Genomic DNA, 72,089 nt, shown 5'->3' on the forward strand with positions numbered 1-72,089 from the left:
TCGTGCAATCTCCTCGGCTCAGTCCCAGCATGCATCCCAAACATCCATGCATGCCATAAAGGGGCATTAAAGTGACACTCCTGGTCGTGAGCCAACAGGGGGTACACACACACGTCGAAATCCAGGTCAGCTACCATCACGTTGGAGAGGCAGATATCCATGGACCACTCGAATATGCATGAGCGACAATGCAATACAGGCTGTACGCAGGTGACGTCCGCAAGAAGGAATCTCAGCCGGTAACTGATCCGCAGCACTGTCAAGGGCAGTGCCCCAGGACATGCAGCAGACGTGCACGGTACAGCTCCAAGTGACTGGAGTCAAGCATGTGTCCAGGATGGTCTGCCATTGTGTCAGTGGCTCTGCTTGAAGCGGCACTGGCATACCCTGCGCCAGACCTGTGGATGAAATGGCACAGCTTGGTGTAATGAGCAGTGTCTGTACGTGTGAAGGCCATATCACGCACACTAACTTCTACCAAGCACTCCTGCATGTGGGATGCATACACATTAGTCGTACGGTGAGTAGTGTGGGATTCACAGGCAAATGCTAGTGTATCTGTCAGGGGGTGCTGGCCACATGCAAATTCCTGCTCGGAGTTGCAGATGTGCTACCACATGATAGTGCAAACAAAGGACCTTTCATCCCTACTGTAACTTCACCATCTGCTTGTATACAGGAGATGTACATAGGCCGGTCGTGGGTGTGGTGGGGTGTCTGCGACCTGGGGAAACCTGAATGGTATGCCCAGCACATGGCACATGAGCGGCCCCACTTTGTGTTACATTGCCACAAGCTGCTTCTGCCTCCCACGAGCCCCCTCACTTATGTGCGCAGTGCTCCTACATGTCACCGTCCGTGCAGACCAGCCCTCCTTGTGCATGCTACATTGCTACATCGACTACTGTGGCCCTGGTGGTGACTACACCCCAACACAGAGACACACTTACCGCACTTCCTGCACGAGGACAGGTCCGAGCCATGCCCTGCTGCCCCTGCTGAATCAGCACACCCCTGCAGTAAATGTAAATGTAAATGCGTTTGTATTTATATAGAGCCTTCTACCCAGAGGTCTCGTATCGCTGTATTCATACCGCTATGGAACCCTTCCTGGCTTTCCTGTGAGAAGCCCACTCCTGGGCACCCCCAAGGTGAAGCCAGGCATCCAAGCGCTGACCTGACATATGCCAGGCCAGCACACACCGCTTGTGCATGCAGGGGGGTGCATGCGCAGCAACATATCCGGGGTCACTGCCAATGCTGAGGTGATATGGTAATGTCCGCTGACGACAGCACACTGTGACGTTGCAGGACCAGTGCCTATCATACTGACACAATGACCACACGGACACACTTGCTCAGATGGTGTAAATGGCTACGTGAACATGCGCACGGCCACATTGATTAGCAGGCACACATACCAAGTGACACCAGTGTTGGATGTGTGTTGGATGTGTGTGGGGTGTGTGCACACCAGCCGTCAAGGGTTGCCTGGTGCAGTCAGAAATCGACAACAGTGTACATCATAAAGGACATAGCTATACAACCATGAAGGTCCCATGACTTGTGCTGCACAGAGTTAGTGGCCCCAGATGCACCGCTGCAGACATGGGCCCACCGCCAAGGGACACTAACCTGCGGGAGACTGGGGTAGTGTAACGAGTGCAGAGCAGGTTTCCGTAGATGTGAAAGGAGCTTGTTGCGGAGTGCCTCGGTGGACAGTGGAAGGTGTACCCCAGGGCATGATGCAGAGGGCAGGACCATGCTGAAACAGACAATATGTTGGAGATGAATGGAACAGACTCATATCAGGCACCAAGTCCGGACCAGCCAGATGTAGATGCAGGAGACCACCAGGCCTTAGACTCAGTCGACACCAAGGTCCAACCAAAAAGTGCCCATGACTCATTGCACACAGAGTTAGTGGCACCAGTGCTGTTGGGATTGTTTCCTGCGATAAGGCATGTCCAATGTTGTGGACTCCTCCACATCTTACTCAAGACACAGTTCCACATGTGTGACCTTCGGACCACAGTGTAGGACTGAGGAAGCGGTCAGCGAGGGCCACAGACACATGGCTTTGATGACCCCAATACCACAGTCACAGAGGTCATCCAAAATATCAGGAGAAGGTCCCGGACGTGACCAGTACAGAGTCAGTGGCCCCGGATGCACTACAGCCAGAACAGGTACGCCGCCACTGGACGGTGACTTGCGGTGCAGTCAGACTGGTTATGCGACCTGAGTGGTTCCTCATCAATGTCCGAGGTGTATGTGGCGGTGGGTTGCGGGGGACAGTGGAAGGTGTCCTCCAGGGCATGATGCAGAGGGTGAAAGCAGCAAATGGAGTAGTGGAATGCCACAACATCGTTTTTTCTACAAAGTCAGTTTCACTGACATGATGGCAACAACAACTCCAAGTCCATGGACTCAGTCGCCACAAGAGTGCAACCAGAATGTGTCGTAGGTCTAGGGAAACAGAATTAGTGGCATCGTGGCTGAAAGGGGATGCAGTCTGCGATGAGCCTATACAATAACATCACGTTTGCCATAAATGAATCAAGGCTGAATACAAAATTGTGTGTGACCTACTGGACCGCAGTGTAGGCCTGAGGCAGCAGTCAGCACAGGCCATTCACCGAGTGTCGCCAGCTTAGGTTGGATGGGCTCACCGGCTTGCGTAGTTCAGGTTCAGTGGCACCACGTGTCGCCAGCTTGCGTTGGACAGGATTAGTGGCACCAAGTGTCGACGGCTTGCGTTGAACAGGGTTAGCGGCACCGCATGTTTAAGGCTTGCGTTGAACAGGGTTAGTGGCACCAGGTGTCGATGGCTTGCTTTGAAAAGAGTTAGTGGCACCATGTGTCAACGGCTTGCGTAGAACAGGGTTAGTGGCACCACGTGTCGACGGCCTGCCATATGGAATTATGCCTCACTGATCAAAGGGGGTCTGGTGCTGTGGCCACTGCCACAGACTTGGGGACACTGCCAATCAGGACTCAGTTCCACATGTGGGGCCTACTGGTCCGAAGAGGACGCCAGTGGAGTATGTGAATGAGGAAGGAGTAATGTGGGCCAGCGTCGGGGGAGCCAGCGATGGTCTGCGGAGGCTGCAGAGGTTGCGGGACTGGTGCTTAGAGCTTGCACCGGCATGTGGTGGGCCCTCTTTGACACACACTGGTGTAGGCAGGTGAGCGGAGCCTTATTGATGCGCTGGGGCAGGCATGACTTGTCTGGGGACCAGCGGCCCGGGCTGCAGCAGGCACACAGGGACGCAAGCCACTCTGCGCTCTGCGCAGTACTCATGGTGGGCTGAGAGGCGCCACCCTGGCTGACACGTTGTCCATTCAGAATGAGAACCATCGAGCAGCGCGGCAAGCTTTTTGTTCACACCTCTATGCAGGCCTGGCGAATTCAGGTCCAACCCACTACGCACGTGCATGCAGGGGGAGACGTAACATGCAACATTTCCGCTTTCTGCCCCACAGCCTTTGGGGACATGGTAGCGTCCACTGGCCACTGCATCCCATGCACCTGCAGTTGCTCACCACATGGGCATTTCCGTGGTTTGCACTATGTGGTCTGTCCGGCACCTCTAGGCCACACCTGGCATTGGGTAGGTTCACATTCCTTGGTCACTTACCATTCTCGCACATGCCTGCTTCATGTCTCTCCTCACATCCTGCTATTGCATGATCACTGTCTCCGTGGCATCTGTGGGTCTTCAGGTGTGGATCTTGGCTGAGCACCTTTCATGCTGTGGGTAGTTGTCCTGCTTAGCACCAGCAAAAGGCAGGTGTTAAATCCCTGGTGCAACTGAAGTTTATCGCCAGTTTTTGTTGCGCTTCGCAGATCTGGCATTTCGTTGTGAAAGTTGTGTTGTGTTGTGAACGCCTACTCTACATCTCATTAGGGTTAGTTGGTGGTGTCCACCGTGGGGATATATTTTGGGGCAGTTATCGTGTAAATACTGGCGATGCCCGCGGTTTACACCAGCTTGTGAATGGGGTGTTAAATCTATCTCCACTTTTGGTGCGGTAAGGTGGGGACAAATCAGAGTTATGTCCTTGTGAATATCCCTCTCAGTCTGTTGACTTCTACGCCTGAAATTACTTTGGAAAGAAGGAGTAGATCGAGCTTCTTTGGAGAGTTACAATGGAATCTCTGCTTCAGGTCGAATCACAGCCTTGGTGACAAGTAGAAATACTGAAAATGTTGATTGGAAAAAAAGAAAATGGCCGATTGCTCTATGGACTACTGCTGTAAAAGTTGAACAAACTCGTGGGGATTTACAACATTTTTGTCCTGCTTTTGCAATTGATCTTTAAGTTGTGTCTGTCATAAATATGCCTTCATTAAGAACCAGTCTGGCACAGAAGGCCATCCCACCCATGTGTATTACCTCATCAACATGAATTGCAATTCAAACTCCTCCATTATTGCCAAATGTTCTGAAGAATCTCTTCCAGAATATTCTTAAAATATTTTACAAGGATTTTAACCGGGTATATTTTGTACATCTCTTCCTTTAGAAAGATTAGTCTCTGCTCACACCTTCTCTTGAGCTGGATCAATCTGTTGGCAAATGTGTCAGTTGCCTTTTTATCGTCCATGACTGCTAAAGTCTCCCACCAAAATGACACAGCTTGGCATCCATGACAGTAATCTGAATCTGAAGAGAATACTATTTCAGTATCTTTTTCAGTACACAGGGCACCTGGTCGCAAAAGGACATCCTAAAGGGCTAATTTAGAAGTTTTAAGGAAAAGTGAGTGTGTACTCCGGCTGGGATTCGACCCGAGGACCGCCCTGACGCTGAAGGACTTGGAGCAGGACTGAAGAGGGCATTAGCCAAACGATAGAACTGTGTTCCTGAAAAATTGTATTCTTTGAAAATTCTGGACATTGATATCATTTGGATATTTAAATATTCAACGTCAGAAAAAGTAAAACTAGCCTTGAGAAAGCCCCGGCGCAAATCGCCATGAGGGGGCGAAACACGTGTCGGCTGTTCATGTTCTATGCAAAACAATAAAGCTACCTTTCTGCAACGAAAAACAGCTCTGTCCTTTGTACTACAACTCCTGGGAACGAATATCAATTCTGAAAAATTCCTGAGATCCTCCTTGGAGTACACACTCACTTTTCCTTAAAACTTGCTTTGCTACATGAAGCCCAAGAGGTCCAGAGCTTCGAGTGTGTCTCCTTTCAACAAAAATCATAGCTTATTCAAGCGTTGCTTAAGCCTTGGAATTCTTGGACCTTTGTCACTTTATCAAAAAATGCTAATTTAGAAGTCCCTTGTGCTGCCGGTGTGTCATTTTTCGTATGGGAAAAAGTGATGCACTAGTGGCAAAAAGGGCTTGTAAATAAGCTCCTAAGTGCTTAAAATATCCCTGCAAGTGCCAAATTCTGACTACTCTAATTCAAACCCAAGAATCACCTCTAATAGTTGTTGAATAGGCCTATGGATTTCTAATGAGATATCATCTATAAATGTCCCATTTTCATTTTTTGAGAACTAAGTTGCTGCTGAGAAAAAGAGGCTCATAGCTGTCAACTGTTTGCTGGATGGTACTTCTTGAAGTAGTAAAATGAAGAAGAGGAGGTAAATCATAATTTCAGAAGAACAACCCCAGTGCCGGAAAGCCTTTTTAAACAGATGTGGAACTTCTTTATGGATATGCAATTATGAAAATTGTTAGTAATAATGACAAACATCCACTTGCAAGAAAATACTGCCAATTATGAAAGAGGAAAATATAAGCATTCAGAAACAGTAATTACAACAACAATTATAACCAGCTGTAAACCATCATTCATGTTTCTCGTCCAGATGTTATCAAATTGGAATCAGTATGATTAATGTAATTATGTATTTGCAAGGAACTCTCCCTATTAGATATCACAAGATTGTTAAAATGCTTAATTTACTTTGTTTTTAATGTTTAATGCACAACTATGTCTATAATACATCAGTTTGCCTTAAATGTAACAGGGAACGCCTACTAGAATTAGATACTTCAGAGTTTCTTAAATTGTAAGTTAACAAGAACATTTTCAACTAATGAAGTGGTAGGCTAGAGACTTTAAAAGGGTCAAGTAAATAAATACAAGACTAGTTGAGATGAAATCCGAATAGACATTTTTGCAACAAATTCCTGAAGGCAAAGAGCTCTGGCTGTGTCCTGAGTTGAGGTGAGAGAGAGGTCCAAAAACTGTAGTAGGTGTCAGTATTAGATAGGTTTAGTGACACGTGTGTTTTCAAATTTAGGATTACCAAGCAAAGAGGATCTTTGCCCCGAAGTCCCTTCTGTCCTCCATATAAGGAGGGAGGCTGGGTTGCAGTCTTGTAATTCATACAGCAGATTTTAAGTTTTACTTTGCCCTTAACTGGAAGACAAATTAGTTCCCAGAACACCAGCAAAATGTGTGTGAATTTTATACCTGTTAATCGCAATCGAGCTGTGATCGATTACAGCAATGGCAGAAGAACACCAGCTACAATGACATTATCAAAACTCAGATCAGAAATAACCAGCCCATCATCTACTGGTTTCAGGCGGTTGGATGTCAAGAGGTGCATCATTATCTTCAAAGAGAATAGGTAGGGGATTGTGAAACTGGGGTATCATTTTCATATGAAGCATTAAAGATAAAGTGTTGGCAATGGTGACGCCTAAATATTTCATGGATGTGGCAAGGGATGAGTAAAATTCATCATATTTGTGTTCATTCAAAACAATGTTGTCCACTGTGTTCCTGTGCATAGGGATGATGCAAAGAGTCCTATTAAACTTTCATCAATTGAAAGAGACCTACCTTGCATACTGATATCAAAAATTGTAGCTCTTCTAGGCCAGCATAAAATATCAAATTGGAAGTTGTTTAGCTTGCCCTGAGCAGCTTGTTGGCAGTGCTTGACCATTCCTAAGTAATAAGTCAGATGAAACTGAACAAATGGCATCAAGTGCTCGGAGTTGGATTTTGTCTATGCTGACAATTCTTCGTAGCTTTGCTACCTTGCCCCAGTACAAGCTTTTAGCTTCATAAATAGTGACTTTGTGGTTCTCGATATCCTTCAGTGGGTCAAGGCTGGAAGCTGTAGCCAGGCAGTGCTACGTAAGGCCAGATTCTTTGACCACAAAGTACCACTGAACCTTTTTTCAGTGTGACATAAATCTCCATGCAGGACAAAACTGGTTTTCTATTCAACTTTGGGTGAGACCTCCCTGAACAATCCTCAGTGCCATGTTGTTGTCTTCCCTATATGGAAAAATTACTATGTTCCATTTTTCTCCAACTTCGGGGAAAGTTCTTTATGAACAACCCCTCAGCCCCTAGGTCCACATGGCCTGGATCTAGGCACCAGATCTCTCTAATCGCAGAGTCTAGTGATCTGTGGGCAACTATGCTCTCTTCTCCTTTTTGATTCTATTGAGCAATCAAATAAGAGGCCAAAGGTGCTAGCAGGAGTCTACATTCTTCCAGCAGAGCTTTCTTCTTCATATGTACTCTTCTCTCATCCAGGAATGTTCCAAAGGGATGGTGGTGAGGTGCTATTCTCATCCTATGCACTACTCAGTGGTTGTACAATTAATCCTAATTATGGCTCCTTTTTGACTCGAGGTCTGCATCCTTTTGGGGGCATTCCTCTTCATTTTACTGTAAACATTTCCTGAATGTTTACAGTAATGTTAGAACCCTTCTTCCCCCTGAAAGAACTCCAGGCTAGTCCGTAAACACACCCTTATTAAGATAAGTTCACCTCCACTCTATCATGGTAAGAATTTGTTCTCCCTCCTGCCTAGGTTGGAGTTATAGAGTTTAGGAGGGCTCTGCAAATGAATAGGAGTCACTTGTGTCCACAATATTTGAATTTAGCAACTCAAAAGCAAAAGTCAAAACAATGATCTTTGTGATGTCAGCTAATGCTAACTCAATGGCCAACTGTTGACACTACCACTCCATCCTTCTGTTTCCAGAGGCCACACTATTGTCCTCTGGCAGGCAGATAAAATAAAAATGTCAGTCCCATGGGACTCATTTAAGGTCGAGGACCTCTTAGTTACTTCAAGGAGTCCATTAACTAATAACTAACACAGATTGTTTCTGCATTCAACAAATTTTGAGAAACAATAGAGACCAGAAGGAGCAACAACGAAATGCTGATGGTTTTCTGTCAAATACATGCATTGGCAATTCATATGCAATAATGGTGAATAAGTAAACCTAGTGCAGAAGATGCAGTGCTCAAACATGAACAAATGTTTTAATAAACATATACATTAAGATACTGTCCAATTTCCATAGTTTTGCACAATGTTCATTGATATCAATCTTAGGGTGCTGTGCAATAATTTATAGTCGCTACAGCAATAAATTTGAATGAAAAGCAAGGGGTATGTCGACATTTCGACACAGTATGAATTTATGGGGCTCCTCTCGACCAAGTCATCTGACCATTCAGCCTGCATACAATGAAGACAGAAACTATATACAATCCTTAAGGGTCTATTAGGATTTAGGGTGGATCCCCACCGCCCACATGGCAGTGGCAATCCGCCCAACATCATACCCTGCCCGCCACCCATTTTCCCCCTGCCATATTAGTATGGTGGGGGACCCCGGCGGAAGGAAAGACCGTCTGCTGGTTTCCCACTAGTCGACCAGTCGAGGGTTCGGAAAAGGGTCTAGACATGGTGATGGTGTCTGCTAGACACCAACATCCATATTAGCATGGGCAGCGATGCATGGCTTTCCATCCGAAGTCTGCTTTTGGGGGCCTGTTGCAGGTATTGGGGGGTGAGGGGTGCATATGGGATACCTATGTTACCCCCCTACATTGTCATAGACAAGGTGGCTGGAACTGTGGGGTGCCTGTCACCTTGTGCATGACAAATGCACACAGTGCATTCCCATCATTGTGGCAGGCGGTGCTGTGAGCACCGCCCACCACAATTCTGGGAATAGAGGATGCACCGCCACAGTGGTGGTGGCATCCTAATTGCCAGTGTGGGACCGCTGCACAACTGGCGGCAGGTCCCAGCACCGCTAGGGTGGCTGGCGGACGAAAGTCCTCCCGCCATCCTAACAGGCCCCTTAGTCTCAAATAATAGTGTTGCATAATGGTCTATTACTCTGCCATATGTGATGTATCCTAATATTCCACCACCGACCGACATGTGAGTCCGGTAGGGCCTCCCATAGAGATCGTAGTAATATATATATAGATGTGGAATGAGTCCCTAGAGGCTTGTGCATCTATACAATTCCCACATATGAGAACCCGGATCCTGAGATGCTAGATGAATGGGCGGGCAACTCAAAAGAATGTTCAACAGTTGTGATGCAGATTTTAATCAAATACACTTTAAAATATCGGGCAAATATATTTGAAGAAATTGATACAACCTTATCGGAACTGTTGAAATTAGTGCCTAAAGAAAGTGTCAATGAATTTATGTTCAAACTACAGATCCGTTTGACAAAATTTGCGGATGAGATTACAATCAAAAAACAAAGAAAATGTATAAGGGACTTTAAAGACTATCAATCAGGGAGAACCCTGACCTTCCACAAAAAATATGATTATTTGCAGAAGGGAACGATCAGTCACCCGCTAAAGATATAGGCGTGACGTCTGCAAGTAATGTGGAAAGGGGGAATGTAACAGAAGAAAGTGACGTATCTGATAGTAATGCTGCAGACGTTTCAGTGGAGAGATTGAGTCAACCTATTAGCACAAATGTCCAAGGGAAAAGAAGTGTCCTCAAACAATTCCAAATGATGATGAAGGGCTTGGGGACACGGAATGCCCAGGCAAACCAGAGGAACAAGAGGAACAAAAAAGCAAGGCGGCGACGGAAAAGAAGATTCAGCAAACCACCGCCAATGCAGACATGTGCCAATAGAGGGATGAAATGACTGTTGTAAATCTATCTAAACATGAGTTAACATCTTCAGATATAACTTTATTAAGTTTGGGTCTTTCTTTTTGTCCCACTTGAAAAATTGATTATGTGGAAACGTGCCTTGATGTATTTTGTTTTTTGCGCAAACTCAAATAGAAGAAATGGTTCCATCTGCATGCACCTAGATTTCAATCAACTGGGAATGAGACTGTATTGGACAATCTATGCATATCAGACACTGAAATGTTACATCCTGTGGCCCAATTGTATGACAACAATGATTCAGAGTCAGTAGTTAATTTTGGTGAACTAAATGTGACTATTGATGCTTAATGTCCCAGTGGATGTAGTCCGAAGTCAACATTTGTACCTGTTGTGCATTGTGATGCGATTGAAACATTTAAGAAAAGTGTTATTAAGGATTTTAAAAAAATGAGATATTCGGATAAACATCAAGCTAAACGCAATCTTACAGCCACCCAGATCAGTGCATTAGAGGACCTTAAAAAGGATCCATCTATAGTGGGAAGGCAATCGGATAAGGGAGGTAATTTTGTGGTATGGGCAATAGACGATTATTTTAAAGAAGGGTTACAACAACTGAACAAGCAACATTGTTATCAAATTGCATTTAGAGCTGAGTTTTGGTGTCTAATATCAAGTACAATGAAATGCTATGTGATTGGAAAGACAAAGGCATATTAGAGTGGGAAGAATATTGAAGCCTTTGCTGCAAACATGCACAGACTCCTATATAGTACCTACTACCTAAATTGCATAAAAAACTCGGTTACACCACCGGTAGGCCAATAGTGTCCTCCATGGGTTCACATTTAGAGACAACATCTAAATACATTGATTTTTATCTGAGACCGTTTGTGATGGCATTGCCAGCCTATCTAAGGGATGCTATGCACTTTATGAATATGATCGATGGATTGGTATGGGAACATGATTACTTGCTGATAACTCTTGATGTGACAAGTCTATATACATCAATCAGACATGACCTAGGGATCCAGGTCATTCACCACTTTCTACGAGCTAGATCAATCTCACTGTTAATGCACACTGAGATGTTAATCGAAATGATTAACTACTGTCTGATGAATAATTACTTTTTCTTCCATGGCAAAGTGTATAAACAAACACAGGGAACTGCAATGGGCACCTGCTTCGCCCCCAGTTACACAAAGGTATTCATGGGCTGGTGGGAGGAACAGGTGTCCAGTGGCAGTGGAATGTATGGGGAACAGATTTTATTGTGGACAAGATTCATTGATGATATTTTCCTAATTTGGAAAAGTGATGAATTAAGTACTACAGCTTTTATATCATTGTAGAATAATAACATCTTAAACAAAGAAAACCTCACAAATCAGCAAAACGAACATTGTCGTTCTAGATGTGGAGGTGCCAGTTAAGGGAAATCAGTTGGTGACAAAACTCTACAGGAAAGAGACTGCTGGCAATAGTCTTTTGTCAGCTTCTAGTACTCACCCATACTGTCTTATTCAGAGTATCCCATATGGGGAACTCGTTTGAGCTAAAAGAGCCAGTAGCACAGAACATGAATTTATGCTGGAAAAAGAGGAACTGTGCAGTAGAAAAAGTGGATATGATACAAAGATCAACACTACTAATAGCTAAACAAAAAGAAGAGATGGAAGCTGCAAATCAAACTAGATTCATCACTACTTATTCCAGTCAGGTTTATAAAGTAAGGAAGATATTCAACCGGAACTGGCACATTTTAAAAACGGATTCAGTTCTTGATAAATACCTTATTGAGTCCCCGCTAACAACAACCGAAGAGGGAGATCACTGAAAGATGAACTAAGTCAAAATGCAGTAAATTCGCTAAACACCACAAAGCAGGAGAGAATAACAGGCTTCACATGTTGTATGCATTGCAAGGCATGAATAAGCAGTAAAAACTGTATGAAAATCAGGGTACCGAATAGTAACAGAGATTTTGATATCAAAGGGAGCTATGATTGTAATATGTAATTGTGTGTATATTGTTTGATGTGCCCATGCAAGAAAATGTACATTGGCAGTACAATACATAAAGTCTGTAAAATAATTTTGGAGCATAAACGACAATACAACATAATAATGAGCAATATCCTGTAGCTCGTCATTTCAAAGCTCTCCACGGTCAAAATGAAAACCTTTGTCATTTATAGTTCTAGATGCGGTAAAACCACAAATGAGAGGAGGCGATAGAGAACGCCAACTCTGGGTCCAGGAATCTAGGTATATCATTGATTTTGAGACACTATTTCCAGTGGGTTTGAATTCCAGTGAAGAATTAGCTATACATCTTGGTTAAACTTGGATGAAGTGAATTTGAATTTATGTGTGTGATATAGATGAACTGGCATGACAAGAAAATTGCTGAATTTTATATTTTTAAATTATGTATAGATACTTTTCACTATTTTGTTTTTCGTTTTTGTAAATAGGTCTTTGTAAATACTGGAGGAAACTTCATAGATTGACATCATGGCTGAAAGGAGACTCATGAATTAAGAGATATAACAAGTGGCTTTTTTTGATTATCTATTGTACAGGGAATTATTGTGCACATATGGCCGAAGTCCAAATGACCACTAGGGCGGGATCAAAACTCGTAACAAAGAAATTTGAACTGACATGGCCAATACAAAAACCCACTAGGCTAGGCCTATGTGCCAATAGTCTTATATCAGTAGGGGTTATATTCGATTTTATATATCTATTTTTATATTTATTGTTGACTAGGTATTCCCAAACCATATATTGAGTTTTTAGGAATAACTCCGAATTGCATTGTCTCCTGGAATTAAGAGGAATGCTGATATAGTATTATATTCTAAGTATGGAATGTATTTTACATTTGAGTAAAAATTGGGATTGTAAATAAGTAGATAATTGAAATGCAATAGTAAACCAACACACTTGTAATCTAGCCTGAAATGAATTGAACCATTATAAAATGGCGCTGATCAGTTTTCTGTTTGTATTGTACGGAGTCCACTTTCTATGTTCATTGTGATTGTTTTTATACGGAAGTGAAACAAGGCTTGCCTCACTGTGACCAAGCCGTCAAGGCAAAACGCGTCTGCAAGATGCTATCTGTAACTGATAAACACCATTTAGCACTTTGTAGTGTCCTGGCTTCCCTTTTATTACGATATCAAGGAATTGGTATGTATATACACACACACATATATATATATATATATCTCACAAAGAACAGTTTACGACCACCAAGAGCATGCAGTCACATTAATAAATATGAACCAATTACGCCTGATATACAAACAAAATCATGTACAAATCTCATCAGGCACAGCATATCTCAGCAATGCATTTGTCACCAACACATTGTTAAGTCTAAGTTAATTACGTGTGTGGTGGCAGTCAGTTGCTGGCCAAAACCATGCTGTATCCACACAAAGTCATCACTAGTGAGGATACAATTGTGAGATGATATTCACTGTATGTTGTGAACTCTATTTACCTAAACCTTCGTAGTTAGTACCCCCATTGAAATACACTGGTGAAAATGCAAAGTAATCTACCATGAACATATTCATAATTTCACAATCTGTGAGATAAAGTGTCACTTCTAACAATGGAGGCAAGTATAACTTTACTGTGAGCATCCTGTTGAAGAAAACTACTCTAAAGAGCTCAGCCGCTGTGTGACAAAATTTAAACTATGCCCTCTGTTAAATAGAACGGATTGCTTCACTTACAGTGAGCAATAAAGACACCTGCTTCACAGTCTCTGGCCATGTATTCTCTTTGTATAGACAAGGGAAGATGCAGCAGATGCAGCAAGCTTGTCTCCACTTGTCTCTAGGTGAACATCTTGACCGCCAACCTTCTAGGGCCATCATAGGTTAACAAATTAGACTAGACCTCATATTTTGCAGATTTTTATCCTTATTTCACAATTCATGGGTGACTCAAAGAAAACATCTTAAAATGAACCAACTGGAGCACAGGGGAGCAGAAAGCATTCTGAGCTTCACAAATTGAGAATTATCTGTATTGGTATCAATGTTGTAGTTTTAAATGTGTTGCGGGTACAAATCATGGACGGAATGCTGGATAACTCAAACCTTGACACCCAGTCAGGAGATCTTGGTTAAATCCATTGCTCTTGCTCACTACGCCACCCCAGCTTGGACCCCGCCATATGCAAATCAGTCTTGACCCTGCTCCTCATGGGAACAGTCCATCCCAAACTGCCAAGCTGGGTCCTCTCTGCACCCTGGGATTGATTTCAAGCAAGTTTGGCTGATGAGTGGTGATACCCCGAAACCGGTCCAGAATGCTTGATTCCGGTCCAGGGAGGACCGGTCTTGGCAGTTAGCGCTGGACTTTTCCATGAGGAGCAGGGTCAAGACTAATTTGCATAAAGCATGGTCCAAACTGGGGTCTGTAATGAGCAGAAGAATGATGGATTTAAAGCACATCTCTTGACTTGGGCTGAATGTTTGATTTATATTCTGTATGACTAAAGTTAGCCGCAAAATGTAAATCCTGACTCTGGTTGTTCAACCATCCCACATAGTCACTCATTATCATGTCAAATCAAAAAGATATCGTCTATGTGGTGCTTCCATTACCTGATCTTAGAAATTAAGTGATTGTTGTGATTGTATACGACCCTAATCTCAAATTTGTCACACGCAGATTCACTACATCTGGGTCAAAGAACACTCCCATAACAACTCCCTTATTATAAACATAAAATTCATTCTTAAACATAAAGTAATTTCTTTTAAGTGCCACACCCCTGAGGGCAACAATGAGGTCAAAGAGAGCCTCATCCCTGACTCCGTGTCTTACACATTCTTGTATGACATCGATAGCCTCATCTTGAGGAATATTGGTGTATAGGGATTCTACAGCCAAGGTTACTAAAAGATTCTCACTTCCTTCAAAAGTCAGGGCCATATTATCGAGAAATGGCGATACAGTATCGCTGCTTTTATCGGCAGGAAACTGCTGCTATAGCGGCGATAATAGGCTTGATAATATGCCCTTGTAAATTCCCATAGAAGCCCAGGTTAACACCAGAACCTGGGCTTCTATGGGAATTCACAAGGGCAGTTGCCTGCCAATAAATGTGGTGATAATGTATCGCCCTTTTTTGATATATGGCCCTCGGTCCTTATGTGGACATATAGGGTTGCCCTTGTCTTATGTAGGCAGAGTCATCAAGTCCAGCCAGGAATGTGCATTAGCCTCTGGAGGTGGGCTGAGTGAAATAACTTGTTTATAGCCAATTCCAGCTCAGGCAGCGTAACATACGTTTGTGAAAAGTAACATTTCTGCTAAAGTTATCAAAAAGTCGATCTTATTATTCATAAAACTAATGGCAAAAAAAATTTGACTGAATCCCGAACAAACATCAACAGAAAAGCAAAATGGATGAGTTCATTCAGCACTCTCTGGGAAAATTAAAGTAAAACTGCAAGAGGGCGTACTGGATTTTATCTACTTGATGCTGTTGTTGTGTACAGCGCCACCTGAAAGGTACTGCATCATCAGGTTTCTTCACATTTCTGTCCCTCAATCTCATGGTGTATTCATTTACTTGTCTCATTTACTTGTCTCTTTACTCAATTACTTTTTCCTCTCAGGTTCATTTTTTTTAAGTACGATCTAACACCTTATTTTTCTCTGAGCCTTTATCTACTTTTCCTTTGCTTTCAACCTCCGTTCAACTTTGTTCCTATTTATCTCTTTAGCTTGTTTGGGCTCTATCCGATTATATCTGTATTTGATGGCAATAATAGTGTACATCACTATGCACAGGCCAGGAAATTCATAGCTATTGTTGTAGGTTTCCGAGCCCTAATGTCCCTAGTGTTAAACTGCTCTTAGTGATGGCAGCTGATATATATTATACTTGGTGAGGGAACTATTAATTCTATTTGATTTAGGCAGTAGAAATTTGCCATGGTGGCACAAACTGCACTAGAGCTTTTCACTCTTCAGTGGACTGTTGAAAAATGTACATATAACACCAGGCAAACGTCTACTCTCAGCTGCTCTGATGCTAAGTCTCGAAGAGTGAAATTCAGCTTTATCACCATCCTCTGAATGAGGGGCCATATTATCAAGAAAGGACAATAATTATCGCCGCTTTAATAGGCAGAAAACTGCCACTAATGTGGTAATAATGGGCTTGATAATATGCCCTTGTGAATTCCCATAGAAGCCCAGGATCTGATAAAAGCTGCGATAATGTGTCGCCCTTTCTTGATAATATGTTCCAGATCTTTCTTATGTTCATTATTTTCTTGCTCTTTTGCATGTGTTTCATATTTTCATGATTAAATGTCACACTTTTAAGGCATGTCACATTTATTATAAAAATTGAGTACATGGATTTTTCACAAAACAATTCACAAAGGAATTCCTGGCAAAACAATTCACAAAGGGATTCTTGACAGGAATAGCGTTTTCTATGAAGGTAGGAGTGCTCTGTCATCAGAGTAGGTAGTTGTAAATCCCCCTCAAGAGGTGGGAAGTGGTTGCTCCAAGATGTGGTTTGCTTTGGAAGTTTGGGAACACAAACCATCATGGACATTGTAGGCATTCCCAAACTTCGATCTGACCTCTTTCCACTCTGAAAATGGTCAGAGGATCACTCCAGTCAGGGGCTCGTTTCTGACCACCCTCAGATTTGGTGGGGGTGTACGGGAAAGGTTTTTTTTCATAAGGAAACATTTTTTCTTCACAGAGTAGAAAAGTGTGTCTGCACAGGGGATTCCACATGAACTTTACCCTTGCAGAACACTTGCAAAAGGAACATGCCGGGAAAGCTGCCTAACCTTCCAAATAGGACCTTTGGAAATATGAGACTTGCAGAACTTTCCAAACATATTACTGGGAATGTTGTCAAACAGGAAAAAGTAATAACAATATGTGCATAAGAACTATTTGCATCTTAATATTGGAGCGCTGGTCAATCAAGCAGAGCTACCGGGGGCCAGTTATGTACAGGGTCCTAGGAAAAATACCAAAACATCAGTACTAACTAATCTGGTTGTTGCAGAAAATTCCCCAAATTGGTACTTGCCTATTTTGCAACTTCTCCCCGAAGTGTATGCCATATGTTGCAGTGCTGAATAACGTTCCTTCCCTTGGCATTGCCTAAGAGGAAGAAGGTGATTTACTGGCTGTGTCCTACCCTTGGCTGTATTACATCAAATGCCCTTTCATGTGGAATAGTAGGGGTGCATAGAGTGAACTGGATAGATCATGCCCACAAGACAGGCCCCGGGAGACTGTATGGTAGTCAACTTCCAGGAACTAATGTAATGAATAGGAGATTTACTGTGCTGCCCCAGAATCGTTTTGTTGTCCTTGAAGAGGTTCATTGACTGGCCACTGTCTAGATTCTAGGAGTCCCCCAGGACCTGCACATTTGGATGACCTAAACTGAGGGCTTGGTGTCCCAACCACTTCCGGACACTCCCACAGGATATGTCAGCCATTAGACCAGCTAGCTCTACAGTGCCACTATCACCCCCCTGTATCTTCCAGTGGTGTAGGTAGTTTCTGGCAACCACTGAACATGACAACCTTGATTCCTAAAGGATTGTGGAAAACAGTACAGTATGTTTCGCTCAGACACTCGTGCCCGCTTTCTCTCACAAAATACACAGGATGGCGATTACTATGTTACAACAAGTATTTAATCGGCCAGCGACAAACTTGTGTAAAACATATGTGCTGCGACAATCAGGAGGCAGAAGCATACAAAAGAGATTGCTAGTACCAATATAGTATATAGTAGATACATTTCTACCATAGTGCTAATAAGATGAACAGAAGCAGTTCAGATAAAAACAGTAGCACTTGCATATTCCTGAAAATGCAGCTCAAGTACTTTGCCTAAGTGTACCTAGCTCACTCACCTGATGGTTTAGAAGGAAGGATCCGGTCTCTGCGTCAAAGATGACACCCCGCAATGGATGTCAAACAGCTGCGTGTCGTAGATTCAGCATGCAGGACCTCCATCTCAGCTTGGAAGGAATTCTCCTTTAATTTGTAGGGGGTACTAAGGGTCTTTTATACTAAAGTGGCCACTCCAGAGTTTTTTCTAGAATCTGCATGTTTTTAACCCCTTCAGTGCTGCTGACGGCCAATGGTCGTCAGCAGCGCTACCTCCCCAGTGCTGCGCACGACCATTGGACGTCCATTCAGCACTGGTTCCAATGGACAGCGCAGCACTGGGGAGGAATGTTTACACGCAGCTAAGGTGTTAAAACAATTGTGGATGTTTTGAAAACAATCACTGATGCTTTTCTAAACAAATGCGATCATGCCCAGCTGGCTGTTGGCCAAGGATGAAAAAAAAGGTGAGCCTTATACAGAATAAATCTGCCATGCCTGGGGACATGTTTAGGTAGGTGAGGTACAGGGATTATGATAGAATACTTAGGGCCATATGTAGGTAATCACTATTTACCGTTTCTAAAATACCGAATTTTACCGATTCAGTATTTGAAAATCGGTAAATAGTATGTAGGTAAAATGTGGTCATTTTTACTGAATCGGTAAAATTCGGAATTACCGATTCGGTATTTACCGTTTCGGTAATTCCCATTCATCCCTATGGGCCTGGGAATCGGTAATAGGGGGAACATATTCAAGGGTGGCAGGGTGTCGCATTGACACTCTGTTGCACCCCTGAATCATGCCACATGGCATATTTAAAAAAGCACAACATTGCTTTTTTAAAGGTTTTCGACATTTACCACCAACTTATAGTTGGTGGTAAATAACGAATCCTTAAATGAAAAATGCACTCACTTGAGTGTTCCCTACATAGGATATAAGGATTCGGTAATTTACAGATTCAGTTTTTTAAGGATTCGGTAATTTACCGGTTACCTTAAATTACCGAATTGGTAATTTACCGAATCCTTATATCCTGCCACCTACATCTCAAATCCCTAAATATCGGTCGGTAACAGTGAAATTTCCTGAATTTCACTGTTACCGTCCGGTATTACACCACCTACATATGGCCCTTGGAGCCTGGTGTCGAAGAGACAGGAGCAAGCTACTAGGTAAAAGGTCACCTGTTTTGAATCGTTATTGTCATATGAATGGGACAATATATGTAAAAATGGGGTATAAACGATGGGATTATCCTAAAAAACATGAGACCACCAAAAACAGGAGCTCCTGTTTCTAGGAATAGCTTCCATATTAGAATTGAGTGAAGCCTCTGAGCACTATGATAAAGACCTTTTAAATGGTTTACCAGAAGGGACTCCTGGTATTATCTATTCTACTCCACTGCCTGTAGGCAGTGACTGTAATTCTTGTGACCTTAGTCATCCATTTTCTTGCTCACCAATAACACGAATGGAAGGATCTCAATGTATACCACAGGGGGCACCTACAGCACAAAGCCACTCTAGTCTTATATCTAAGCTACATGATCTTAGTGCCCTCTCCTGGAATATTGCTGGCATTAGATCTAAGCTATCGGACAGTAACTGGGTCTCCTTAATTTCAAATCACTAGATTGTTTGCCTGTAGGAGACCTGGTAACAAACTGTTACTCACATAAATGTTTTTTTATTTGCATATACACCAGCAATGCCAACTCATTAGTCAATACTGTAGATGTGTTTTTATCAAGCCTGAAAGAGGGTTATGTAATCCTTTGGGTTGGGGATTTCAATCTTAGACTATGTCCACTGATGATGTTTGTGGATTGATGGTTAACTATGATCTTTCTCATCTTTTGCAGTTTAAGCATAGCCCATGTGCTGATAAATTGAATAGGTTAGTTATGACCCATGACCTTATTCTTGGTGTGACCTTGGCAACAGATGAAATTTAATATATAGAGGGTCAGAGGGAACATTTTTAAAGACCATTGTGGATTCAATCCCCCAATTCACACCTAACAAAAAACACAATAGAATCCGTGGTCTTAGAAACAACGTGCCTCAAAGAATCAATCTGAGAACTCCTGCCACTTTAGGTGTTAGCTCGATTTACTATAAAGACAGCAAAGAAGTGCAGAAAAAAGGTAAAGTAAAAAGACAGACAAGAACCACCTCAGGATAATTGGTGTCCCGTCATTACACATTCACGTGCCCAGTGTCATCATCTGGGATTCCAAAACAGCCGTATCACGTCCACCATTGATTTTAACAAGGGGGAACAAAGAGAAACAGTTGTATCCTCTTATGTAGTTCTCACAAGAGAAAGTAAGTGTAGAAGGGAATCTTTTTCTTATTTACTTTCTAATCTAGAGGGTTCATAGTGCAGTGCAAGAAAAAAGTGTAAATTGTAAATTTAAAATGGGATAAACAGCAGAGAGATAGACAGTCTGGAAACTCTTGTAGTGAATGCTATCTCTAATTTGTTTTCCTACTTAAAACCAAAGTGCAGATGAAATGGAGACATTTAGAAAAGAATCACTGTCTCAACGGTTAACATGTTTCAGCCACTAGGATAAATCTCCCTGGCTTTCTTCAGGATCTCAACAAACACACCTATTCTCACTGCTATTTTATAAAGATTAATACATACAGTATTGATTCTAATGTAACAATATTCAAATCCTCGGTGGAAACATGATGCGTTATGACATCTGGAAAGAGGAATTAATGAATGTAAGAATACATCTGCAACAACTTTGCTTACCAACATACTAATTCTACATGAATACAATGGTGAATATAATGCTTACCATTGCTTCTCAAGGATTGGACCTCACCTCACTCGGCACCAGCTCAAGATATATGATGAGACCCCGCACAGTGGAATGATCATAGTCCAAACACTAGACAGCCCCTTTTTCCTGATACCAGTGTTTAGCCCTCACGTTGGTACCTTCCTTCTAGATATAACAAGGGGTGACACATGTCAGAAGGCTCTGAGATTTGTACAGATTTATGGTAAACTGACAGCTTAAAACAGACAGCTGTATACAATGACATGTAGCGCGGGGACACGCCGCTGTGCGTCACCAAGCGCTTTACAAAATTCCTAAATAGAAAAATAGAAAATAGGTAATATCCTCTAATATCCCCTGGAATAGGGAGTCCTAGGAGCACCGGGGTTAGTGGATCCTAATAGCGTAAATTACTTTTAGATTACATGTAGCTTTGTTGGCCTCCATATATTATAAAACAGAAAGTATTTTCACGATACAGTAGAGCTATGTGAGCCACACTTGTATCTTCCACAAGCGTCTATATATCAGCCGCATATTCTATTTTGACGCACACTAGAATGGCGAAAAGAGAGTCCAATATAAATCTAATGATAAAATGGAAAGCTGTAGTTTTTCTTCATGTAACGATATATATCTTGGTATTACATTACTACATATGATAAGGATATCATTGATACTAATAGTTACAGACCACCTTGTGAACTTCCGAATTACTGATGCAATTATAGCTTGGGACTAGATCTTATTATCAGGAACCCCATTTAGACCACTTGCAATCATGTTTCCGGCGTCATAGTTGAAGACTAGATAGCCTTTTTATTAATGATTTTGCTGGCGAGCGGTCTACGCGTCAGTGGTTTTGAGTATTTATTTATACATCAGGAATGGCACTTGTAACATGAGTTACTATATGGGTATTTCTGGTGTGGCAAGTATAAATAGATTGTTTATATTGCCATACGGTGATTAATAAAGATAAGGACTTTTGACCCGTACATCACGCTAAAACTACATTTCCCGGCGGTCCTGCCTCAGGTGAGTAGTTCATTAGAATGACGTCATTTGAGGGCGCCGCTCTACTACTGATGCACAACACCTGTGTTTGTTTTTTTCCCTGTAAAAAGACTGTGGCCTCGAACGTTAGGTACCTTCACTCCAGCTAAAGTTCCGGCCGGGAGGTACTGACGGAGAGGTGAGAGCGGGCTGGGTTGAGGGTCTTCCTTTTTTCCTTTGATGTCCTTGTACCAGCTGTGGGGTCACGTTAGCTGATAGCATTACTTGTCACTTGTTAGTGGCAGCAGCGCGAGAGTGGGGCTATGCGTGGTGTTTGATGTTTTAATCCCTGCAGTAATCCCGTGTGTTCTGGGGCTATTCTTGGATGCTAATCATTACTCTTGCCTCTTCTTAAAAATCACTTTTGCTTCTTTTAAAATTGTCAATAAATAGTCACTTTATTTCAGTTTGTTGGGTGTCGCCTCACCCCGGTCCACCCAGCCTGTGCTGTTTTTGTGGAGGGAGCCTCAGCGATTCAGTTTCCTCGTGTCCTCACTTCCTGTGACCTGAGCTTGGCAGCCATTTTGAGGTGGTGGTCTAGTCTTTGGCATATCCCGGCTGCACTCCATAAAAGAGCACCATGGCTCACCGCGCAGCGGGCATGCCAAAGGCAAGCCCGTCTGCGCCCGTCTACGCCAGTACGACGACAGACGCCAGACATGCTGCTTCTCCCAAGAGAGGTATTATCACCTATGCTCGGGAGGTCCTGCTTGAGCTGAGGACCCCGGTAAGAGGATGTAAGCAGGCGGCTGGGCTCACTGCTGAAGGCCCTTTCTGTTGTTTGAGGTGTGGCTTTCAAGCCACGTACACTGTTTCTGTGCGTAATTTCCCACTTAAACCTAAATGGAATGCAAGCATTCTTAGTTGAATAGCCGCTCACTAATCAAACATTATTCCGATATTTTTGACTTGCTGGAGGAGGCTTCGCCGGATGTTCCCTTTCTTACAGAGACATGGCTGTCTTTTGTTTTGTTTTTTATTGATTTGAATTTAATGCACACATGAAGCTTGAGAATTATGTACATTTTCAATAATTGCAATAATTAAGTTAACACAGCAAATCAGAGTAACAGAAAATCAACACATGAGGTTTATACATCACACAAACCGGATCCCAAATTTTAAAAAATGGGCGATTAAAGTACAAAATTTAGGGAAGGGGGACCCCCTAAAAACTATACAGTCGCGACAAGCCAATTAGTAATAGGAGACCACATTTTTTGGCCCTAAATTTGCTACTTTGGGCCCTGCCTTTTATAAACAGAAAGTTCTAAATTATATACCCAAAGTAGCCTAGATCTCCAGTTAATAAAGGTAGGAGCATCAGTACTAATCCAGTGAGAGGTTATACATAATCTCATAATAGACATTGTAATAATAAAGGAAACTAGCTTCTGCCCTTTCACGAAGTGTTCCTACCGTCTTCCCTTCAACCCCCATAATTACCAGCTCAGGAGAAAGTGTAACAGCCTACAGGAGTTAACAGAATTAAATTAAAAAAGTTATTTATTTCTTGAAAAAAAGTGCTTAAACCAGAGCATGAAAAAAGCATATGGACGGAGTCAGCACCATATAATCTACACCTATTACAAGAACTCCCACTGGAATAAGCCCATTTGTAGGATTTGGCAGGGGAGTAATACAGATCAAAGGCCGACATAAAATGTTGCGATTTCAAGCTGTCAGATAAGATTACGGAATTAGCCACTTCTAACGATTTGGCAAAATTTATACCCACTATACCGAGTTTCCTTTCCCACCGAGAGTTTTGGAATATAAGATCGTCGGGAAACTGTGTCAAAAAGGTCTGATAGATTGCCCCAATACGTGGTTGTCGTGGCAGCATTTCAATTATGTTAATTCGCCCCAAATTCACCTGACCCATTTGTAGTCTAGAGCCAAAAAAACTCTGAATTTGTAAACATTTACAAAACTCACTCCTAGGGAGACCAAATTCCTCCTGTAAAGATGTGAATGATTTCAAGTTGCCTTCCTGACATACAACACCAATAACGGTGATCCCGGAATCAGCCCATCTGAATGTAGTCCTATCCTGAAATATTGAAGGTAAAAGGCCACATGCTGAAAGGGGAGTATATTATTTGATGTTTGAAATTTTAAATCGATTCCAAATTTTCTTCCAGGCTGTGTATGCAGATTGAATAATTTTAAATCTAGTTTTATTGTAGTAGCTTGGTTCTAAGGTCTTAACTAGTCTTTGTCGAGCGTGTACACCTAAAAGCATCTCATAAATTGTGGGGTTGAAGTAAGCATGGGCGAATTTTGCGAATCTCGCGTTCGCGAATTTTGCCGATTTGCGAACTCGCAATCCGCAAAATCCGCGAATTTGCGGATTTTTTTTTTGTGTTCGTGCGGGTTTCTGCCAGTTCGCGAGGGTTTTGTACAGTTTCTCAAACGCGAACTTACCTGTCGGGTCGCAAGTTTTGCGAACTTGTTGTTTCTACGTGTCCAGCCTGTTTGGGACACTCTTCTTCATCACTGCCACTCTCTGACTACTCATGCCACCCTCTGGCCCACCCATGCCACCCTCTGTTTCATCACTGCACCCTCTGGTTGTCCAGTGTACATTATTTTCGGCAAAGCAAAGCACACCTTCCCTGCCTCAAGTGACCTGAATTAATTTGGGGCTGATTAATGTGTCACAGAATATTTTTTTAGCTGGCACCTGCTTCCTTAGTGCTTCCTGATTAGTGATCTTTTGCACTTGCTAAGTGCTTTCATTGTTGCAAAATTAGTTACAACACCTGCCCTGCCCCAACTGACAATAATGAATTAGAGGCTGATTAATGTGTCACTGGATTTGAACTTCCAGCCTGGCTCCTGCTTGTCTGCCTTAGCTGTAATGCAGGACCTTTGTGTAACTATTCTGAGGGTCAGAGCAGGGTCACATAATAGTTGCAAGTAGGCAACTGAACTCTGGAGGGGCCCCTCAGGAAGCCCTACAGGAAATGGCTACAAATAATGAGCTTGAACTTTTGAACCTGGTAAGTAGTTTCAGTTTTGCTAAGATCGTATTTCTGCAATTTAGCGCTTATTCGGGGGGCGCGAAATTGAACTGGGAAGCCGCGAACTCACGCGAACAGAGCGAGCAAGCCATAAAATCCGCTGCTCGCGGATTTGCGGATTTTGCGGGAAATTCGCGAATCTCGCGGATTGCGAATTTACCGAAAATCCGCAAAATCCGCGAGCGTAACGGATTTTCCGCCCATGCTTAGGTTGAAGGAATCAGATCTTACGGTTTGGGCAGTCACAAGTATATCCATGTGGTGGAATGAAGATGCCAAATGATATAATAAAAAGTTTGGCATGTGCCACCCCCCCTAAGCTTTGAAAGAATCATCCATTTTAATGCTCTTCTGGGCCTTCGGTAGCTACATTAAAAACCAAAAGCAAACCTGTTCAATTTTAGAATACAGAAACTGTGGAAAAATGAAAGGAATAGTATGAAAAAAATATAAGAATTTAGGGAAAATTGACATTTTGATGGCATTGCATCGACTACAGAACGATAAATGCAGGTGATCTAACCTCATCAATGAGGTACTAACGGTGTGAATAACAGGTAGTATGTTAAGTTCCGGAATGCGTTCTACGTCAGGTGTTATTCTGACTCCTGAATAAGTGGCCTCTGGAATAGTTATGATATCAGAAGGGCGAGAATTGTCAGAGTGTAGACAGTGCGTCTTGTCCACGTTCAGTGTGTAGACAGATATGTCACCAAATCGTTTTGCACACGTACCCACAGTGGGAAGAGCGAGTCTTAGATTACTGGTAAAAATTGCTGTCATCTGCATAAGCCATAGTTTTATATGAGATATTATTCACAATAGCGGGCTCAATATTTATTTCCCTTTCAAGTTGTTCTAAAAAGAGATCAATGTAAATTGAAAAAAGTAGTGGAGAGCAGGGGCAACCCTGTCTGGTGCCCCGGGTAATTTTGAATGTATGTGAATTTTGTCCAGCAATACGAATAGTTGCCTCTGGTGAAATATATAAAGCCTGAATAGCCTGAATAAATTCCGGGGTGAATCCCTTCCATTGCAGGACGGACCACAGGAACCGCCAGGAGACCCTGTCAACCACTTTTTCTGCTTCTAGCAGGATCATCCCGAGCGGGGATCCTGTGGCCTGCGCCCAGTCGAAAAGGGTAATTGCTCTTTTGACATGATCGGTGGTATCTCTTCCTGGGATAAACCTGTGTTGTCTATGGGATACTAAAGGCGTTATTACGGTACAAAGCCTGGAAGCAATTATTTTTGCATAGATCTTGCTAGCTGCCGTAATGAGTGTGATTGGTCGATAAGAGCTAGGATTAAGTTCCGACTTCCCCTTTTTCTTAAACATTATAATCGTAGTATTTTGCCAAGATTTGGTAGTCTGACCCTGTTGAGCAAGCTGAAACAAGGATATTAAAATTGGTTTTAGCATTTGCCGAAATACGCTGAAAAACTCAAGGACGTCTGGACCAACTGCTTTGCAAGTGGTGAGGGATAGAATTGCGGCCTCAATTTCATCCCATGTAATTGGATCAGTTAGAATCTTGTTCTGTTCTGCGGTAACTTTTAGCATAGTTATGTAATTTAAAAAACTCATAATACTGCTAGTGGTATCTTCTTCTTCAGCCGTATAAAGCTGGCTATAGAAATTATGAAAAGTACTAAGTATTTCTTGCTGGGTATCCACTATTTGACCTTGCGGGTCTTTTATCCTACTGACACTATTCATCACAATTCTTTGTTTGATACGTTTAGCTAGAAGTTTCCCAGTTTGTTCCCCAAGTTCGAAAATACCCAAGCGATACTGTATATACTTAGAGGCAAGCTCTTCGGCATAATGTAAGTGTATCTTGGATTTAATGGCAGATATTGAATTTAAGCATTCTTCAATGTCTGTACTGATCTTCCTAATGAGCTCTAATTCAGCTGATGTCAATTTGTCAATCCAATGTTTAATCAGATCTTTGGTCTTCTTCTAATGATATAGGGAAAAACTGAGCGTTTCACCCCGCACAGCAGCTTTAAATGCGTCCCATACAATGGCTTCAGGGGCAGTGCCGTTATTAATATTAAAACATTCAGAAATCCATTTAGCCATATGTTGGCAATAGGTTTCTTCCAATAGGAGTTTTTTATCAAAGGTCCAAACTTTTAAGTTCTTGGATAGCCCATGAAATGGAATCCAAATTGTTAATGGATTGTGATCTGAGATAGGTCTGGGATAAAGGTAGATATCAACTATATCTGCTAGTTGTTGTGAACAAAAAAAATAATCTAACCAAACAAGCTTCTTATACGGTGCTGAAAAAAAAGGATATCTTGGCTCACCAGAACTATGTCCGTGCTATATATCCACTAAGCCATGTTCTTTAACTAGGCTCTGTAGTGCCTTAAAAGTCTTATGCTTCCCACCAGAGTGATGCACACCACTAGCTAGAGTAAAGTTATGCTCTAAATGAATGTTAAAATTGCCACAAATGACCAAAGGGGATGGCCACGTGGGTAATTCGACATAAATATAGTTCAAAATTTCAGGGTCATCTACGTTGGAGCCATGTATGGAGCAAATTGTAAAAAGAGAGGCGCGAATGTCTGCCTCAAGAATCACCGACCGCCCCAGCCGATCCTCTTTCTTGCATCTACAGATGATAGTCCCATGTCTCGCTAAAATTGCTACCGCTCGGTATTGGTCCCTTGATGTGTATAGGCTAATAAGTCAAGCCCCAGATCTCTAAGCCAATTATGGTTGCACCAAGAAATATGTGTTTCTTGTATGCAGAGTACTTCAATTTGTAACTGTTTGATTGTTTTAGCAAATAGATTCCTATTTTTGCGATCGTTGAGCCCGCAAATATTAATGGTACAAACAGACAGTTTATCTCTAGCCATACTCAATATAAAGTTGCTGAGTAACCACTTGATTTATAGGATAATCTCCCTCAGAAATTTTGGGCATTGCTAACTTAATCATTATAAAAATTATATCTCTGTTCGAATAAAGACGTACATACAAATCAAATTGGTAAAACATGTCATGTGCGCCCCACCGCACACCCCAAGCCCACGTGCCCCACCCTACCAGAAAACCCCCCTCCCCCGACCCCCCCCTTCAAGAGGCTTAGGGAATCCAGTCCCTGGTGATGCCGAGCAAAACTCCACCCCTACCAGCGTTGAGAGACATGGCTGTATGATACCACTATAGCTGAACCCGGACTTGCGCTCCCTGCGGGCTATAGGATTCTAACAGTGAACAGAGCATCTAGAGGGGGGGTAGCGATAATCTATAGATCATGCTATCCTTGCTCCTTCACTAAACAGTCGATTTTCGGGTGTGCGAGTGCCTATTTTAAGGTTACCTTGAGCTCAAATTACACTATGTCGGGACTTCTTGTGTACCGACCTCCGGGACCCTCCCTAGGATTTAGAGAGGCCCTTGTAGATATTGGCAACGCACCAGCAGTTAATACCGCCAATTTTACAGTGCTGGGAGACTGAACCTCCATTTAGACAATGCTGAGGACACTGAAATAGCGAGTTTCGTAGCCAAACTCGCAGAATGTCAACTGCTGCAGTTGGTCATAGGGGCTACGCATATTGCGGGCCACTTATTGGACCCGGTTTTCCCCAATATATCCCATATCACTATATGTGCTCCGGCCAGGATGGGTTGGACGGACCATTTCTTAGTCTCTATGTCGCTGCATGGAGTCACTCCTGCCCAGTCCAAGGGTCGTTTGACTCTATTGAAGCGTCCCTGATATAAATTGGACTAGGATCAATTTGAGGTGGGCCTTTTTGGCCACTCGGCCCGATTTTCCGGAGGATATTAATGAGGCATACAGGCTATTTTCTGAATGGATCAGGCGTCCATTAGACAGCCTTATCCCTATGAAATAGTCAGGTAGTCGTGAAACCAAAATAAGGCCTTGGTACAATGTGGACCTCACTCACATGCACAAGGGATGCAAGAAGCTGGAGCGGATCTGGAGAAGGGATTTCTGCACTGTAGCTAAGGACATCTACAGGGCAGCAATTAAATAATACCATAAAGCCATCTATCAGACTCGAGTGGCTTTCCTCTCTAACCAGATCCACGAAAGCACCAATCCCGCTAAGAGCATGTTTGCTATACTTGGCAGTTTGCAATCTCAGCAAAATGCCGCTGGGTCCACTATCAAGTCTAATAAGTAGTGTGAGGAGCTAGCCACCTTTTCTGTTAAAAAGGTAGATGATATCTACAGCTTCTTCCTGACCATGCACAGAAATGCGCCAGCAGCATTGCGCTGTCAGCAGGCAAATATTCTCCACTCTTTCCCCGATTTCTGTGGATCAGCTGTAATTGCTGTGTGGTAGGAATAAGTCAGCTTCTCCTTCTGACTCTCTTAAACCTGACCAATTCAAGAAGGTATTGCCAACCATTCTTCGCTCTCTGATTCAGGTTATCAATAATTCCCTCAGCACTGCTTCCATGCCCAGAGTCTGGAAACAGCCAAAGTCATACCTTTGCTTAAAAAGCCTGCTCTTGAACCCACTAAAGCAAAAAGCTATCGACCCATCTCTCTGCTACCTTGGGCAGCTAAGATTACAAAGGTGTTTGTGAACTCCCTCCTGTCAGACTATCTCACTCTTAGCAACATACTGGACCCCTCTCAAAATGGCTTTAGACCCGGCCGCAGCACGCAGTCTGCTCCTCTGGCTGTGACAGAACATCTCTGGTGAGCCATGGAGGGGGGGCAAACAACGGCACTGATCCTGTTGGATTAAAGTGCAGCGTTTAATACGGTATTACATGATATTCTGCTGCGACGCCTTGCAGAGGTAGGAATTACGGGTCAGGCACTGGAGTGGCTTGCCTCATTCCTTCATGAGTGGTCTTTCTCAGTATCAGCCCCCCCCCGTTTATGTCCAGTGAATATGGTATCAAGCAAGGGGGGCCACAGGGTTCCTCCCTCACTCCCCTACTATTTAATATTTATGTTCAACCTTTGGCTGTTGTAGCCTTGAGTAGGGGCCTAACCATGGTCTCATATGCTGATGACACTCAGTTAGTGGGCGAACTCTCTAATAACACCGCGCAAGACGCCCTTAAGTTTCAGGGTAATCTTGCAGCAGTGGCCAAGTGGATGACTGCTAACTGCCTCCAACTTCATTCCAACAAGTCTGAGGTTTTGGTGGTTGGCAGAGACCATGGTCTGTGGAGTGACCTCTGGTGGCCAGCTAGTCTGGGCCCCCCCCACCCCCCCAAGCAAGTGGTAAAAAACTTGGGGGTTCGGCTGGACTCATCAATAAACTACAGAGTCCAAGCCAAAAAAATAGCAGGTACTTGCTTTGGACTACTAAAGGGGCTTAGGCCCCTGATGGGCTTCTTTGATGCCTCTAAACATCAGGTCATTATCCAAGCGATTGTCTTATCTAGACTGGACTATGCCTGCTCCCTCTATTTGGGGTCCAAGATAGGAGACGTTCAGAGGCTGCAAAGGACACAAAATGCTGCAGCCAGAACACTTATAGGTCTGCGAAAGTCCTGCTCTGTGTCCAGTGCCATCCGTCACCTCCATTGGCTTCCAGTGGCCAGGCACATTGAATTCAAGGCTCTCTGAATCTCTTTCAAGGCCTTGAAATTGGCCACCCGCCTATTTTGGCTAATCTCCTTTCATCGTATGTTCCTTCACGTTCCCTCCGGTCAGAGGGTCAGCATTTGGTAGTGGTCCCCCGGATCCGTAGAGTGCAGGCTGGTAGCCGCTCTTTTCATTATAGAGCCGCCGCACTTTGGAACAGAGTTCCTTTGCAGATTCGTGGCCTAGAGAATTACCTGGAATTTAGGAAGGCCATGAGGACTCTGCTCTCCCCCACTAACTAGCTGGAGTCACTTTGTGATCTGTTGGCCTTTCTTTCAGCACCCGGACGCCCTTTTGCTGGGGCAGCTGTCACACTATATAAGACACACTAACATAACATAACATAACATAACTTGCCTGTCTGTATTTTATTCTGGAAAACTAAGGCATACACATATGTTTCATTTCCGAGTCCAGGATAGTGATGACATATTTGAGAGGGTGTGCCGATAGGCGTAACTGGCGCTATCATCGAGAATCTGTTATTTACAAAGGGCAGCATTGCCGATAGGACAGCTTTGATAAAACATGGCCAATATGAGAATTGAGCTCGATTGTACTCTGCATTTCTCTTAACTATATTACAATAGATCAGGTAGACAGCTCCTGAGTATTCCTTTTGGATATTTCAATGAGGCGTTTGTCTCAGATATTTCGAGCGTAGTTTGCTGGACCTTAAATTTTACTGCGTCTGCAGAGGGGTTGTCGGAACAATAAAAGTTTGGTTTTAAATTCATTGACTGAATGGCAATAAATATAGCTATAAATTTGACCTGATTTTCTGTGTTTGTTGAGTTAATTTATTGTTGATGGCTAAAAATATAGCTATAACTATGACTATTTTGAATACTCTGTCCATAAACTGTTGTTGTTTGGGCTATGATTATATGATTATTCCACAGGGCAGGGCCTTATCATATATCTTGAGTTGGTGCCGACTGAGGTGAGGTCCAGTCCTTGAGAAGCAATGGTAAGCATTTTATTCACCATTGCCTTCATATAGAATTAGTATGTTGGTAAGCAAAGTTGTTGCAGATGTATTCTTACATTGAAGTGAAGTAGTGTGGCTCACTGGTTAGAGGCGGCAGACCTGAGAGCAGAGGACGGCCCGGGACCAGGGTTCGATTCCCGGCGCGGCAGGTTTCTGGACTAGGGTCAGTGGACTTGATAATTCTCTCGCCTCGGTGCCCACTCTGATCAGCGATCACACTCGGCAACTCTGGGCATTAGCTTGCCTCATCTTCACTAACGGCCCCACCAGACCGCCGGGGATGCCTGGTCTCACCCTGGAGATACCCATTAAGGGACCATCTCTCAGGGAAGCCAGGAAGGGTTTCGCAGCGGTCGAAGCGCCTTGGGACCCTCCGGGTAAGTAGTGCGCTATATAAATGCCTATACATTACATTACATTACATTACATTCATTAATTCCTCTTTCCAGATGTCGTAACGCATCATGTTTCCACTAAGGATTTGAATATTCTTACATTAGAATCAATACTGTATGTATTAATCTTTATAAAATAGTAGTGAGAATAGGTGAGTTTGTTGAGATCCTGAAGAAAGCCAGGGAGATTTATCCTAGTGGCTGAAACATGTTAACCGTTGAGACAGTGATTCTTTTCTAAATGTCTCCATTTCATCTGCACTTTGGTTTTAAGTAGGAAAACAAATTAGAGATAGCATTCACTACAAGAGTTTCCAGACTGTCTATCTCTCTGCTGTTTATCCCATTTTAAATTTACACTTTACACTTTTTTCTTGCACTGCACTATGAACCCTCTAGATTAGAAAGTAAATAAGAAAAAAGATTCCCTTTAACACTAACTTTCTCTCGTGAGAACTACATAAGAGGATACAATTGTTTCTCTTTTTTCCCCCTTGTTAAAATCAAAGGTGGACGCGATAAGGTTGTTTTGGAATCTCAGATGATGACACTGGGCACGTGAATGTGTAATTATGGACACCAATTATCCTGAGGTGGTTCTTGTCTGTCTTTTTACTTTACTTTTTTCTGCACTTCTTTGCTTTCTTTATACTAAATCGAGCTAGCGCCTAAAGTGGCAGGAGTTCTCAGATTGATTCTTTGTGGCACGTTGTTTCAAAGACCATGGATTCTATTGTGTTTTTTGAACAAATGCAATTTGTCAAGAAGTAAACTTCTTAGGGGAAGGCAGCAGTTCTATAATTGATTTTATTGCATTATCTAAATCATGGTGCAAGAAGTTTTTAAATTACCAGATCCCAAATGTAGTGATCAGTGACCATAAACCACTGGTCTTAAGCCATATTACGGGTCTGATTATGCCTCCTGCCGATAGGATGAATTGCCCCAAAAAATATTCTAGGAATAGGGGAATTCAACAGAAGTGGAGGGATGTGAATGCAGGGAACCTTTTAGCTCAACTCATGGTGAACCATAGGTCCCAGATTGAGATCTTCCTAAGTGACCACCCTGAACCTGGGGCAGCCTTTGGAGCTGTCGTAGAAATCTGAGCAAAGGAGTATATAATGGCACTTATTGGCCAGCAACCTCGAAAACACAAAAACCTGCCTGTGAGCTCACTCTAAGCTTGTTAAAGCCCTCACAAATTCCTCTAGTGTTCTATCTAACAATAGATATTGTAGGATGCTCTACAAGGAAGCTCTTTGGAAGAGAAAGGAAGAGATCAGGAGGGATGTTCTGGAGCAGTTGGTCTGTGTGTGTGTGAGCTATGAAGGATGGGGCACAGTTTTGAAAGATAGTTAATGCCCCCTTTTTTCAGCTGCCTGAATTCTGGCATAGCAGGGATCATCCCAAAGCACAAATGAGTTAACCACTTCTCCAAGCTATATGATCCTAATGACAACAGAGCTACTGTACAAGACAACACATTACATTTTTACAGCCAAATTGGGGCAGGTGTACTGGATATAATTCTTGGCAATGTCAGATCTAATTAGATGCCCCAGCCATAAGGCTTCTGGACCGGATGGGGTCCCAGTTGACCATTTAAAGACAACTTATCCTTTTGAGCCCCAGTTTTCTGAATGTTCTAAGGTGTATCACTAACTCATCCCCTCTTAAGTTTTGGTCACGACAACGATTGTACCAATTTGTAAAAAGGGAGATAGAAGTAATCTTCAATGCTATTGGCCAATTTCCCTAATATATGCCACAGCCAAGATTTTAGTTAGAATCCTGCTTGATCAACTAGAAACCTGGGCCAGTGAAAAAGCAATTCTAACAGCGGTTCAACATGGCTTCCAGCAGGGTTTAAGCACTGTGGATCAATGCCTAAATCTAAACTTAATAAAGGGCAACTAGGTGGTTATTAAAGGGGAATGTCGAATGATGGCATTCATGGACTTAATTGCAGTATTTGATAACATAATTAGGAGGAATTGTGGACCATGCGGCTAGCCCAGGCTGCCAACCCCAAGATTGTTTATCTTTTAGCCCAGCTGCATGCAGAAATGGAAGGGAGGAAGAGGTATGGGGCAAGTAGGGAGTTTACTCCCTATATTAGGATTAGAAGGGGTGTAAGGCAAGGTTGTGTGCTGGCACCCTTTCTTTTCAGTTTTTATCTCAACAGCTTAGAGGCCTGTCTGATTGAAGCCACAGCCAACCCACCCAGGGTGGGGATATGCTAATTGCTGGTACTTATATACACGGATGACTGTGTCATTATGGCACATACAGGTTGGTGGCTACAGAAACATCTTAATAGTTTTATGACCAATTTGGAACTCTCCACAAATAAATCTAAATTACATGCAATGGTTTGTGGGCAACTGTGAAGTAGGCTATCTCTCTTTTTAATTAATAGAACAGCTTTTAAATGTGTTACCACGTTCACGTACCTAGGAGTACCATTTGACAACAAGAATAGCTGGCTGCACCTTAAGGAGGGTAGGGTAATGCAGTTTGAACAGGCAACTGTGTCCCTATGTAAATTTGCTTCCAAATTAGGATCCATGCCCCCAGAAGCAGTGTACACACTCTACAAAGATAGTCCGATTCCTGGGTAGAGTGCATTGCTGTAGTCCAGCTGGCTGGTGACTAGGGCCTTCGTGACCATGCATCTGGTGTTGATTGGGAGCCATTTTAAGATCTTGCAGAGAATGATGAGTGTGAGGAAGCAGCTGGAGGAAACTGCATTAATCTCTTTTTTCATGGTGAGTGTGCTGTCCAGTGTGATGCTGAGGTTCTGGCCACGATCAGTTAGCATGGTCGTTCAGAAGGCCACCGAAAAGAGCCGTACTTCCATTTTGTCTGAGTTGAGTTTCAGGCAGTTGTCTTTCATTCAATTGCTGAGGTTCATCATTCCCCTGTGGAACTTTGGCCCTTGTTGTTGAGGGCTCTTCTTGTAGCGAGATTTGGAGCTGAGTGTCATCAGTGTGGGATCTGACTATATTAGCCAGAGGGCTCATGTAGGTAGTGAACAGGATTGAGCTGAGGGATGAGTCTTGAGGGACGCCACAGGTGATGCTCCAGTGTTCAGAGGTGAAGGGAGGATGGCTGATTTCCTTGGTAATTCCGGCGAGGAAGAAAGCAATCCATCTAGGGTTTTACCTTGAATTCCAATATGGTGGAGCCTGTTCGATATAGTGTTGAATGCTGCTGAGAGGCTGAGGAAGATCAAAGCTGCAGCTTCTCCTCTGTCCAGGAGGGCTCTGATGTCGTCTGGCTGTAATGAGGGTGGTTTCTGTGCTGTGGTTGGTGCGGAATCCTGACTGGGAGCTATTCAGAAGATTGTTGTTCTTGAGGTGTTCTGTGACTTTTTGGTTGAATGCTTCTTCAAGGACCTTGGCGGGAAAGGGGAGCAGAGATATGGGCCAGTTGTTTTTGAGTTTGCTGGGGTCAGTGGACGTTTTTTTTTTAGAAGGGGTTTGACTTTGGCAAATTTCCATTTGTCAGGAAAGGTGGCAGTGGTGATGGACCCGTTGAAGATGGTGGTAAGTTTGTTGCTGATAGGCTTGATCCCAAGGTAGAAGACGTGTTGTAGCAGGGGTTTGATGGTGCTCCTGAGTGGACAGAGTTCATGATTGTGGTGGTGTACTCTGTGGTCAGCTGGTCCCAGGTGGTTAGCAGGAGCTTGGGAATGGTGTCTGTGGGAGTGATAAGACTGAGAATGTCAGCAGTGGTGAGTTTGGACTCAAAGTGTTTGTAGATGTTGGAGATCTTGTTGTGGAAGAAATCCGCCAGCTTCTCCCAGAGTTCCTGGGAGGGTGGTGAGGATGTTTCCAGATGCTGTCGGGTTGGAGTACTCTTTGACAATGGTGAATAGTACTTTACTGTGCTTGGAACTAGCCTCAATGTGGTTGGCAAGTGTTCTCTTTTTTGTCTTTTGCAGGAGTTGTTGGTATTGGATGAGTGCTCTTTTGAAGGTTGTTCTGTCTGTTGCATTCTTGCTTGTGTGCAACTCCTTTCAAGTTGCTTACAGTTACATTTGGTGGTTCGTAGTTCTATGGTGTGCCAGCTGGCCTGTTTGGTGGATCTCTTTGGTTCAATGGTTTAGATGAGGGTGACTTTCTCGGCGCAATCAGTTTGATCCAGGAGGAGACATTTTTCACAGCCTGTTCTAGGTTGGTAGAGGTGTTTGGTGGGGAGGAGTTGGAGGTATTGGTACACTGGCTATATAACACTTCAGTGAAGGTTATTGTGAGGTTTGGTGGTGGTTATTAGGGAGCATGTGGTGGTTAAGTGGACAGTGGTGTGTTCGTCTAGGTGATTGACTCTGTTGCTGGCTGTGAACATGGGATGGAGATTGTCTCCTGCAATGTGTGTGTAGTTGGTGAGTCCAAGGGTGTTTATGCTTTCAAGAATGTTGGTTGTGTTAGTGTTGTTGGAATCATCCATGTAAAAATTGAGGTCTGCAAAGAAGATGTAGCTCTTGGAGCCAATGGCGAGCAGGGTGATGAAGTCTGGTATAGCATTGCAGAAGCTGGGGCAGGGTCCTGGTGGTCTGAAGTCACAGGGGGCCTCAGATGGTGGTTTTGCCATTGATATGGAGATGGAAGATGAGATGTTCCATGATCATCTTCTGTGGTGATGGGGCAAGGATGGTTTCCCTTTGGATGATGGCATTTCCATCTCTGTGTTTGCAATGTTGGGAGTGGGTGTGGGGTTGATCCAGATGTCAATGAGGAAGAAGATGTTCATGGTTAGGGAGGTTATGGTAAAAAAGATCTCAGTGGCGTGTTTGCAGAGGGATCTTACATTGAGCAGGAGACAGTGAAGATGTTCTGGAGTAGTGGTGGTCAGCCCGGTGGTGGTTGCCATGTGTGTGGGTTCTCCGGTGCTGCAATTAAAGAGGCAGTGCCATCAGGTGAACATTACTACCGTAGATCGAGGTGAAGTGCGGCAGCAGTCAATGTTGCGGGTGACTGAGCCCAGGGCTCATAGGACGGAGGTGGCATAGCTACAGGTGGGGAGAAATGCAGAGTTCCTGATGCTGGGAATGATCCAAGCACAGACGGACTTGCCTCTGGTGCAGCGGCATTGCGACCTCCATTAAGTAGGTCCTTTGAGGAGGCAAGGGCACTAGGCGGTGGGATGCGGAGAGGGAAAGCACAGGCAAAAAACAATGGGATAATAGGCATTGGGTGCTGTTAGAACTGGGGGTCTCTAGTTGGCAGAGGTAGGTATCACTGTCCAAATAGGGACCCTTGCTTCTTGTCAGGGAAAGGAGGAAACACTCTTTAGATAACCTCTGCTCACCCCTTGGTAGCTTGGCACAAGCAGTCAGACTGATCCAAAAGCAATGTGTAAAGTATTTGTACCAACACTCACAGTAACACTGTAAAAACACCACAAACTGACTCCACAACAGTTTAGAAAAATAAAGGTATTTATTCTAAACTACACAAGACCAAAACAGCAAAAATCCAACATACACAGTTCAAGAATATGGTTGCAAAAGAGTTCTTAAAGTTGCGATAAAATAATCCACAGTTGCGTGAAAAGTTCACAGTTGCGTCACGTTTCGCCAACAGGACCTTTAAATGCAACAAAGTTCCAAAGCAGATGCTGTTGCGGTGGATAACAAGCGATGCATTGCTCCTGAGACCATGGGGAGGGGTTGGTGACAGTCCTGCTGCAGCAGCGGGCGTGTTGTGACGAATCCGGTCTTTATGGGGAGGAAGGCGATGACTTGTATGGTTTCCGGTGCGGAGGTTACGTAGGAAGTTTGTTCTCACAAAGGCACAATGCGATGATCTGTGGGAGCTGCGACTATCTCCGGGGCGATGATGCGTGATCCAGCGGCGATCTTCCTCTCGCAGCTCTTCCATGCGATGGCTCTGCGACGATGTTCGCAGCGACGTGATGCGGTCGGCAAGCAGGCGGTTCGGCGATCTCAATGTTTGGAAAAAGGGGACCCCTACACACTACTAGGTTTGCTATAAACATTTGGCCACCAAGACAATGCAGATGTCGGACGAGAACCCCCATTTACCGTAAAGCCGCATACAAGCAAAGACAATCTATTTTACTTATCACAGAAAAACGACTGCCCTTTATCTGATATATATCAGATTGGGTATTATAAAAGCGGATGTTAGCGGCTTACAAGTTAAATAAAGAATGTCGATATAAACGAGCGAGTCCTTTGCTTTTAAAACAAGGCACCGTGAAAGGTAAACAAACATCTTTCAAAATCAGAAGTGGTCTTGCTGAATTTTCCTGAAAAAATATTGTCCAGTGCTCAGAAGTCTACTAGCTGCAGTGACGTGAAAGACATTTTTAAAGTAAAAACCAACTGCTCTATTGAAGAATAATAATAAAGGTGAATACTAAATAGAAGCACCACTATATACCACACTTATTTATGTTGCACATTGTCATGTCTATAATTTGCGAATGACGGTCACCTGACGAAGGTTACTGGCCGAAACGTGCGTAGTTCCATTCCACTGCATTGCCTCCTTCAAATTTTCCACCGACCGAATATGTCGTATAGCACCTTCTTTCTTTTTTTCTTATGTGTTATGTGATTGTATGTGATATATGAAGTTGAATGTATTTTGTTAAATTAATTGTTATTAATGTTGAAAAGATATTTAAAAATGATAACCAATATTTACTACAAATAGAGAAAAATATATAAATAAAATGGTTTCTGAATTTGGATATACATTTTTGTATCATTCATGAATTATATAAGGTCGCGAATAATTTGATTTTATGTACCATTAGGGCGGTACAATAATATTTGGTTTGCTATACAGCCTCTTTTCCTACTGGTTCGGCAATCTCACCCAGCGATGACAGGCTCTGCGACGATGCTCGCAGCGATGGTGATCTTCCCACAAATGAAGGATGCGGCGTCTCCGGTAGCGGCAACAGCCGCTGCGACAATCTCGGCCTTCGTAGAGGCGGGAATTTCCTTGCACTGTCGGGGATGCGCTCCGCAAGCGAGCGATGCAATAACATTTTTGTCGCAAAGTCTCTCAAATCTTGGTTTCCAGCTTCCCAGCTCAGGTACAGCTTCCAGAGGCACCACAACTGGCCCAAGCACTCTAGGAAGGAGAGAGCTCTCTCAGCAGAGCTCAGGGAAGCTGGGTGTGAAGTCCTTTTGTTCCTGAGACTTCAAAACAGGGAACCAGCTCACAACAGTCCCTTGGAGATTCTTTCAAGCAAGGGGACACAACACAAAGCAAAGTCCTTCCCCTCTCCTTGGCAGCAAAGCAACTGTAGGTCAGCCCAGCATCACACAGCAGAACATTCTTCCTTCTTCAGTCTTCCAGCTTTCTCCTTGGCAGAGGTTCCTTCTTGATTCCAGGATGATCTAATTTTCTGTAGTCAGGGGTCCTGTACTTATACACCTAAAATTCGTTGTTCCCTTTGTGCAGGAGGGCTCTGAGCCCGGTCTGGACCAGTTCTGGGTGTTCCTTGAGCACTTTTTTTTCCTGGCCTCTCTTTTCCTTTCAGATAGTGGCAGGGTCGTCAGCCGCCCAGCAGGAGGCGGAGCCACAATTGTGGAAGGCAGGCACAGCTCTATTCAGGCCCAGGTACTACCCCCTCCCACCACTCTAGATGCAAATGGAGCTATTCATCCCAGGGATGGCCCACTCAGACTCTGGGAGCCACCCAGCCCCTGCCCCTCACAAACCAGACAGTCAATTCACAAACAGGCCAAGGCACACAGGAAGGTAAGACAAGAGAACAGCAACTTTCTAAAAGTTCTGTTCTCAAACACAGGATTTAAAAACCACCCTTCCTAAAAGATGTGTTATTAAATTCTGAGTTCAAGGATACCAGACTTTTATGTCCTACCTTGCTCCTATAGGAAGATATGCTGGTAGCCACTGTAGCCAGCATTCCCTATGATAGCCAATGGGCAAGGTAGCCTTACCACAATGAAAAACGAAAATGGTGGTAAATCACTACCAGAGCATGTCACCTGCACAAGCTCTACGTTTCACATACACTGCACCCTGCCCAAGGTGGTACCTTGGGCCTTCCATAGGGGTGACTGGTGTGTACAGAAAGGGAATGGTTAGGCCTGGCCAGTGGGGACACTGACCAGGAGAACTTGGCAGTTCACAGTCACCATTTTAGGGCTACTCATGTGGGTGGCACAATCAGTGCTGCAGGCCCAGTAGTAGCATTTGTTATCACCAGCCCTCGCACACTCAGTGCACTTTATAGGGGACTTATTGGTGACTCAAATATGTCAATCATGTATAACCAATCATAATAGCATTTTACACAGGGAGCACTTGCACTTTGACACTGAACAGCAGTGGCAAAGTGCCCAAAGCATCTAAACCAGCAAATAAGAAATCCAGCACAGCATCAAAAATACAGGAGGTAGAGGCAAAAACATAGGGGGAAACCACGCCAAAGATGCCAGGTCTAACACGTGTCCCCACCAGCTGGAAGTGGGTGGAACTATCCACCCTCTTGGGAGTTCTCTTCACTAAGGTGGAAAAACCTGGACAGACCATCAGCATTGGCGTGTTCTGTGCCAGGGCGGTGCTCCACCGTGAAGTCCATTCCCTGTAGGGAGATGGACCACCTCAACAGTTTTGGGTTCTCACCCCTCATCTGCATTACCCATCTGAGGGGCCTGTGGTCTGTCTGAACACGGAAATGAGTCCCAAACAGGTAGGGCCTCAGCTTCTTTAGAGCCCAGACCACAGCAAAAGCTTCCCTTTCAATTGCACTCCACCTCTGTTCCCTAGGGAGTAGCCTCCAACTAATGAAAGCTACAGGCTGGTCCCAGCCCTCGTCAGTAATCTGTGAGAGTACTGCTCCCACACCATGCTCTTAAGCGCCTGTCTGCGCTATGAACTCACTGGAGAAGTCAGGCGCCTTGAGCTCCAGTGCTGTGGACATGGCAGTCTTCAGGGCATCAAAAGCAGTTTGGCAGGCTTCGGTCCAATTGACTTTCTTGGGCTGCTTCTTGGAAGTCAGATCCGTCAAGGGGGCCACGATGGTGCCATATCCCTTGACAAACCGTCGGTAATACCCGTTGAGACCTAAAAAGGCTCTCACCTCTGTCTGGGTCTTAGGGGGCTCCCAAGCCAGAATGGTATCACACTTTGCCTGCACGGTCTCCACCTGGCCACTCCCTACCTGGTGTCCCAAGTACACCACAGATCCCTGCCCTATTTGGCACTTGCTGGCCTTGATAGTGAGGCCTGCCCTTTGCAAAGCCTTCAACACTTCACAGAGGTGTTGCAAATGTTCTTCCCACGTGGAGCTGCTGAACACAGCAATGTCATCCAGGTATGCAGCGCTGAATTCCTCCAGCCTGGTCAATACCTGGTTAACCAGTCTCCGGAACGTGGCAGGGGCATTCTTCAACCCAAAGGGCATGACTCGGAACTGGAAGTACCCCTCTGGCGTTGAGAATGCAGACCTCTCTTTGGCCCCATCAGTTAAGGCAATCTGCCAGTACTCAGAAGTCAAATCAAACATGCTGAGGTACTGGAAAGCTTCCAACCGATCCACAAGCTCATCAGCTTTGGGGATGGGGTGTGCTTCAGTCTTCGTGACCGCATTGAGCCCACGGTAATCCACACAAAACCGAAGTTCTGGAGTGGCACTGGGCGCAGCAGCTTTTGGTACTAAGACCACTGGGTAGCCCAGGGTCTGCTGGAGGGCTCAATCACCCCTAGCGCCAACATCTTGGAAACTTCTTCCTTGATGCTGGCCCTAACCTTGTCAGCTACTCTGTAAAATGTTTGTTTCACAGGTAAACTATCTTCAGTGTGCACATCATGGAGGCACCAGTTGGTGATACCTGGGGTCAGGGAGAACAGGGGGGAAAACTGACCCAACACTTGGCGACAGTCCCTCTGCTGTTCTGGGGTCAGGGTGGGCGAGAGGACCACACCATCCACTGACCCATCTTGCTCCTTGGTTGCCAGGAGGTCAGGAAGAAGGTCACTTTCCTCTTCCATTCCAGCATCTGTAGCCATGAGCATTGTCACTTCAGACCTCTCAAAGTGGTGTTTGAGGCGGTTCACATGCAAGACTCTCAGGGGCTGCCTGGGAGTCCTCAAGTTAAATAGGTAGTTTACTTCGCTCTTGCGCTCCATCACCTCCTATGGCCCAGCCCACTTGTCTTGGAGTGTACAAGGCTCCCCTGGTGCTATCACCCACACTTTTTGCCCAGGTTGAAATTCGACCAGAGTGGTATTCTAGTCGTACCATCTTTTCATTTCCTTCTGGCTAGCTCCTAAGTTCTCCTGAGTGAGGTTCCTGAAGCATTGTGTCTGATTGCGGATGGCCAGCACATAGCTGAACACATCCTGGGGGGCTTTCCCACGGGATTTCTCCCAACCCTCCTTCACCAGAGAGAGAGGTCCTCTAACAGGGTGGCCATACAGGAGTTCAAAAGGACTGAACCCTACGGACTTCTGAGGCACCTCCCTGTAGGCGAACAACAGGCATGGTAGCAAGATATCCCACTTCCGTCTCATGGGCTCCGCTAGGCCATAATCATACCTTTCAGAGTGCGGTTGAACCTTTCAATCAACCCATTTCCTTGAGGGTGGTAAGGAGTGGTGAACTTATAAGTTACCCCACACTCCTCCCACAGAGACTTCATGTACCTAGAGATGAAGTTGGTACCCCGTTCGGAGACCACCTCTCTGGGGAGCCCCACACGGGAGAAGATCCCCATCAATACACAGCCCACCATGGGTGCTGTGATTGTCCTGAGCTGGACTGCTTCTGGGTACCCGGTGGCATCGTCCACCAAGACCAGGATGAACCTGTTGCCTAAGGCTGTCTTGGGGTCCAGGGGCCCCACAATGTTGATGCCCACCCTCTCAAAATGGGTGCTCACCACAGGAAAGGTTGGAGGGGTGCCTTGCACTTCCCTCCGCTCTTGCCACTGGCCTGACATGTTCAGCAAGACCTACAGAATGTCCCGACATGCTTCCTCATCTGGGGCCAGTGGAAGTGGGTGACAAACCTGTGTAGCGTCTTGTCTTGCCCCAGATGTCCTGTGAGAGGCACGTCATGAGCCAGACCCATTAGGAAGTTCCTGAAGCGCTCGGGTACCACCAGCACAGGGCTGCACCGGGATCAGCGAACTTAGGCTCACTAGAAAGCAAATCATCTTCCCAGTAAATGAAATGATCCTTGGCCCCTAGGCCTGCTGCCTGGTCTGCAGCCTGTTGCTGCATACCAACAAGAGAAGGGCACTCCTTCTGCGCCTTGCAGAACTTCTCCCTGGAGGAGCCACCTTCTTGCTGCAAATGGGTCAGCTCAGGCAGGTCCCCCAGTTCAGCCACTTGTTCCCCGGTAGGCTCCAGGGCATTCCCCTCAGGTTCTCCTTTCTCCTGGCCTGTGGGAACCATGGGGGCGGGTTTCCCACGCCCCCTGCCTCCTCTTTTCTTGGCAGGTCTCTGGGCCACTGTTTCAGGCTCCAGTTCTGCTGAATTTACCCTACTGTCTGCCATAGCACGGTGATCACACATATCCATGCAGGTAAACCTAATATTTCCAGATGAGTTTGGTGCTCTACATCCTTCCATGGAGAATTCTCCAGGTCATTCCCTAGCAGACAGTCTGCAGGCAAGGCATCACTGACAACAACTTCCAAGATACCAGAGACTCCCCCCACGCAAAGGGAACACGCGCCACTTTGCAGAGGCGCACTGAGCTATCAGCTACAGCTACCGGGCGGAGTACATTGGGGATACACTGCTGTTCAGACACCCACTGACTGACCCCAAGACAGCCTTAGGCAACAGGTTCATCCTGGTCTTGGTGGACTATGCCACCGGGTACCCAGAAGCAGTCCCTCTCAGGACAATCACAGCACCCGTGGTGGGCCGTGTATTGATGGGGATCTTCTCCTGTGTGGGGCTCCCCAGAGAGGTGGTCTCTGACCGGGGTACCAAGATTCTCTGCAACTCCTCCTTCAGGTGGCCGCTCTTGAAGGGGCACTCAGATTGGTCGCAGAATTGCCTAAGCTGTGTAACTTTGTAGAAATACAAATCCTCACTGCAAAACTCCAACTCTGCCTCCTCCACACTGAGTGCTTTTCCATTCACAGACATGATGCTTAGAAGAGTTACTCAAAAATAGAACCAACCAAAAAAACACTAGTATGCGGTGGCGTAGTGGTCTGCACTCACTAGTGATATACACCAATCACTGTGGGTCTAGTACAAATACAAGTTCAAATCCCACCGCTGACCAACAATGTTTGAACTGGGGGTCTCTAGTTGGCAGAGGTAGGTACCACTGACCAAATAGGGACCCTTGCTTCTCATCAGGGTAAGGAGGAAACACTCTTTAGATAACCTCTGCTCACCCCCTTAGTAGCTTGGCACAAGCAGTCAGGCTGATCCAAAAGCAATGTGTAAAGTATTTGTACCAACACTCACAGTAACACAGTGAAAACACTACAAACTGACTCCACAACGGTTTAGAAAAATAAAGGTATTTAATCTAAACTACACAAGACCAAAACAGCAAAAATCCAACATACATAGTTCAAGAATATGGTTGTGAAAGAGTTCTTAAAGTTGCGATAAAATAATCCAGAGTTGCGTGAAAAGTTCACAGTTGCGTCACATTTAGCTAACAGTACCTTTAAATGTGACAAAGTTCTAAAGTAGGAGTTGGTGCGGTGGAAAACAAGTGATGCGTTGCTCCTGAGACCATGGGGAGGCATTGTTGGCAGTCCTGCTGCAGCAGCGGGCGTGTTGCGACGAATCCTGTCTTTATGGGGAGGAAGGCGATGACTTGTATGGATTCCGGTGCGTAGGTTCCATAGGAAGTTTCTTCTCGCAAAGGCACAATGCGATGATCTGTGGGGGCTGCAACGATCTCCGGGGCAGCGATGCGTGATCCAGCGGCGATCTTCCTCTCGCAGCTCCTCGATGCGATGGCTCTGCGACGATGTTCGCAGCAACGTGATGCGGTCCGCAAGCAGGCAGTTCGGCGACCTCACCCAGCGATGACAGGCTCTGCGACGATGCTCGCAGCGATGGTGATCTTCCCACAAACGGAGGATGCGGCATCTCTGGCAGTGGCAACGATGATCTCTGCATTCATACCGGCGGGAATTTCCTCGCACTGTCAGGGATGCGCTCCGCAAGCGAGCGATGCAATAACTTTTCTGCAGCAAAGTCTCTCAAAGCTTGGTTTCCAGCTTCCCAGCACAGGTACAACTTCCAGAGGCACCACAACTGGTCCAAGCACTCTAGGAAGGACAGTGCTCTATCAGCAGAGCTCAGAGATGCTGGGGGTGAAGTCCTTTTGTTCCTGGGACTTCAAAACAGGGAGCCAGCTCACAATGGGCCCTTGGAGATTCCTTCAAGCAAGGGGACACAGCACAAAGCAAAGTCCTTCCCCTCTCCTTGGCTGCAAAGCAACTGCAGGTCAGCCCAGCATCCCACAGCAGGACAGTCTTCCTTCTTCAGTCTTCCAGCTTTCTCCTTGTCAGAGGTTCCGTCTTGGTTCCAGGATGATCTAATTTTCTGGAGTCAGGGTTCCTGTACTTATACCCCTAAACATATGTGTTCCCTTTGTGCAGGAGGGCTCTGAGCCCGGTCTGAACCAGTTCTGGGTGTTCCTTGAGCACTTTGTTTTCCTGGCTTCTCCTTTCCTTTCAGAGAGAGGGGCAGGGTCATCAGCCGCATAGCAGGAGGTGCAGCCAGCATTGTGGAAGGCAGGCACAGCCCTATTCAGGCCCAGGAGCTAACCCCTCCCACCAATCTAGATGCAGATGGAGCTATTCAGCCCAGGGATGGCCCACTCAGACTCTGTGAGTCACCCAGCTTCTGCCCCTCACAAACCAGACAGCCAATTCACAAACAGGCAAAGGCACACAGGAAGGTCAGACGAGAGAACAGCAACTTTCTAAAAGTGCTGTTCTCAAAAACAGGATTTAAAAACCACCTTTCCTAAAAGATGTGTTATTAAATTCTGAGTTCAGGCATACCAGACTTTTATGTCCTACCTTGCTCCTATGAGAAGATATGCTGGTAGCCACTGTAGCCAGCATTCCCCATGATAGCCTATGGGCAAGGTAGCCTTACAATAGTGAAAAACGAAAATGGCTGTAAATCACTACCAGAGCATGTCACCTGCACTAGGACATGCTCTACCTTTCACATACACTGCACCCTTCCCAAGGGGGTACCTTGGGCCTTCCATAGGGGTGACCAATGTGTACAAAAAGGGAAGGATTAGGCCTGCCCAGTGGGGACACTGACCAGGAGGACATGGCAATTCACAGACTGCACACAGGAACTGCGGTGGCAGGCCTGAGACACCATTTTAGGGCTACTCAGGTGGATGGCACAACCAGTGCTATAGGCCCACTAGTAGCCTTTGTAATCACCAGCCCTGGCACACTCAGTGCCCTTTGCGGGGGACTTCTTGGTGACACAAATATGTCAATGATGTATAACCAATCATAATAGGAATTTACACATGGAGCACTTGCACTTTGACACTGAACAGCAGTGGCAAAGTGCCCAAACCATCTAAACCAGCAAAAACGAAATCCAGCACAGCATCAAAAATACAGGAGGTAGAGGCAAAAACATAGGGGGAAACCACGCCAAAGATGCCAGGTCTAACAGGTGCAGAGAGGAAAAAGTTAGCAGAGATACAATGTTATGCCAGGGATACAATGGAGAAATAAAGGAGGAATAAAGGCAAAAGTTAACGGAGATTTAATGTTACACCAAGGATACAACAGAGGAATAAAGGCAGAAGTTACCAGAGATACAATGTAAAGCCAGGGATACAATGGAGAAATAAAGGCAAAATTAGCGGAGTTACAATGTTACATCATGGATACAATGGAGGAATGAAGGAGGAATAAAGGCAAAGGTTCGCAGAGATGTAATGTTACACCAGGGATACAACAGAGGAATATAGAATATTCGATTGAGTTAGGAACACATGGCTAGGATGAGCGAGTGCATGCAGCAGCAAAGGGGAGCTGGCAGGGGTACCTGCACAATGGGGTCACGCTGTGGCCTCCATTAACTTACTCCTGGGAAGAGGTAGGGATTCTGGAAGGCAGGAGGAGGTGAGGGAAAGCGTGAGCTGCACGCAGCAGTGAGGGGTAGTTGGCCCTGGGTCAGAATTAGTTAGAAGAGGCTGAAGCAGGAACAATGGCAGCAGCCACCTCTTCAGCTACTTCAACACCTTCAACTTCTTCTGCATTATCAGGACCTCCACCACCACCCACTGCAATGATCCCTTCAGTAGGACCTTCTACTTCTTCTGCTCCAGCATCACCTCCACCACCACCAGGTAGATCTGTCCCTGCATTAGTACCTGCTCCTGGTACTGTGGTGCCAATATATCTGCTGAGACAGAATAGGGAAATTATGGAGCAGTATGGCAGTATTGTCAAATACTGTTTTCTCTGCCAAACAGTTATTTGTTGCGGGAGGGAGAGATCTAACCATACACCAGAAGTTTGTCAAGGCTCACTAGTGTCCTCCATAACACTCTTATTTTTCATTTTACTTATTCGACACATGTTTTTTGTTGAAACTATTGTTCTGCTTGGTCATGTTGACCTTTAGAAATAAAAAAATAAAAATCATTTCGTCAGAACTAATCAAGAACTTGTACAAATATTAACCATATTTTTTCAGGTATCACAAATATAACATTATAGTTACTATTGAGATAAAAGCTAAGTTTAACGTAAGTTGAACATGTCTTATGGTGGCTTCATACTAGATGGTAAGTTCACAATAGACTAATACAGCATTTGGAGTAGAGTACAATATTAAAGAGTGGAGTGTAGGCACTTGGAGAATTTTACTTTGCCAAATTCCTCCAATCACCACCGGGCAGAATTTTGCTCCCATTCGAGCAACCCAATGACAATGGTAACAACATGAGGCTCCATCAAGCCAGCTTGCAGTCACAAGCAGGATTTGGCTGATCCTGCCTTGATTCCCAGATGCCAGGGAGCCTTTTGGCACCATTTTAATAACACAGGAATTCACAAGTGATGGGGCTGCTTCTTGAGTAGATGTTCTACTCAAGAAGCAGATAAAACAACTTGATAGTACCTTTTTGAGGGAGTATTCTACCTGAACGGACAGTTCAGATATATATTTTTATCATGAAACACATTTTTGTTTATTTTGCTTTTTTTAACAGGAAGGAAGAGCACAGAGGCTTCAACTTCCGCTTTCTGTCCCTAAGTTTCCTCCCAGTGCTTTGCCGAACTCCTTGTCACGTTTCAATTGGATTATGAGGTGAACGGGTCACTCTCTTTGTCTGCAATTCCTGCTGCTTATACCATTGGATTTCAGGGACTTTGGGGCATATTATCAAGAAAGGCGATAACATTATTGCCGCTTTAGCGGCGGGAAACTTCCACTAAAGCGCGATAATGGCCTTGATAATATGTCCTTGTGAATTCCCATAGCAGCCCAGGTTAACACCAGAACCTGGGCTGCTATGGGAATTCACAAGGACATATTATCAAGGCCATTATCGCTGCTTTAGCTGCAGTTTCCTGCAGCTAAAGCAGCAATCATTTTATCGCCTTTCTCAATAATATGCCCCCTTGTTTTTTATTCACTTTTTTAAATTTGATTGTGGGTGGCTTGTAGTTGCAGTAGTGGCCTATTCTTTTACATTCCATTTGTTTAGTTTTCATAAGGGAAAAAGGTTGGTCAGGTAAGTACTTTTTCTCCATGTTTGTGAAATTTTCATTATTCATTTTGCCATGTGGCCTAGTCTGCCCTTGAGCCATCCGATCAGTTTAAAACATTTGGTATAGAAAACATCAGTTTCTGTTGTATATGTTGTTTTAAAACAGCTATGATTTAGGGATGTTATTGGATGAAATGCAAAAATCTTTTGTATTTCACATTTTCCTGTGATGTGTTAAAGTGTATTTTAGTGGGGTCATTTTTTTCATGCCATTTTTATAGCTGACTTTCGTTTCTTGGCATTGCTAAATTAATGGTAATGTTTTCTCCTTTGTTTACCATGTCTCTTTTGTTTGATGGCCAATTAGCCATTTTTTGTCTGTCCAGTGTGTGTGTGTGTTTGCAGTAGACCATCATTTTTCTTTGTTCTTCATGCCGTATAGTCGGCAGCCATTTTGTGTAATCATTGTTGAGAGACCAGCATGTATACTTTTTTCTCCATACTTCCTTTCTGGTTGTTGTTTGAACATGTGGCTGGCTGCCATTTTGTAGTAGTCAGCGAGCTTTTGCCCTAGGCCTGCATGTGTTCTTTGTTGTTCATGCCTACTTGCTTTTCGAACATGTGGCTGGTGGCTATTTTGTGTAAGTAGTTAGTGTACTTTTGCCGTAGGCCTGCATGTGCTCTTTGTTATCCATGCCTTTGTTTGTTGTTGGTTAAACATGCTGTCGGCAGCTATTTTGTAGAAGTCAGTGAGATTTTGCCATAGGCCTGCATGTGTTCTCTATTGTACATGCCTTCTTGCTTATTGTTGTTTAAGCATGTGGCCGTCAGGCATTTTGTGTAGTAGTCAGTTTGCTATTACCAGAGGCCTGCATGTGTTCCTTGTTGTCTATGCCATTTTAGTTTTCTGTTGTTGTTGTTTAAACATGTGGTTGGTGGCCATTTTGTGTAGCTTGCCTGTGTGTTAAATCCTTTTCCACAGCCATTTTATAGGGACATTAATATGAGAGGGATTTTCTTTTTTGTTTGCAAGTTTTTTCTTTCCCTGGTTTCAGTTTTAATGTGCTTCAGGATGATTATAGTATGCATGTACAATGTTTATGTATTATATGTATTTTTTCCATTTTCCCCTACACCTACTTGCCCCCACAGCATTTCTCAGTCCTTAGTGAGGCACCAGCAATTATTTATTTACATCATTTGATTTTTACCTGCAGCCCATACCTGCCATATGTCTCTTAAGCCAGAGGTGCACATCATTTTTTTTAAGGATTATTCCATCCTCCCCTGCACCTCCCACCTACCATAGGTGCACAACATCATTATTTTGTTAAGGATTAATCCATTTTCCTCTGCACTCCCATCCTGCCATTGGCGCAAACAAGCATTCATTTTTTAAGGATTATTCAGTTTTCCCCTGCAACCCCTGCCTGTCGTAGGTACACACTAACATTATATTTGTAAGGATTTTTTCCTTGTTCTCCTGCACCCCCTGCCTGCCATTGATGCACACCAGCATTCAATATTTGAAGGACTATTCCATTTTTGCCTGCACCCCCTGCCTGCCAGTGGTGATTATAATCTTTAGAGGCACATAAAGTAAATTTTGTATTATTGAAATATTACTTCATGGTTTGTATTGGAATGGATACATTATTTTTAATTTATTTTTAATGACCTCACTAAATTATATTGTCGGTATGGATATTCGAACTGCTAATGCCATATTTTGCTGAATGTTTTTCTTGTTTGTTTGCTTTTAGGTTCACAAGAGACATCACACAGAGCACTGCCAAACATAAGGTTGACTCTGAGTGACACCACCTAAGTCTGCATTTTCTCCTTCCATTTGTGCAGCTAAGAAAAAACTGACAGAGCTAAGAACTAGAATAGGGCCCCAAATAAAGGTGTTCCTGCCAAGAAAGTAGCCAGTGGGTAGGAGAAGAAGGAGAATGCTGCCCTCCGCCTTTTTCAGGAAGTATAGTTTGCCTGCTGCACCCTCCTCTGGGCATCAAAAAGCTGGGAGCAGCACACCCACATCAACGGTACCACCCCAACCTAAGTCCATACTTGGGTCTCTCAGCAAGGCAGCCACTGCAGTCATGGCTATAAGCAGTGAGTCTGAATAGGAATTGTTTCAGCCACAAAGTACACAATTGTTGCAGGAAAGTGTAAAGTGGAAAACAGGTGCACAGCCAGCAACAGTTCTTCCTGAAATAGGTGCAGAACAGGAGGTTGATCTTCCTGCTGAGCAAGATATAGGTCTTGAACCATTAGCTTCCTTATATCCAGCAAGACAAACAAAGGTAACTCCACCATCTTCTCCGAGACCCCCTTCAGATGATCTGGACATGGATTGGACCCCAGTCAAATCCGAGACCCTCCTTGAAATGAAATGGGTATTTTTATAGAACGCGTGTCTGCAGTGGCATCTTAGCGCTTACTGCCCTTGATTTTTGCAGTGGGGGAATAAAAGCGGTCTTGGTTTAGGGATGAATAGCCATGTTTTCAGATCCTTTCTGAACAGTAGTAGATTGGTTTAGTTTCTGAGGTGGATGGGCAGTGAGTTCCATAATTTAGGGGCCAAGTGACAAAAGCTTCTGCCACCCCATTTCGAAGTTCTTACCCTAGGAACTACAAGTAATGAGGCAGATGATGATCTGAGGCTTCTCTGTAGAGTGTAGTGCTTGATATTTTGACTAAGTTGGCCGGTCTCACTCCATACAAATACTTATGCACAATACACATAGATTTGAATTTGGTCCTTTCTTGGACAGTTAGCCATTGCAGATCTGAATGACTTGACTTATTGGGCTACATTTTGGAATTTTAAGTAATGTACAGGCGGCCGCATTATATAAAGTCTGTAATTTACGTATCACACACTTTTTGCTCCTGGGTAAAGTGAGCTGGAGTACTCAATCTTTGATAGTATCAAGGCTGTTACAACAGTTTTTTCTGATAGCAATGGGAATGGAAGGTAAAATCTTTCATAGGATTTTAAAGGAGTGAAAACAGGAGGAAGTGATGCTGTTGACCTTATCTGATAGTGAGAAAAATGGTCGTCTATGATAAATCCAAAGTTTTCGACCTTTTCTACCGGCTGAGGACAAGGCCCAGCTATATCCGGCCACCAAGTAAGATTCCAAAGGGTAGGTGTCTCTTCCAAACGTAACCACTTCCGTTTTACCGGTGTTCAACTTCGTGCAGTTGTCTTGCATCCAACTGATGATATGGCTAATGCAGGCATTAAAGCTTACTGCCACAGTATCTGGTTTAAAGGATAAGGTGACGACTATTTGAGTGTCATCAGCGTAACAGATGGCTGTGAAGCCATGAGATCCTATGAGTTTTGCCAACGGTGTGACGTACACGTTAAACAGGGTTGGGGAATGTGATGATCCTTGGGGGACCCCACAAGGTAACGCGTAAGTGGGGTGTGATTTGTGATCTATCATCATTGTGGATTGTTCTCTATCAGTTAAGTACGACCAAAGAATATCTGAGGCTTTGTCTACGATCCCTATTTCTGCCAATCGCTGTATGAGTATATGGTGGTCGACCGTATTGAAAACAGATGACAAGTCCAGTAGAATCAGTATGGCTCTTCCCTCCGGTCGAGTTGGACATGTATGTCCTATGTGGTGGCAATAAATATGGATTTGGTGCTGTGCCTCGGTCGAAAACTGTGTTGTGCAGGGTCAGGTAAATTGTTGATCTCTATGAATGATAGGCAAGTAATGGGTCGATAATTGCCCACCTCCGTGGGTTTTTTAAGGATGGGTCTAACCAGGGATTTCTTCGAAGTGGTAGGAAAGTGTCCTAAGTCAAGAATATTATTAAAGAGAGCTGTTAGGTAGTTGGCAATTATGTTTGGGGCCATATGGAAAACTGTGGCAGGGCAGGGATCAAGAGGGGATCCTGACATAGTTGACAATATAATTTTCTCAACTCTATCCGATGTCAGGGCGCTAAATTCATGTAAGCAGATTTGCATAGTTGCCTCGACCTTATTAGGCTCATCTGACCTAACTCTCTCTTTGTTGAGAACTTGTCATAGACCTTAATCACTTTGTTGTGAAAAAAACTCTGCTAATTTGTCACAGAACTGCCTTGTAGGACAGAACTGCTTGCTATTTCCGAAATTGGCTAGGATAGAAACTGTCTTAAAAAGTTCTTGGGCAGTATTTTTGGAGGCCCTGATTTTCTCCGTGAAGAAACAGGATTTTGCAGAGATTACTGCTTCTTTATACTTTATTAGTGCCTCATTATACTGTTTCTTCCCTGTTTCAGAGTATTCCTTCCTCCAATTCTGTTCTTTAGCTCTGCAAACTTTCTTTAGATTTTTTAGCTCCCCAGTATACCAAGGGGCTGATAGTACTCTTTTCTCAGTAGGTGTATGCGTTTCAGGGGCTAATTTAGTTACCGCTGAGTCGATCCAGCTGTTGAAATTTAATGCTACTTGATCAGGGTCGGTGTCGATCAGAGGACTATGTGATTGTAAGGTAGCTTCCATGACAGGACTATTTATGAACCTCCAGGGGTGTACTGTGCCTATCCTATTCTGGTTCTGGGCTTTAATGGAAGGGTAATTTATGAATACTTCGAAAAAGACAGCGCTGTGATCTGTCCAGGACATAGGTAGTGTGTTAGTGAATTTTATCTGTGCGGGGTTGGAGAAGATACCATCCAGAGTATATTTTTCAATGTAGGTGGGCTCCGTGACAATTGGCTTAACCCCTTCGGCGCCCATGACGAGCTCAGCTCGTCATGAGGCACAGTGGAGCTGTGCTCATGACGAGCTGAGCTTGTCATAATCTGTCGCGGAGCGCCCACGCTGGAATAATTACCCTTCTGTGAGGGGCGTTCCATTGAATGGGCAGAGTTGTGACAAGCTCAGCTCGTCATGAGCACAGCTCCAATGTGCAGCATGACACCGAGGGGGAATTAGCCCGGTGTGGAGGTGGTTACGTTCGAGGCCATTTAGACTGTCTATTAAAATATTTGTGTCAGTACTATCAATGGATTCTATATGGAAATGGAAGTCCCCCAGAATGGAGAAATTGGAGTGTTCCATACAAGACTCCATGACTGTGAGTAGGGATTCAATAAAAGGGACTCTAGGCCCTGGTGGTCTGTAAACTAAAAGTCCACTAAATATCGAATTATAATAACTTTTGAAAGTAAACAGGATAGCTTCTTCCTTTGATTATGGAAAATCTGTGGAGATGGCTTTAATGTGGGAGCGATGGGCGATGGCCACACCTCCACCTCTTTGTCCTTATCAGTTGATTTTGAACAAGTTGTAGCCAGCTGGTATGGCGATATTTAAGTCAGGCTCAGAGGAAATATGAGTCCATGTCTCAGTAAGGAACATTTTGTCTGGTTTATATTGTTCGAAGAATTTGGTGAGTTCATATTTATGCCTAGAAAGTGAACAAATGTTCAGTAGGAAACAGGTTAGGGTACGCTTATTGCCTAAACGTGAATTTGACTGTTTCATATTTCCAGCATTAGTAGCATGAAGGTTTGAGGACTTGACGTCGAGATGAAAGTTGCATGTAGGGCAGACTTGGGCCAAGGAGTAACTTGTGGGAAATAAGGTGTCACATCTGTTTTGGTCACCTTTATCATGAATGGATTACCGAGCAGTTCTGGTGTAGGTGATAATTGAATTTTGTCCTGTGGTGCTGGCACACAGCGCATTCCGGGCGCGTACGGCATGGACGGGTGCAGACGGACTTGCCTTGAGAAACAATGCAAAATTAAAGGTCCTGAAAGCCGTGGAATTCGTAACATTCACAGTGTTGGTGAGCCAGTGATTGTTGTCAGGATGGAGGGCAGCTCAGAGGACATCAAGATGACCCCTCCTATTCAAACATTTATTTACATGTATCGACAAAAGTGGAGTTGGACTTCTGTGCACAGAAGAAGCTTTTCCATTCACTTAAAAGACATGAAGATAATGCCTCCTATCCCTACACTTTTTTTCATTCCCTAGCTGGGCTGCTAGTAAAGATCATTCATTTTATACAAGACTCCCATTGTTTGTTGCTTCCATCGGAAAAGAGAAGATAAAATAGACAAATGTGCACCATCTTGCTTGGACCAGGTAACTATTGTTAAAATAAGTGATATATTGAGTGAGTGATGAAGAATCATGTGGTGGGTGGGAGGGTGTTGCTCAACTAATTTATAAACTTGATTTGTTATGTTTGCGACCCGATGGGTGAATCTTCCAGAATGATTGTCTTGCTTTTACACCTCACTAGAATTACTTACATGATCCACTTCTTTACTGCACTTCTTTTTTTGGGTTGTTTAGATACCAGACCTGTCAGTTTAGTGAACAAAACTTCACAAAATTCTTGAATTATTTTGTTCTACTTGTTTATCAAAAGCACTACAGGTCTATCTCTCTCGATCTCTCCTTGTTCAGGACTCAGAATCCGAACGGGACAACGCCAACAGCCAGCTGAAGAAAGATATAAACTATGAACAATGCCTATTCACTACAATGTGAAACAGTGTGATTCAATGAGGCCTACTCAGTCCTGTGGAAAGGGAACAGGTACATTCATTTGGGAATTACAGAGTAGTGTGCTGGCTCGAATGTTAAACTCCTCTAATTAAGTGGTTGTTGACTGGGGGACCGTAACTGGAGACATGTCACATGATGGATGCACTCAGCTAAATGTTATGACAGTTGACAGTTGTGAGATTGAACAGCCAGGTACATGAAGCGACTTGTCTGGGATTGGTTGTGAAATTGTTCTCACTTCTCAATTAATCACACGTGACTGCACCAGCCAATGCTCCGCCCTCTTGGTCCTCATCCACCATGACGCTTGATTACCTTCTCCTTGAATCTACAATATTGACATTACTTTTTTCCATTCCAGATGCCTTTTCGTCTTCTGCTCAAAAGCTCCATACCACTCCGGCTTAATTACCAGACCATTTCAGCTCTGCACTTAAGACGGACAATCTGAGAAGAAGAATGCAAATGCACCGTCCATTTTGGCTTTTATATACAGTATCATTTTTATTTTCTTATTAATCACAATTTTTAAAATGCGTGGGCCTTCCCTAATTTGAATTTTTCAAAACGAGGTAACAGAACACTCAGAGACTCTGAGGCTGAAGTACTGTTTGCAATACATTTATTAACAGAATTGTGTTATTCCTTGATTTCTTCCCACAACGGATTTGATCATGATGTGCTGCTCTTCAACCTGAAAAATGTTGTGTTTGTCTTTGTCACACCTTTCCCCAACTCCCCTTTCCCATCCATTCATCAAACCCCTAATCCTATTCCCTAGGTTGTGTGATCTATCGAGTTGTGACTTAAAAATGTAAACCATAAATAGATCACACACTTTGCAAGGCGGATGTGGTGAAAGCAACACCGAGTCACTGCGGGTTCTTCTTACCTGGACAGTAGCCCACACCAGCCCCTCTTACTCACCCAGGCACAAAAGGGCAGAGACTTATAACAACGCTGTCCTATGATATGCAGTTTTAGTGTGCACTGTGTGGCATGATTCACAATGGTAAAGTAACAGTTTTGGTGTAAGTTTCCCCTTGCAGTGTTACTCAACTATCAGCAGCTTTACGAGTAGTAACCCTACAAGTAGTAGCTAACTAGTATTAATGGTAACTCCTTTTAAAGTGAAAGTGGTTACTTACTACTCACAAACGTACTACTCCTAAACTTACTGATGGAAAAGGTACTAATTGTAAACTTACACTGAAAGAGTAAACTAACACCAAAAGTGTAACATACTTTACCTTTTTAAATCAGGCCTTTTGTTGCTTAAATGCAATATGTAGAAACATAACCTTCTTCTGAGTCCTGACTCCTGACTCAAGGATTTCACAAGTTTAGTTTTAAATTTAAAAATAAATTAAATAGTTACTAGATCCTTGGGTTGCATTGAAGTTACTACTGCTAATTTGTATAATATGAGTCTTTTTTTCAAGGTAGTCTAGTCTCAGTTTTTCATAATCCACTAACTCTGTGATTGCTTTCGGTCTAGTTGCCAGTGATTGATAATCCTTGTGAAAAAACCTACAGTTAGAGTTCTTCTCAGTCGGAATAGGTAGGAACGAGACCTGACTTTGTGACATCTCCCCTGTTAGCGCTAGCACACTAATACCACCATCATTAAGATGGCCCTTGGGAAACACTGCAATATGGTTTGGGACAATTGAGGTAGCACCCCTCAATTCATCTATTCAAGTAAGAACTAAGAAGTTAACTATTTTGGAACTTATTACTGAAGTTGTTGTTAAGAAGCAGAGATAGATACTTAACCCCTTCGCTGCGGGGCTAATTTCCCCACAGCGCGGGGGGGAGGGGGGCCGCGCACGGCGCCGCTGTGCTCATGACGAGCCCAGGCTCGTCATGCAGCACGGTGCTCGTGTGCTGGTGACGAGCCTGGGCTCGTCATGACCACGCCCGCGCAATGGAACGCTCAGCACAGCGGGGAAATTAGCCCCGCGTGTGAGCGTTCCACCGCTCATGACGAGCCTAGGCTCGTCACCAGCACACGAGCACCGTGCTGCATGACGAGCCTAGGCTCGTCATCAGCACAGAAGGGGTTAATATTAAGACTTTTGTGTATGTTGTTGGCAATGCCATACCCCCTTGGTCATCAAGAATTACAGAGGTTAGCAGGACAAGGGATTAACTAACTAGTGTACAGTTTGATAGGTGGCTGGGTGCTGCAAAATCTCATCAAGCTTTAAGTCAAACAGAGCTAGTCTGTTCCCACTCTGGTAGCAGGTATACTGGACGGCAGTAAGAGGTAAGTAAAGTAATCTACTGAAGAAATGCATGGCACAGGGCTTCAGGTATGGAAAATCCAGGGGGAAAAGTCAATGTACAGTATAATATGCGACAATTTCAGAGGACAGCTTTTCATTGGTGAAAAAACTATAAAGGCATGCTTACTAGCAATGCAAAGACAAAAGTCAAGTGATATGCATTGGAAAAAAAACATTTAGTTTTTTACCCAGGAAATCCACCCTTCTACCCACAACAGGCCCACCCTCTCCACATACAACATGCTCACTCTCTCCACCCACAACAGGCCTACCCTCTACACCGTCAGCAGGCCCACCCATCTCCCCAAGCAAAACCCCCCAAATGTCCTGAGTCCAACCATGCTCCCAACTTCCCTTCCCAGTTCCCACCTTCGCCACTCACACTGACACAGTCCCACTCCACCCAAAAAGAGTTAAATTAAAAACTTACTTCAAGGGCATACATCTAGGTGTGTAGGTGGGCCACGTTCCAGGCCAGGTTTTGCTGCCCACGTAGGAGCAGCACCAGCCTGCGTTGGGTACTGTGAAGGAGGCAGTCGATTGTTGACGATTAGGAGTGGGTGGTGGTGTTCTGCTGTGCAGCAGTGGAACCTGGCTGCAGGCAGCACCAGTGTTAGTGTGGCCGGGATGTAAGCCGGCCAGACTGACCTGCCCAAGGAACTAAAGACATGTGCCTCCTTCTCCTCTAAGGCCACCAATCAGCGGTATTCTACCATGGCAGCCAATTCTGTCTGACACCTCAGCCAGATGGCAGCCTCCTGCCAGGAGGTGTTACGTCGAACAGTAGGAGGAGCTATATCAAGAAAGAAAAAAATGAAAAACACAAATTGTACTACTCAGTGCAAACACTTGTTTATAGTATGGTGACCCAGTAGCAGACCATTGCTCGTCCCCTAGAGCCATTGGAATTTTTTATGTGATAAATAACACAATTTCCAAGCTTTTCCCACACATGTATCACATAATGCAATATCACTAACTACAATTAATTTACCAGCATAATTTCAAAGTGATTTTTGTTTAAAGGATTACATAGTGAAATCGAACTGACACTTTGCATATTATGAATTACCTCTCATTAATGAGTGGTATGTGCTGCACAAGTTATAGTATACTTGACTTTAATATATGTGCAACATTAATGGAGACATGCTGGGGGTCTGCTACTCTGCAGCATGCTTTTGTGGCAGCTGTAATGGCATGAAAATTATATTAACCTATAAACAATTCCAATGGTCCTACTCTTCTTTGACTGCCGCTTAAATTCTACCCTGACTCCAAACTTAGGGGCAGATTGGATACTCTGTCACATATGTGACTTAAAATGGATTTACCATCTTAAGTATGTAGACATTGAACAGGCTATTGTAAACTCTGTAAGCTCACTAAAAGTACATCTCAAAACAACGAAGAGGAAGAAATGTCCCCCGATGTGGTGTGGTGAAGGTGACGAGCATAGTGTATGCCCTGTTAAAGAGAGGAGACCACTTTTAGGGGAGCCAAAGGTAATTCGCTTCATCATAGGGTTCCCTCCTCACACCAGCCCCACAAGTTCACTGGTGTGGGCCACAACTCTCCAGGCTTTGAAGACGAGCCGAAGGGGTTAATATTAAGACTTTTGTGTATGTTGTTGGCAATGCCATACCCCCTTGGTCATCAAGAATTACAGAGGTTAGCAGGACAAGGGATTAACTAACCAGTGTACAGTTTGATAGGTGGCTGGGTGCTGCAAAATCTCATCAAGCTTTAAGTCAAACAGAGCTAGTCTGTTCCCACTCTGGTAGCAGGTATACTGGACGGCAGTAAGAGGTAAGTAAAGTAATCTACTGAAGAAATGCATGGCACAGGGCTTCAGGTATGGAAAATCCAGGGGGAAAAGTCAATGTACAGTATAATATGCGACAATTTCAGAGGACAGCTTTTCATTGGTGAAAAAACTATAAAGGCATGCTTACTAGCAATGCAAAGACAAAAGGCAAGTGATATGCATTGGAAAAAAAACATTTAGTTTTTTACCCAGGAAATCCACCCTTCTACCCACAACAGGCCCACCCTCTCCACACACAACATGCTCACTCTCTCCACCCACAACAGGCCTACCCTCTACACCGTCAGCAGGCCCACCCATCTCCCCAAGCAAAACCCCCCAAATGTCCTGAGTCCAACCATGCTCCCAACTTCCCTTCCCAGTTCCCACCTTCGCCACTCACACTGACACAGTACCACTCCACCCAAAAAGAGTTAAATTAAAAACTTACTTCAAGGGCATACATCTAGGTGTGTAGGTGGGCCACGTTCCAGGCCAGGTTTTGCTGCCCACGTAGGAGCAGCACCAGCCTGCGTTGGGTACTGTGAAGGAGGCAGTCGATTGTTGACGATTAGGAGTGGGTGGTGGTGTTCTGCTGTGCAGCAGTGGAACCTGGCTGCAGGCAGCACCAGTGTTAGTGTGGCCGGGATGTAAGCAGGCCAGACTGACCTGCCCAAGGAACTAGAGACATGTGCCTCCTTCTCCTCTAAGGCCACCAGTCAGCGGTATTCTACCATGGCAGCCAATTTTGTCTGACACCCTAGCCAGATGGCAGCCTCCTGCCAGAAGGCGTTACGTCGAACATTAGGAGGAGCTATATCAAGAAAGAAAAAAATGAAAAACACAAATTGTACTACTCAGTGCAAACACTTGTTTATAGTATGGTGACCCAGTAGCAGACCATTGCTCGTCCCCTAGAGCCATTGGAATTTTTTATGTGATAAATAACACAATTTCCAAGCTTTTCCCACACATGTATCACATAATGCAATATCACTAACTACAATTAATTTACCAGCATAATTTCAAAGTGATTTTTGTTTAAAGGATTACATAGTGAAATTGAACTGACACTTTGCATATTATAAATTACCTCTCATTAATGAGTGGTATGTGCTGCACAAGTTATAGTATACTTGACTTTAATATATGTGAAACATTAATGGAGACATGCTGGGGGGGTCTGCTACTCTGCAGCATGCTTTTGCGGCAGCTGTAATAGCATGAAAATTATATTAACCTATAAACCATTCCAATGGTCCTACTCTTCTTTGACTGCCGCTTAAATTCTACCCTGACTCCAAACTTAGGGGCAGATTGGATACTCTGTCACATATGTGACTTAAAATGGATTTACCATCTTAAGTATGTAGACATTGAACAGGCTATTGTAAACTCTGTAAGCTCACTAAAAGTACATCTCAAAACAACGAAGAGGAAGAAATGTCCCCCGATGTGGTGTGGTGAAGGTGACGAGCATAGTGTATGCCCTGTTAAAGAGAGGAGACCACTTTTAGGGGAGCCAAAGGTAATTCGCTTCATCATAGGGTTCCCTCCTCACACCAGCCCCACAAGTTCACTGGTGTGGGCCACAACTCTCCAGGCTTTGAAGACGAGCTGAAGTGTTTTCAAGGAGCAGACCGAAGCTAAAGGTGGTGCGGGGAAGAGTGCGAAAGAAGAGAAAAAGGATAAAACTGTATTCAGGAGGCTGAATAACTTTTATTCCGCAGTCTCCTGGGACAGGGTTAAAAAGAAAAGAGGAATAGGAATTACCAGAAAATATACCCCTGCAGTAGGTCAACATGTTTCTGCCCTTAGGTGACCCCGATAGGGGTTCAGGGGCATTCTTCAAGACCAATTGTTTAGTCACTGTGCATGAAAAATCACATGTAAGTGTTGGTATGTATACTGGCCACCAGGATTCGGTAGCCTGTAGATTTGAGCGATGGCCCAGAATTGTGGAAGAGATTAGGTCCACTGTCTTGTCTGAAATAGAAAATCAAAACCAAAAAGGCCATAAACCATGTGCCAATGTGTCCTATTAGTTACATAGAACAGGGTCTCCAAATCAAGGCAAAACACATTTTCCAGCACCAGTGAGTATAAAAGTACAAACTAAGTGGTGTTCCCTATTAGGTGATGTATGAAAACACTCACCAGCCTTGTAGGTGGCATCACTATTTGCACGGCTACAGAAAATGAAGAGAGACAAGGAAAAAGGAAAAGTGAGCAGAGAAAACACTCATCAACAACCTCAAGAACTATGGCAGAGTTGTGATTGTAAAGTGAAACAACTGGGCAGCAGTATATGTGTCATAGTTACTATCCCACTTCAACAGGTTAGCCCCTACGTGCACATGCTTCAAAACGGCATCAATCTTTAGTTTTGTAGAATCTTTTGGCACCAAAGGCCTCTACAGCTAGAGACATGCAATCAGACAAACTGGTAGCATAGCAACTAAAGGCACAGCATTTGGCAATAACAACTGCTCCTCGTGCACTGGCGAGATCTTGGCCATGAACTTCACCATAAGAAGCTTTATCAGACCCTTCAATTCTCTTAGGACTGCACTCTTCATGGATGCGTGAAGTGGAAAAATCGAAATAGGAGACAAGTACACATTTGTCTGGAGGTCGAGATGAGGGAGAAAGTCAACATTATCCTGGACAAGTGAGAAGACATGTTGCAACATGTCCTTACCAAGAAACCTAGCCCTGGGACCAGACTCAATCTTCCAAAATGTGGCACTCCTGAGGGAAGTGCCGCATTTTGGATGTTAGTCAGCTCATAGCACAGTGAGCTTAACTTCGACTGCACCACCCACCTAGACAACCAGTGTCTACCAAGCACACACCGAGTGCGATTGCGACTACCAAAACGATTCTAACAGTCTCCCAACTGTGCTAAAAGTCGTATCAGCACCAACTATCAAATATTCAAATCATAAACATGCAATTTGAAGATATAGCATACACAACAGACTTGAGAGCTGAAACTCTAGCATTTACACCAGAGGACTCAGAAAGAATTTATGCACTAATACAAGAGGATGAAACAATTAACACCGGCTCAGGTTCCACCCAAGCAAATATGAAACAACTAATTTACATGTCTAAAGGAATCATAAGTCAAAAATTACATGCAAGCACCCTTATAAAGTACCACAAAGCCCAACGTATCCCTCGTGGCCTCAGGATATCGCTCAAATCCACCTTGTGCAAAAATAATGCGAGATTCACAGAAAAGTGGTTTGCCATACTAAATAAGTGCTCGTTAGACCTCATCTTGTTAATAATAGAGGAATTATCAAAACTCATAGAAGATGTGAACAAAGAAGCACTACTACTCAAAGATAAACTAAACAAAATGATGACTAAGGAAGAATGAGATGAGGCTTTGAAAGACATCAACATCCAACTAGATACATACACGAAAGAAATCAATGACCGCAAACTTCGAAAATTCAAACGAGACACTACAGATTATCGTACAGGTGAAGTCTATAACTGGGCTGACATCTACGCCAGAAGACGCCAACAAAGAACCACAACCTACAAATCAACAGACGAAACGTCATCAGATGACTCACAACAACAGAGGAGAGGTCCAGCACACCAAAGAAGTGAAAAACCAACACAAGGCAACAGAAGAAATGAAAAAGAACAAGAAGATAATAGAAGAGATGAAACAATAACTCAAGATGACAGAAGCTCAGACAAACAATCAAAACAACCATCCGGGGTTCCTTTTTTAGAAAGAAGCCGTGGATCACAAGAAGAACCAGGAGGAGCAAGAGCAGAAGGAAGAGCGGCACCCTCTACGGAATCAGTAGCCAAGAACACGAGAAGCCAGAGGATCTCATAATTAACATTTTGAAATTCAAAATTTCACCATTTCAAACAAAAATTTTACAAAAAGGGACGTCATTCGTTCCTACATATCATCCGAATTTGTTAGAAACACAAGTGAACATATACAAATTCATGAGAAGTTTGCGATTAAAACATTTCTTCACCAATGTCATTGAAAAACCTTTAATGGAAACAGAAGAAAACAAGCCTGACAATCTCATGGGATTAAGAAATCCCAGTAAATACGTACCTCCTATCAGCCATAAAGTTTTGGATGCCTTTGAGAATGTTATAAACAAAGACATAATAAGAATTTACAAATCACAGCAAAGTAAATCTACCAATATGACAATGAAAGAAAAACGGGCCTTACAAAACTTGGCAACCAATAAAGAAATAACAATAAAACAGGCAGACAAGGGCGGAGCACTCATAATCATGGATACAGACTTCTACACCAAGAACGTACATGAACATGTGAATGACAAAAACACGTATATGAAAATGAGCGGAGATCCCACAAAAGAATTCACTAAGATCCTTACCAAAATTGTGGATGAAGCAATTGAGAATGACGTATTTACCAACAAAGACAAGGAATTTCTAATCAAATTACACCCATCCATACCATATCTGTATATGATTCCCAAAATACCCAAACATCCAACAAACCCTCCATTTCGCCCTATTGTTTCCACTGTCAACTCCATACATGAACCCATCAGAAAATTCATAGACAAACAACTACAACCTTTGGTTCAAAAGATACCGACCTATGTGAAGGACACCACTCATTTCCTGAATATCCTGGAGGAAGAAAAAGCAAAATTTACCCCAAATATGATCTTATGCACAATCGATGTAAAGGCCCTTTACACTTCCATCCCTCATAACCTTGGATTAACAGCATTAGAAACCATACTAATCAATTGTGACAAAGAAGAAAATTTGAAATTGACACTTCTCAAACTAATGCATTTTACGCTGTATCACAGTTATTTCCAATGGGACAATAAATTCTACAGTCAGAACTCAGGAACTTCCATGGGCAATTGTGCGGCACCTGCCTACGCTAATATCTTCATGCACCAGTTTGAAACAGACCACATCCTAGGCAACGAAAATTGAAAGACAATCTTATCACATATAAACGGTACATCGATGACATTTTCATCTTATTGAAGGGATCAAACATGGAATTGGAGACAGCCATCCAAGAACTAAACGCTGTTAATGAACGGATTCAATTTACCCACAATCAAAGTGAAACACAAATATCATTCTTGGACTTACTAGTAACCAACAATCACGGCAATATTCAAACAACTGTATATCAGAAACCCCCAGACAGAAACAATCTTCTTCATTACCACAGTTTTCATCAACCATCTCTAAAACAACACTTACGATTTTCACAACTACTCCACATAAAAAGAATAGCATCGACTGAAAGCACATATCAAGAACAAGAAACTGTAACCTTGAAAAAATTCAAACATCGAGGATACCCAAGAAAACGCTGGTACAGGCGGCCAATAGAGTACAGGTTCTAAACAGAGAGGAACTTTTGAAACCCACAGTCAGGGAGGACAAAAGAAAGACGGTCTTTATTTCTAAATATTCCACTAGAAGCTATCAAATTAAAAAAACAATCTTAAAACATTGGCCATTATTGGAAATGGAAGAAGATTTTAAGGGACTTTTTTCACAGCAACCTATCTTTGCGTACGAAAGAACCAAAAACATTAAGGAACTCCTGAAACCTCCAATAACATCACCCAAAAAAGGATTCAAAGGAACACTAGCCTGCCACAATTGCGGTAACTGCAATGCTATCATTAAAGGGAATGAAATAAACCATCCAACCAGAGGAACAAAAATCAAACTCAGAGTAAATGGTACATGCGACAGTTCCAACCTTATTTACATGCTGAAATGCCCATGTGGCTTATCTTACGCGAGTCAAACATCCAGAAAAATCAAAACAAGACTCACAGAACATAAAAGCAACATACCTACCAAGACAACCAAATCCACAGTGGCCGCGCATTTCAATGAATTCAACCACAATCCTAGCCAACTGAAATTTTGCATCTTAGAGATAATCCCATTACTTCAAGGCAGAGACAATAATCAATACTTGCTTAGACGCGAACTATATTGGATAAACCGTTTGAGCACGGTCCAACCCAAGGGCCTTAATGAACGTTTAGAATTTAGTTGCTACCTGTAAAATTACCATGTGTTAAAGTGTAATAACATATGCACAGTATTGGCTCTGCAATTAACATTTGATCATGCATTTTTTATGTTTTTTAAGAATGATTGTACACATGTTTACACATCACGTAAGTTTTTCACTTATTCTTATCTTTCAGTGGTACCGTAACTAACACGAACCCACACACCCGCCTCTCAGGCGTGACCCCTTGTTTACATCTCGAGTCGAGCGAGTAGGAATTATGCACACAGATCACCTAGACCGCGTTACACAGGATCCGTCTCCCGCCTTACAGGCACTACCTCTTTTATATCACGAGCCGAGTAACTAAGCGATCAAGCACACAGATGTTTATCACCGCTCTACACTTATACATTCCTTCGTTCGTAACGTTCTTGAACATGACACACATGGACTACCGTTTCCTAGCAACCGCGAATCATCGTGAACATTACGAGTCGACAGTCTGACGAATCAGAGATCTAATCTCGATACACGTGACTCACCCAGAACCAATATGATACCCTTATACATAGGCAACTTTCAGTCACCTAGTTTACCGACTGCGAGAAAAACGAAGCCCACATACACACGTTTCCAAGGTGAGCTCTTTTAGACCACGTAACTTTGTTTCATACAGCACTTTGAAGCAAATTTTACCCGTTTGGCCGGTAAATTTCATAACACTCATTTTTCGAACAGCTTTTTACTACGCTCGGAGACCACGCCGAATCCAGTTCAGGTCAGAGAGACACGCCTCTTTTACTCTTTTTGGAGCATGTTGCACATTTTTACAATCATGGTAATTCACGAACTCGGCAGACAAATACCGTTTCACGTTAGTTACAGAGTCACGTTCACGATAGTATGAACACCAACTATCCACCTGTTCTCTCACGCACTTGGCATGATTGGTGTAACACACGTGTGAATACTTTTAGTACTTTTTACAATTGCCGATCTTTCTGATAATATCCCCCTTTCTGAAAACATTCCCCCCCTTTTTTCTAGGATCATTAATCCGAACCATTACGTATGTATGACATGTAAAAATATGCTTTACCATCATTAATTAGAAACAACATCCTTTTGTATTACATTGCAGGACACTAAGTGCCCTGATGAAGGGCTTAGCTCGAAATGCATTGGGCAGAACAATGATGAATGTATACTATTGATACATTTTATGAAGGAATAAAATGAATTAAAGAACATTTGTAATTTCTACAAACAATTGACTAAACCACTTTATGTTCAAACAACGCAAAGTTCATTTCAGAGTGCGTCGAGGAGACGACACTCCTGAGGGAAGTGCCGCATTTTGGATGTTAGTCAGCTCATAGCACAGTGAGCTTAACTTCGACTGCACCACCCACCTAGACAACCAGTGTGTACCAAGCACACACCGAGTGCGATTGCGACTACCAAAACGATTCTACCAGACTCAATCTTCTCATGCTCATCGTACTTATCAACTGACACTTCTGCTCTTTTATCCTCATCCACAGCAGATGCCAATGAAACATTAATGTACACTTAGAGCTCAGCTATGGAGTGCACAGAGACCAATCTTTCCCAGCCCAGGAATCATTCTCCTGTGTTGCTTACGAAAGACAGAAATGAGTGCAAAGAAAGAGCTGGATTGGGGGCATGAGTGCGTGATGTTATGCTATTCCACTCCAATGTTCTGCGGATTTGCAATTTCTTCCAGACATTACCTCAAGCAGACATCAGTAGATCCGAGTAGTACATTTTCAACCCGACACTCACCTGCTAAATAGTGTTGATTGCGATACTGCGTCAGCTACCCAAAAATACTTATGCATCCCATTATCAAGGCTTTGAGGCTCCTAATTCTTCCAGTTTAAACAGATTATATAGCTAATACTTTCATGATTGGAGCATAACCATAGCTCCTCGCAGTGGTCTATAATGAAGTAGAAAACGAGGAGAACGAATGCCCAAACTTACATGAAGAGTGTCAACAGCCACAAGTGTGCCCATCCCCAGATACAAAGGGGCTTATTTATGCGCTATGGCTTAACTTTTGCACTGCGGCTGATCACTTTTTGTGACGCAGCGGCGGCGTAAATAATGCACCATGTTGTGCCATATTTACGATGAGATGCATCTAGGTAGATGAGTCACTTCGTAAACCACTTCGATACATTATACCTGTGTGAGGTATAATGAATGCAGGATGGGCTCTTCTATGAGATTTTAATGCGGCACTTTTAGAACGCAAATGCATCAAAACCTTACACCTGCCTCATGATAGGCGTAAGGGTGACGCAGGCCCTTTCACATGGGGCTTTCCCCAATGTGAAAGAAACATTGCTGGACAGGATTCTGACAGAACTCCAGCAATGCACCACTTTTGCACCAACAGATACGTCAGTAATACTGATGTACCTGTCATTTCTTACACCTTGACGAGTCATAAAGAAAAATTGACACATCATTTGTGTCACACGGAGGGCGCACTGAAAAGTGTCGCATCGTTGCTGTCCGAAGCGATGCGCCACTTCTCACAGATGAGGCCCCCAGTCTTCTCTACGGACGAATGGGCAGATATTACAAAAAGAAGTAATCATACATCCATGGGAGGATAAGTCAGGGCAAGATTGGAAGAGTCAGGGGCTCCTTTTCAGGAAAAGAAGAAAAAGAGAATTAGGCCTTCCGGAAGGGAAGCTGGACACTTCAATGGAAGCAATATACCTTATGATGGAAACGAAGAGAGGAAGACCCAGCAGGAATGATTTGTTGTCTTACAGTTCAACCAAGAGATATATATTGCTATCAGCAGGATTTAGCATTACGGCTAGATTCACTTCAGAAAACTGTTCTTCCACTTTTTTCTCACAAAATTGTATTTTATTTCCTAACTGAGATAACTCGATAAATGGATAGTTTAAATTATTTTTTAATCGTCTTTATGAAAGATCTCACAACTCGTATGTAAATGAATATCTATATTCTTACAGTTCAAATTCAATTACCGAGACTTTCCCTGATATCCTTACTTCGTTTGAACTGTAGAACGTCTGCCATCTGCTTTTTTCGGGAACACGCTTAAGGGTTTCTTATTCCTCTCTTTTAAGTGAAAGAAAAGTTTCCCGCAGTATTAAGGCAGGTTCATGTAAGGCTCTCTGCTCTCAGCCTGCCATCCTCCTGCCTGTCATTCCCAAGCAACTTCTTTATGGGGGAGATGGAAAATCAGTTTCTATTAAAAGAATATCACATCATATCCGTGATGGTTTGGGCATGTGATTTGTGCTTGTAAATCTAAGTGAATAGTATTGGTAGGAGGGAGGAGGTTTTATGTTGATGCTTCCCATTTTTGGAGGATGCAGATATTTCTGAAAGAACAAAGATACTCACCGAAGGAACATTTCTTTGGCAAATATCTTCAATCAGCTCACTGCAGAACGTGTACTCATTCCTAAGGTCTGGTGAACCAGAGTCGTGATATCCAGTTTAAACCATTTCCTATCTTTTCTTGCGGCCAGAAGACACCCTCATTAGTCAAACCGGGAAGACGGCAGTGGCAATGTCACAACTAACTCCCTCCTATCATTATTAATTGTCATTTTTTACTTAAATATGGACAAACGGTGGCATGTTTGCATGTTTTTCACATATGCTTTAGTGCTATCAAACTTCTCAGCATGAAAAGTTCAGCCCATTCGATGCTGTGGGCTTTCCCCGCAACACTAATTGCTTTTTCATGCTGCCCAAGATTGACAAGGCTAAGGCAGAGCCAGAAACAAATGCCATTGAATCCCAGGTGTTAGAATAGTGCAAAGAGGAGATTTTACCTTGTTTTTCCTCTCTCCATGTGTGCTGCATACGCAGTACACATAGAAGGTGCAAATTGCCATTATTGATTGTTTATGTGCAGAACGGTGTCTCTTCCTGGTCATACACAATCGTCCCTGCAGCGCAGGCACCCTTGAAAAATGGCGGCAGGGGTCCTGTGCTGACGCTAGGCCGCTTTTACTGTGCTGGAGCTAGGAGAAACACAGGGGTGCGCCATATTCTTGTGAATACAGTGCATCCCTGCATTTTGAAAATGTTCAGCGCTCTGACATTTTCTTGTCAATATGCCCCTGCTATAGCACAGTGTTTCTTTTTGGTGCTGCCTCAGATTTACATATCCTTGTAAATCTGGGTAAGCAACACCCACTGCAGGCCCCTTTCACATGAAGTGCTGCATGTAAAGCAGCCATCTTTACTAGGCGACGTTTTAGCGCCACTTTGCAAATATAGAGAAAGCCTTAGCACCACCAGAATGTCACTAAAGGTGTTGTGCTGGTGGCGCTATTCCCTTGTAAATATACCCCATTGTTCTCTGACCCCAAATGTGCAGAAAGTGCCTATACATTCAAACTAGGGAGTTCTATCATTTTGACAGGTCGTACCCCATGCAAATCAGGACAATCCCGCTTATCCCAGAGCATTTTCCCATTAATCAGGACTATGCTGGTAACTTTCAGACTTTGCAATAGAATAGGAATGGTCTGAAGAGGGAGGATGAAATGCCCAAGTGGACTCTGTGTAAAACTACTAGAGAGAACAAAATATAGTCCTACAGAAATATTGCGACTTAAATATCGATGACCAAAGTATTGTGAACTTAAGTATATCGGAGTAGCTATAGTAGTGATACTCAAAGTACGGCATGGGCCGCATGCAGCCCTCCTGGCCTTTACATAGGGCCCCCTGGTCAACGGCAGCACTTGACTCGGCTCAGAACAAACATTAAAAAGATTCTCAATAAACAGTCACACATTTATTTAACGGTTAATTTAAGGTTAAATAAATAAAGAAATGTGGTTTTCCTAAACAGCTTGAATTTAGAAGCACCTTTATTTTTAATGACACCTTGGAGAAAAAATTAAAAAATATGTTAAAGTCTGTTCAAAATGTGTATATGTTTAACATGCAGAACAGTTTCACCTTAGTACATCAGATTATATCAGTATATTGCGATTTTCTTTTCTGAGTGATAGTTTTCAAACATGAATGTAGAAACTTTCATTCTCCACCCCCACAATCTGACAACAATGGCAATAGTAAACTAAGAGGCAAGTCATTTGTTATATGGGTGGCCTGGCCTCATATTATACATGAACAACATTATAGTCTATTCAGCCAAACACAGGAACAGGTTTTGTACAGCACACATTCTGCAGTCATGTGTTTCGAGATCCTCCTATGTGATAATGAAAAATAAGGGAAAGTGAAATAAAACAATTGCCTAGGATCACACAATTTAGTAAAGGGGAGAAGTCGGAGTTAATCTAGAATTGTTGGTTTCATATTGATCACTTCTCACTCTAGGGTCCGGTTTCACAAAAGTGAACTGAGGCGAAAGTCAAACTTTACGACTTTTGGTATTAACGAAGGGCGCTTACTATTTGAAATTGCCCTTTGTGAATACCAAAAGTTGAACTCTATGACTTTCGGTATTCACAAAGGGCATTTTTGAGTAGTAAATAGCCATTGTGAATACCGAAAGTCATAATGTTAGACTTTCGTCACCTGTTACCTTTCTGAATTGAAACCTAGATGTATATACTTTGCTTCCTCTAAACCCACTTTATTGCCAGTGCCCCTTATGTCCCGACCGCCACCCTGCTAGCATCAGTGCGGCCATCTGTCACATCATTGACCAAGCTTTGTGGGCCCTGGGAAAAAGTTTGCAAGTACCCATGAGCCATAGGATTACTATATTTGGCTCCTTATATGTACCCATGCAATATTTGCATCTTCCATGTATGTAATTTTAAGAATAATGAATTTATATTTACCTATCCCACCCTCACGATTTTGGTTGACACTTGTTAGAACTGGCTATTTCTGGTAGGCTAGGGCTGATGCCATAGCCAGGCAGAAACCACCATTCTAGTCAGGGCAAGGGAGTCACACGCCAAGATAACCCCTGCTCACCCCCTTGGTAGCTTGGCACGAGCAGTAAGGCTAAACTCGGAGGCAATGTGTAAAGCATTTGCGCCAGCACACAACAGCAACAACATCCTAGGCACACCACAAAAGGAACTCCACACCAGGTAATATAAAAATAACTTCTGTATTGTAAACACACTTCAGATAGTATCACACTATGTACATGGTGCCAACTGGCACAGGCAATATTCACAAGGGATTATTTACAGGACAGGGCCACATGGGCGCCTGTCAGAATCAGCACTTCGCACTTTTAGAATAAAGAATAATAAAGAATAAAAATCATAGTAGCACAAATTAGCAACTATGGCACACAACCAGTAACCACAGGTAACAGGAACCAGGACCTCACTAGGACCACCTGTACTAAAAAGAACAACCACCTAAGTATCACACAGCACCTAGGGGAATAAACAAGAACACATTACCCATGATGCATGAAACGCATTCAGAGGAGTAGTAAAGGAAAACACATGATGCCTAAAAACATTCAGAGGTGTACGGACAACCACCTAAGTATCACACAGCGTTTAGGGATCCAGGAAAGAACACCTTACCCATGATGCATAAATATACATTCAGAGGAGTAGTAAAGGGAAACACATGATGCATAAACCTACACATTCAGCGGTGTTAAGAACAAGGCACGTGATATGATGCATCACAAACACATTCAGAGGTGCAGCGCTAGGAGACACATGACGCCTAAAACATTCAGAGGTGCAGCACAGGGAAAGAAAGACACATGATGCATAAAAACATTCAGAGGTGCCCCAACACAACTCAATAGCGCAAAAACACACAGTAGGCAAATACCATCCTAAACATAGCAGGTAACCACATTGTGCAAAACTTACATAAGCCACCACCTGTGGCAGTCCCTAGGCCAACTGGCCTTGTTGGGGCTAGGACGCCGTGTGTCCAAATGTCAGGGCGCGCTGCCATGCAGCGCCAGTCCAAGCACAAGCCTAAACGTAGCAGCTGCACACAAAGTGCTGGG

This window comes from Lissotriton vulgaris, chromosome 8, assembly GCF_964263255.1.
Source record: "Lissotriton vulgaris chromosome 8, aLisVul1.2, whole genome shotgun sequence".
Taxonomy (NCBI): domain Eukaryota; kingdom Metazoa; phylum Chordata; class Amphibia; order Caudata; family Salamandridae; genus Lissotriton; species Lissotriton vulgaris.